This window comes from Camellia sinensis, chromosome 11, assembly GCF_055761805.1.
Source record: "Camellia sinensis isolate YWXY chromosome 11, ASM5576180v1, whole genome shotgun sequence".
In the NCBI taxonomy this organism is placed as follows: domain Eukaryota; kingdom Viridiplantae; phylum Streptophyta; class Magnoliopsida; order Ericales; family Theaceae; genus Camellia; species Camellia sinensis.
In genome coordinates, this window is record NC_138971.1 from 25,168,414 (window position 1) to 25,240,502 (window position 72,089).

Consider the following 72,089-nt stretch of genomic DNA (forward strand, 5'->3'; position numbering starts at 1 on the left):
AACCCCAAACAAAAACATTAGAATTATACACAACAGAAAATAGTATGTAAACAAAAGGTGGAATACTGGTAAACATGCATATTATGGGATGCTAAATAAATTTCAATTACCTGATGTTTCTGATCCTAGGAAGTTTAGATCCCCATATGAAGGCAGTAGTGTTGTAGGATATGTAATCAATTCTTCTTGGATAACTTGTGTTTTTACGAATCCTTCTAATAGAATGCCAATGCAATGTTGAGGTATTTCTATAGTTTTTTGCCGTAAGCGTATACTCATTATTGACCTTTCTGTGACAAGGGTTCTCAAGTCTTATATGGCCATTTTCTCAAAACTTCGAAGAAGTAGAAGTTTGGCAAGAATAGTTGCACTTTCCTACCAAAAGACGAAAAAGAAAACATACTGATCTAATTTATAATAAAAAATGTAAAACAAAAATAAAAATAATAGATAACTTGTATGACAGATTCTGTGAGACACATTTTTAAGGGATATGGGACACCATAACCACTCTAGAGTTAATCAAAATTTTTACTAAATTGTAATACCATTTTACCCTCATTTCCATACTCAACATCCACAGGCTAAGAAAACACATCAATAGATGAACGGCATATCCTTGACTTGGTGGCATTACTTAATAGTTCATGTCCAATTATAGATCTAATGGAATGTATATTATGAAATTAAGAACTAGAAATCAATGTTCTATACCAAGTTTGTGGTTGGGAGTTACATACCAATCTATGTTACCATGGACTTGGGAATTGGTGTCGGCTGCGGGTATGTAGGTATTTGTTGCTCATTTCCTAACGACTTAAGCTTTTGGGACAAATGGTGACTTAACATAGTACAAAACTCAGGTTGAGAGAAACCTTGACTTAAAATCTCTCTGTTGGCATTTGGTATTTGGTCCCCATTTGGTTTCTTCTTCTCTTTTTGGTTGTCTAGTTCTCTCTTTGTTTGGATTTCCATCTGTAAGACGGGGTTGAACATAAGGGCGGGTTTTGGATAGCTTGATATACATTGTTGGGTAGTTTAATCTTTTGGAACAATTGGTGACTAAATGGTATTAAGTTCGTCAAATTCGTATGTCTTAAGGACATCACGATGCAACTAGATTTTACATGTTTAAATACTTCCTTTTTTTTTAAAGGATAAAATGATGTTGAACAAGTAACATAGACCTTTTTATTACATACAATGGGGGTCTCGTGCATATTTATATACTAGTAAACTTGACTACTTAAGACATACTTGTTAGATGCATGTCTAACTAAATTTATCAGCCACATATCCCATGCATTTCCTAAATGTTTAGTGCCTGGCATGGGTGCTTTACAAATTTAGAAAAGTTTGGGTAACATAGATGCCAATGAATGAGGCCGTAGATGTTCTACACTGATTAGAATCATGAACTCCCAATATCATCATACCTGCCAAAAGATATCCTCTGCTGCTGAATCAGATCTGAGCACTGTTCATATCTTTTTAGCTTCAATGAAGTAACACAGTACCATAGAATCTGTGATCATGTCACATATGCACGGCTTGCCAACAGCACTTCATACATACCAAAAGTACTTCCATGGGTAAATGTTGGATGTAATAAGTGCTTATTTTTTATACTCTTACTTGCCCACTACAGAACAGAAATTCGCATTTGTGACATACTGAAATTCAAAAATTGTAGTAAGAGATCTTAAATGAAATAAAATTTTATCCCTCAGATTCTAATTTGCCCAGGAAAATTGTTTAATTACCTTCACCACTTCATTTAAAATGAGCCAAATACCATTAGCGTTCGAACCCTCCTTAAATAGCATCACACCATGTAGTTTCATAATCTCTTTGGGAGAACTTGCAAGTTGTTCATGGACAGAAAAAGGAAGATCTACTAGGAAATGATGGACGCTACTTGGAATCTTCTCTAAAGGAGGGTCCCTTAGTAGCCTTTTAAAATTGGTCTGCATAAAAATTGGAATAATACTCTCAATATAAATGAAAAAAAGATTAAATTATATATATAAAGGAAGACCATAAGAAGGAAAAATGACAAAAAAATATTTATCATCGAGCCTGGAAAACATCATGAAGATGAATCGTCTCTTTTTCTTCAAACAACCTAATCTTCTCAAGATTTTTGACGTAATCAATTAATTGATTAAGCACACAGTATGTTGCTTGCCTCATTTTCACATAATGAAGAACCTAAAAATGTATCCGGACCTATTTATTGATGTTTGAGCATGTATTGAAAACTTTGTTGTATTGATTTAATATAAACATTGTATATGTTTTGAAAATATGAATTGTCTATTCAATATCTACAACTTGTTTATCATTATGATAAGAATGGATGATCGGTGGATGGATCATGGTGATGAATTTGATTTACTACCCTTGTTGTAATTGGTTTAAAACATGGATTTGATGTTTGGTTTAATTTCATGGACGAAATTCCATAAGGGGGGGGGGGGGGGAGGTTATAGCAATTCTAGTTTAGACCCGACCCATTTAATGTTCTGGATCCGGGTTTCATCGTCTTACATGTGATTCAAGTCTTGTTTCTCTTTTTCCTCATTGAGTTTGGTCATTGGAGTGTCAGGGTTGTGTTTGGAACAAGTTGGGAATTAGTTTTTCAAAGTTGCTCTTGCCCAGATTTTGACTCTTACGCTTAAGTGGACTTTTTGAATTCTCAGTACTTTTGCAAGCCTGCAAAACTACTGGAAGTGTGCATTCTTCACTCGAGCGATGTTTTCTGTGCTTGAGCGGCATCCTGCTCGAGTGAGACTTCTTGTGCTCGAGCAGTGGTTCTTTGTTTATAAAACTACTGGGAGTTTGTATTTTACGCTCTACTGAAATTTCTTGCACTCGAGCGGTCACATCTTTTGTGTCTGAATGCTCAAGCGACACTTCTTGCGCTCGAGTGGTCTACGCATATATCAGTTCGTAAAAGTCACTTTTTACATCACTTTTTCATCTTTCTCTCTCTCCCTCTCTCTCTCTCTCTCTCAAAACATTTCAAAGCCTTAAGTTGAGACACACTCTCTCTAAAAATCACATTCTCTCTACAAATCCACCTAGATCTGTTGATCTTTTCACCTGTGTGTCTTTGTTAAAAAGATAGAGCTCGACGAGGGCTTTATTCTAACCGGAGCAAAGTTGATTTTTGGCATCTTTGGATTTCCCTCTCTCTCTCTCGTGTTTTAGTTTGAGGTAAGGATACTTTGCACACTTTTTGTGAGTTTTAACGTAGTTATTTGTCATTTTTGAACAATATTGAGATTTTGGAAGATTTAGAACAACCTAGGGTTTTGGGTAAAAATCAAAAGAGGGATTTTTCAAATCAGTCTTTCAAAATGATTTTGGTATGGAAGAAAATGTTGAGTTGGGAACAAATAGTTGATTTTCGTATTTGAGATGGATTTGGAAAGAAAAGGGATTTTGCCCTAAATGCCTCAAATGCTGATTTTATATAAATTATGAGATTGATATTGAAATTGTGAAATTGGATTGAGGTTGATGAGGAAGGTAGAGTTAGATATGCATTATCACTCACCTCTTGAAAATTTGCAGAATTTACCTTTATTGATAATTGTTTATCTAATTAGAAATATCTATTTTGGGCTATCGATGGAAGATAGCTATGAGTGTTGTAGAAATTGTATGTGAATTAGGAGAATTGAAACTATTTTCTCATTCATTTGCACTAAGCATTATCTCACACTTATATATTGGAAATGTTCCTGTTTTGAGAAAATGGGTGAATTTGGGAAGGAATTGTCGTTACATCAAATAAGTTGGCATGTGTCTCCAGGGTGAAAGTCTCAAAAACCGCGCGTATACATAGGTGCCAATCCCGCGGACAAAATTTTTGTGAAATGGCAATAGTTGTGCTTGGATAGCCTTCGTTTACATAGGTCCCGGTTTATAGTTTCCTTCGGACGAAATTTCTGAGAAAGATTGTATAGTTTTGAAATTCCTAGAGTGTGATTTACCACCCTAGTTTCTATTGTAAAGGAAAATGATTTATGAACCATGATATTAACTTGGCATTGCATGGTTTTGGAAAGAGACGTAAAATGTTTTGGTACAAGCATTGCATATGCATTCATCTTATAGCTTTGTTAAGATTCATAAATTGTGTTGGACTATTTCTACTAGGCTTTGGCTCACCCTATGTGAGAAAAACATTTCAGGTGCCGATGATATGCCTCTACCAAGGCAATAGCTTGGGAGGACTTGAAGCGAGATCTTCTTTTGTGTATTTACCGTATTTACTTTTGTACAAACCAAGGGCTTTAATTGTATAGGACTTAAGTCCACTTTTGTTGTAACAAAGCATTGTCTTGGAAAGTTGTAAGCCTTTAGGGCAGTTCCTATTTGTCTAACTTTTATCTTGTCTTTCTATTATATCACTCTTTTGTAAAAGTTAAAGAGAAAATTATCAATATTTTACTAGTGTTAGTGAATGACAAAGGTTGGGTGCAAATTATTACAGTATGAACAAAAGTAATAATTGAAAACCATAGAAATTTAAGACTAACCATGTCACTTGTAATGTACTCAAGAAGTGTATAATTTTATGAAATAAAATCCATTCTATGTAGAAAACCACCATATTTTAGGAGTAACCCAATATCCAAATGGTTCATTTGTTCAAATAATGGTTAGGTGATTCCCCATCAGTTATATAAAATACTAGTTTGGGACTTTTCTACCCTAATTGTTCTTTCCCTGATGAGAGAATATTTTGAGCAGTTGCATTTTGTCTTTATCTTAAATCTCTACATTTTTTAATCCTCTCGTACTTCTCTTCCTACCTTTTCTCGAGTGACCCTTTCGCCCAGAGCTCTAATTCTTCAAATGAATTAACCAAAACCCACAACAAACCTAATGGTAAGTAGATTATAGTGCCCATTAAGTGATTCTCTGGCTGTGAACATCGAAAATTCCTTTACCCTAGTCTATTATTAGAATCTTACAATTCCCGATTCGTTTCGCAATTTTTACAAATCGATACAAACCTATGAGTGAATCTATTTTGGAAGTGAATCTTTTGTGAATCGCACGATTCACAATTGATTCACGATTCAATTCACTTTTTACGATTCATTCAATTCTTGAAACTATCATGTCCTACATATTTCGATTCTTTTTTCTCCATTTTTTTAGTTAAATGACACAATACAACTAGTGGTGTTTAGTACGAAAATAACCAATATATTTACATGATTTGTTGTTATTTTGGGGATCAATGAGTTTTTAATAGGATCCAATTAGATTTAGTTAGACCCAACATGTTTTTAACCTTTTTTTTTCTTAAAAAAAAATCATAATGTTTATTCTAAAGATGTTAAGGTTAAAGCAACTTGCAAGATGAATTATCTATTGTTATTTTATTGAAATAAATATACTTCAATATTGTTTATTTGAGAGAAAACTAACTTAGAGAATGATTAGACAATCACCCATTTTATATTGATAATAGGTAGCTTACAATGGAAATCTTGGAGGCATAAATAAGGAAATAACATAATAAGGAAATAACAACTAATAGAATAAGAAAGTCCTAAGCCACTAATTAAGAAATCAAAATATAATCTAAATAAGGAAACAAATAATAAAATGATCCTAACATATACACCTCAAGCTGGTGTAAAGATATCTCTCATGCCCAGCTTTCCAAGAATATCATGAAATGGTTTACTGCCAACTCCCTTAGTGAGAATATCTGCAAGTTGTTCATCAGACTTCACAAATGGAGTACATATTGTGCCACTAATGAGCTTATATTTGATGAAATGATGATTAATCTTAACGTTCTTGATCATGTCATGTTAAACAGGATTGTGAGCTATGTTGATGGTAGCCTTATTATCATAATATAGTCGCATGGAGCCTTTTTGGTCAATTACCAGATCATGAAATAACAACTTGATCCACAAGAGCTTACACACACCTTGTGCCATAGCTCTAAACTCAGCTTTTGCAATAAACTTGGCAATCACATTCTGTTTTTTACTTCTCCAAGTAACCAAATTGCCTCCATCAAAAATATAATACCCTGAAGTGGACCTCCTATAAGTTATTGATCCTGCCCAATCCACATCCGTATAAGCTTCCACACCAAGATGATCATGTTTGAGAAAATAAAGAACTTTTCCAGGAGAAGATTTCAAGTATTTTAAAATTCTCATAACTGGCGCCAAGTGTATTTCATGAGGAGCATGCTTAAACTGGCTTTCCACACTAATGACAATAGTAATATCAAGACGAGAATGGGTTAAGTAAATAATCTTACCCATTAGCCCTATCAACGTTTGCTCCCCAAGTACCATCGCAAAGTATCAGATTAGGTTCCAGTGGTGTGTCACAGGCTTTACTTCCAAGCATCCTTGTTTCTTTCAACAAGTTAAGGACATATTTTCTCTGACAGATGAAAATCCCATCTTTGGACCTAGCTACTTCAATCCCCAGAAAGTATTTCAGGTTCCCCAAGTCTTTAATTTCAAACTCACTGGCCAAATATTTCTTCAATGAAAGGATTTCCTCACCATCATCTTTTGTAAGCACTATGTCATCCACATATACAATGAGAGTTGTTGTCTTATTATGAGAGGAATGTTTAACAAACAGAGTATGATCAGCCTGATTTTGTTTGAAGCCATATTTTAGTATCGCCTGAGAATGTTGCATGCATGTCCATATAATTGGATGTTCTGGAAAGAGAAGGGTTTTTTTTTTTTAAAATTTTTTTTAATACTTTCAATTTATTTAACAAAAAAAAAATAAATTATCCACAATCTTTTGGAGCCAAAAGAAAAAAAACCTAAGATGGGGATGCATTACTAACGTATCTTTATGACATTCTCATTTTCCCTATTACCTACAAATTAAGATGATACAATTAATTTAGTATTGTTCCATAGCATACTTTTTGAATGTGAATGTTCCCTTCTAACCAAATTCACTCATGTAAATCCTATGCCCCTTAAAACGAGAAAAATGGGATGGAGAAACATTACAAAATTATCTATATGATAGTCTTATTTCCCCTATTACCTACCAATTAAAATGAGATAATTAATTTAATATTATACCCTAGCATACTTATTTTAAACAATTATTCATGGCATCGTCATGCCAAAAACCAATAACAAAAGTCACCTTCATGTTATTTTCCCAATTAGTAGTTGGAAAAATTATTCATTACTTTTAAAATAATATTTAATTCTATTTATTAATTAATACTTTTTATGTTGTCTCTTAAAATTTTAATACAAAAGTGATGAATTTGTCAATTTCAGCCATAACTAATAATTTGAAATACCATATGAACTTTGTTTTAAAAGCAATGAGTATTTGAGACTTACTTTTTGCTAATGTATTTGTAGGGGTACCATACATGTGTAATGACAAGTTCCATAACCCCATCAAGCTATCCAAAAAAAAAAAAAAATTAAAAAATTAAAAAAATTATTTTAATTAATAATATTTTATTAATATAATTTAATTCATTTAAAAAATTAAGAGATTTATTAGAAAATCATTTTTCAATTGCTTGTATCCCAATTAACCCATAAGATATTCTTGTATTCCAATAAATCCTATTATTTGAACATTTGATCTACCAAATCCTAATTCTCATATTTAAAGTATTTTATGGACATTTCTACCCTTACAAATATTTTTTGAACGGTTAGCAATTTGGTAATGTGAAAATTCATATTTTACAATGTGACTATTCACATTGACGTGTGAATGTTCACATTGATAGTGTGAACATTGACATATTAACATTCACATTGATAGTGTTATGACTACTATGAATTGGGCCGAAGTGCTGTCTGATTTTGATTGTGTTTTTCTTTCTTTTTGCTAGGTAGTTTACTATCATAGCTTCAGAAAGACCCGACATTCCCCAAGTTGTGTGGACTCGTTTCGGTAGGCTTTGTAAAGCTTAAGACCTTGTTGGTGGTCAGCCTGTGTTTATCTCGCTTCCGCCAGTCACTCGACGAAGAAGGAATAGACAGTCGGTAGCACTAGTACAAAGCACTCTGCAAACACCTATCTGCTCTTGCTCAATTAGTTCACCAGCATCTAGCTCACCTAGACCAACAATAGCACAGAATATAGCACAGAATGCGGAGGAATTTGCTGCAATGATGATGGCTTTCCAAAGAACCATGGACACTGTAAACCAGAGAATGGTTGCACAAGATGAAATCATTGCTGATCTACGATGTACATCTAGGGCATCCGCATCAACTATGCACCCGATCCCGGTTGCTCAGCCAAATCTCGATCTACCCCCACTAGTAGAAAATCTGCCAGTCCCGGATCCTCAGGACATGTTCCCCTTGGCTCCAACTTATCGGCCTCCGGTTCAACCACCTGCAGTGATCTTTCCTTTTGATATCAATGAAATTGATCCGGCCTTAGTCAAGATTGCTATGTTAGAGAAAGCATTGAAGAAATCCTAGGGCTTCAGCTCCATTCCAGATATCGAAGTGGGTACACTGAAGCTTCGGTTAGATTACTGGAGAAATTTAAGATGCCCCACATCGACAGATTCGATGGGAGTAGAGATCCAATTATGCATGTCCGGTTATGCTCGGATGTATTGAGGCCCATGGGTTTGTCTCGGGCGCAGAAGCTCTCGTTGTTTGGGAGAACCCTGTCCGATATGGAGACCATTTGGTATGCTAAATTGGAGGACTCAACAAAGCGGAATTGAGAAGAGCTATCTGAAGCATTTGTCAATCAGTACTCCTATAACACCCATATAGAAGTAACCATTAGTGAGCTGGAGGCTACTACCCGGAACTCCAAAGAATCATTCATTGATTTTGTTACCTGGTGGAGAGCCAAGGCAGCCTGAATGACAAATAGGCCTGCCGAAAGAGAACAAGTTCGACTAGTGGTCCAGAACCTTGAGCCAAACATGTTGCAGAGAATGATAGTGGCACCATTGTCCACATTTGCTTCCTTACATGAGCTGGGGGTCCAGATTAAGAGTGCATTAAAAAAGGGTATCATCCACAGAACAAGTGAACCCGCAAGAAGGCCATTCTGTGGGAATACCAATGCTAGCAGTAGCACTATTCCACGGCCTGTGGATGTTAGTACTGTTGTTTCAATGGCCAAGATAGCTGATCCTTTTGCTACTGCCACAAACTCACAACCCTCACAAAGTACCGTTCCACCCTGAAATCGAAGAGTTTTTACTCCCTCCATATGAGCCCAACCCACACCCTCAAGCTATTAATGCAAAAGAGGCATTTCAAGCCTCTCGATCCTTGTCCACTTCCAGACCCATTGCCACCCAAACATGACCCTACCCAGTATTGTATCTTTCACCAACAACATGGCCATCCCACAGACATGTGCTACCGTCTATGTCATGAGATCCAAGATCTCATTGACAATAAAGTCATCGCTCCACCCGCTAAACCAAACGTAACAACCAACCCACTTCCTGCACACAATGAAGTCCCCCCGCCCAGAAACATTAACCACGTCCATACACTACCGCCCACCTTTAACCCCAGTACATACATTACCTCATCCCACCTACCAAAACCCGAAGTGGTCATTCCAGAAGGCACAGACATGTGCATGATGGATTTAGCACCACAAACCTAATCTAGGCCTGTGGCAGTAGAAACAGAGAGATAGAAGAATGCACTGAAGACAGGGTTGCTGTAGACACCCCATTTTTGACCACCCTTAAGACTTGAGCGCTACTGATTATTTACTTGGTGATGAGGTGTGCAGTGCAAAGGTTCAATTTCTACGGCAAGAAGAGAGTCAAATCCCAACCTTACACCCCATTTTTGGACTAAAACTATTTTGACCAAAGATTTTAGACCTTAAGACCTTCTCTTTCAAAACATTTTTGAAACAAAGTTTCTGTGATGTTCCGACGCTCGCATTTTGTTAAATGTTACGTTTTTCGGCAAACCGAGCAAGGACAAAGTGGAAATGAATGAAAGAGAGGTAAAATCTATGAAAAATCTTTCAAAACACCTTGTCTAGGGGTTTGAAGTTGAAGAAAAGAGGAGTGGAGGGAAGAAACCTAGTTGAGGAAGAAGTTGGGTATGAATCGTCAAGAGAAAGACGAGCAGTCCTCGCTAAATCAGGCCTATCCTTTTATATACTTGGATTTAAGCTATGAGGCTACCACTATTGGAAATAAGACTTCTGGGGATTCATTTTACACTGAAGAATCTCCTAAAGTTGAGTCCAGATGGGGGAGATATGGTTGGTTGAAGTTAGGCATCAATCCGATTGAGCCGAAACTGAGCAGTGTTCACTAAAAGAGGCATAACTTTTTTCCAAGTTAGAATTTTGAGGTGAGGCTGCCACCATTGGAAAGATTACTTCCGGGGCTTCAATTTGAACACAAGAATGGCCTGAAAATGAGTCCATATGAAAGAGTTATGCCCATTTAAAGTTGGACCTACAAAGCAGAATTTGCAGTCGGCCATGGAGATGGCCATCCGGCCATCACAAGTAGCAGGTCGGCATCAAAGATGGCCGGTTGGCCAAGAGTGACCCAAATTCATTTTTTTTGAAGATATTTCTCCTCCATCTATTTCCAGCTTGTGCCAGCTGTCCTAACTCAGATATTTTCGACCAAATGCTCTCTTTTTGCTATATATGAAGCTATATCTCATATATTCAAAAGAAAAACATTGATGCAATTTTGGGAGCCTCTCTCTAAAAAATTCCTCTCTTTAGAAATTTCAGAGCTAAATTTCAACCTTTCTCTCTAGTTTGCTCTCTCTCTCTCTCTCTCTCTCTCTCTCTCTTGCCCTTTTGTGCATAGAAGTAGAGAAACATACCTAGTTTGCCTATGCATCCTTGATCAAAGTTGCCTATCTTTGGGTGGAGGTTGCTTGAAGCTTAGTTGGGATTTGTTTGAGCTCCAAAAGGTTATTTGAGCTTAGAATTTTGCCTGTTTTGGTGGTGCTTGGCTTCAAGAGGTATAAACTCTACCCTTTAAACTTGTTTTGCATCGCTTGTTTTGCCATCTTTTTCAACTACTTTTGGACTATTTTGGGGCTGGTTTTGAACCATAAAGAACTCTGATTTTGATGTTCTAAAATGGTGGTTTAAGCCTTGTTTGGCTAGGGGGTTGTCTCTCCCTTTTGCTCCTTGGCTTGTAAAGCCTTTTGAGCTATCTTTCAAGGCCTTTCAAAACAACTTTTTGTGGCCTTTTAACCACTAAAATCCAGAGAATTTTCAGTGGTAAAAACCCTATTTTGAGGTCCTAAATAGGAGGGGGTGGTCCCCCTCCTCTTCTCTTGTTTGCATGTGTTGATGGCCAACCAAATGAGCATGTGTTTTTACTTCTTTGTGGCTTTGTTTAAGCTCATTTTTGTGACTTTTCACACCTTCCATAACTCTTTTTTTGGCTAATTTGGTCACCTCTTGCATACTTTTGGTACTTGTAATGCAATCTTGCTCACTAGCCTTGTTAGCCTTACCAAGTAGCATGCTCCTGTGGTTTGAATTAGCTTAGTTCAAGCATGTTTTTGGTGTTATTTTGGCATGTTATAACTCTGATTTTGATTGGTGGGCTCACCTCTTGCATGCTTTATACACTTGTAGTGTAATCCTTGCTAGCTAGCCTTGCATGCTTGTCTCTTTAGCCTATTATTCTAGCTCATTTTGGCTATACTCCAGCATGATTTTGTTCATATTTGGCATTCTTTAGCTCTATTTTGAGCCTTCTTTGTCGTATGATGCTTGTTATGCATGCTTGTAGTGTAATAACCTTGACTAGCTTTGAGTTTTGAGGTATCTTGCATGCTTGGCTTGAGGTATTTGCATGTCATGCCATCATTTGGTATGTTATTTTAGAGCACATAGTGTTGTCACACTTCCATGTTTTTCACTCTTTAAGTGCTCTTGAGAGTTGCACCTTTATGCCTTGTTTGTGAGCCATTGCATGAGCATCATTTTCTTGCCTTTTATGCTATCATCTCAGCTCATTTTGGCCACTGTTTTGGCATGCATGAGGTCTGTTTAGGGCTGGTTTAGTCCATTGAGCATTGTATTGCATGGTTCTAGTGTTGTGTCCTTCACTAGTTTCAATGTTTAAGCCTTCTAGCATGTTGTACTTGAAGTGTTTGCATGTTAGAGTCTTGTTTATCATGCCACTTTAGCACTGAAAAATCTGCCATCTCCCTCATTTCTTCATTTTTGATTTGTTTTGAGGATTGGTTAGTCTTGAGGTTGTGTTTAATGCTTGGGACTAAGGCTTATGCTTAAATGGCTTCAACCCTCTTTTGAGGGTTACTCCTAGTCAAAGGCATTGGTCTCCCCCATGCCTTAAACCATTCTCTTTGATAGACCTCTCTCTCATTAGAGGACTTCTCACTTTTGGACTTAACCGGTTAAAGGATTAATTGGTAATCTAAAATGAGTAAACAAATTGAATTGAAGTAAAACATGCCAAGATAACATGTTTGTGTTGCATTGCATGTGTTTGGATCAGACGTTAATCTAAACACGAGAAACGAGGGACGTTTCATACTCAAAGTGATGAAACGTGTCTCATTTCTTAGTCGCCGACACCCTTGATCGTGCATGATAGGGTGGAGGCTCATCAAGTCTATTTGTACATTCATTGACTTGTACAAACTTGGTTTCTCCACCATCGTGCATTGCGATGCTCGGTTGGTGGCCCGAGAGTCAAGTACCATATTCCTTTGAGCTTGAGGCATGATAAGGAGTGGTGGTACACACATTCCCTTGCAAATACATTGACATGCCCCTGTTTGTGCTCTGTTGCAGCAAAAGGAGAAATTGCAGGAAACAGTGGTCGACCGGCCATTAAAGCTGCCGACCGACCACCAAGGCTGCCGATCGGCTATCAGAAGTGGCCAATGGCCATCAACTCTGGCCGATGGCCACCATCTCTGGCCGCTCATTCCTCAGCATGTTCCTGGGATGGGTTAAAAGCAATCTGGGAGTTGGCACAATTTTCAGAAGTCCAAAAGAGTGCAAATATAGGCAATTGGTGGCATGGCAATGGATTTTTGAGCAAGGCAATCGAGCATGCACATCTCCCTCCCCTTGAGGCCATTTTAACTACTTTGTTTAGCTAGTTAATTTGCTGATTTTGTAATTAATTAGTTAATGTATTTAGCTAATTTATTTCATCTTTGTAATATTCTAATTAGCTTAGTATAGCTAGTTTCAATTCGGTTTGTAATTAATTAGCTTAGCGTAGCTAGTTAGTTGATTTATTCGGACCCTCCGTCGAGAGGGCAAATGTTGTAATAAGTGTGCGCGTGTGTGTGAATATCTTCCAACCCCACGTCTTTCTCCCTTTTACTTAAACCGCTTTTGATGGTTAGATTAGGGCATGTTTTGTTTAGCATCCTTATGCTTGTATGCGTGCATCATTCATTTGTTTTGCATGCACCGGGCTCGGCGCATCATTCAAACTACATTGTATTTCAATACATTTACTTGAATACGTGCTTAACAGTATGTTATCAAATGTTGCATTCATATGCCATCTTAGATAGCCAAGTCTACTTAGTTGCATTTCGCATGTGTTGCATTAGGCATTGTTGACATAGCTAGGATCATGCATGATTACTAACTAGCTTTTGTTTTGGCTCGGAGTACACTGTAATTGTTTATGCTTCAGCATCTTTGCATGCATGTAAATGATTGCCATGATAGTATGCTTGCCATGACGCTATTTGCTTAATTGCTATAACTGCATGAATGCTTGTGGATGAGGGCTTCATTGCTTGAATTGGAACAATTCATCAAATGTGCGCTTTAAGCCCACTTATTTGTGGCAAATCATGTTTTAAGCCCACTTAAGGGTGGCAAATTCGCATTTTAGCCTACTTGAGGGTAGCAACTTCAAACCATTTTCAAAAAACAAACATGAGATATTTTGTTCCAAATTGAGTGATTTAGTCTATATTTGTATGCTGTGCACATCACATAGTAATTCTAGATTAATAACCGGAATAAGAACACATGTGTTTATAAAAACAGCATATCATGTTAGTAGAGGCCGATCTTTGATCGGGCGAGCGAGGGTGCTCATTTCAGGACCTTCCCCTCTCGTACCCAAGTTTCCAAGCCTAGGCAACTTTGGTGATGACGGACACGTGGCCTTAGGCACGAGTCAGGGTTTCCTAAATTTTCCAAAATAAAATATTTAGGTGGTGTAGACACCCCATTTTTGACCGTCCTCAAGACTTGGACGTCATCGTTTTAACACTCGATGATCATCCTTGCCTGTGTTCGTTTTGAGTTCTCGGAGGTCTCGGCCGCGCGCCTTGCCTCACGATCTCTCAACTTGTCTGTTTTGTGCTTGGTTGTGGACCAAGCACTTGTGTTTTTGCTTCTGAGGGAAGACGGTGGCCTGTTTGCCATCTCCACAACCCATCGGCCTTGTTTTCTTGCTATCGGCCAAAATTGTTAGCCGATATAGGCACTCCTTTTGGTCGATCGGCACTTATGTTAGTCAATCGGCCATGTTTTCTGGCCTAACCCTATTCATCTGCTTTATGTAGATATTTTATGCCAACTATCACAGCTGGCATGCACAATTCACCCCCTTCATACACGTGTATGGAGGGATTTGCCCCTTTGCTTAGCTTCCTCAAGAAGCTTTGCTTTTGGTTCTCTATAAGAGAGAACCATTTCCTCCCTCCTTAAGGGCTCAAAAAATTGAGTCTTGAGGGATAGATATACTTTTGTACCTATTCTTCTTTGTTTAGCCTTGTTTTGTACTCAAAAAGTGTAGTATTGTCTTACTATTGTACACAAACACACACTAGTACACTGTCCTTTGGTTGCTGAGATCCTAGAGAGTTAGTTTCAGAGTTCTTGGAGTGGTTTAAGCTTGGAAAAGTTGCTGGAGCCTTGTTCTTGAAGTTGGTCTTCAAGGGTGAGCATTCTTGTTTTTAATACCCCTTTCTTGCTTAAGCTTTTAGACCTTCTTGCTTATTGTTTTAAGCTTAACTCTAAACTACAATAATTTCTTATTTTTGATGCTTTAGATCTTTGTTTAAGATCACTTTTTGGTTTGGGGTTGTTTGCCCCCTCTTAGGCCCTCTTAGGCCTTGTTTTAGGCCATCCCTTTTGGCCCTTGTTCTTGGCTTTGCATGACCTTCCTACCACTAAAATCCAGAGGATTTTCAGTGGTGGGAAGGTGGTTTTAGAGTCCTAAATAGGAGAGGGTCATCCCCTCTCCTTATTGTCTTGAATGCTAGTATAAATGGCTTATATTGGTAGCGTGTTTGTTTGGCTTGTTTTAGCTTCATTTCAGTATGTATTAGGATTTGTTTTGCCATGATATAACACTGTTTTGACTTGGTTTGGACCTACCATGTTTGTTTCATGTACTTGCCTTGCAATCCTTTCATTTGCCTTAATATGCATCATGCTTTAAGCCATGTTTCTAGCATTATTTTGGCTCGACTCCATGAAGCTTTTAGCCTTGTTGTAACATGCTTAAGCTCTTATTTGAGTTGTTTTGCCCATATATGCCATGCTTTGTATAGCCATAAGGCATTCTAGCTTGTTAGCCTTAAGTGTCCAAGTCACTAGCATGCTTTACTTGCACCATTTCAATGATTTGGCATCATTTGTTATACTATTTCAGTCCATGTTTCATGCTCAAACACTTGCGCTTGTCACTACTTTAATGCTTTAAAGAGTTGATGTTTTATGCCTCATGAATGGGTCATTGTGTATGCCATCATGTTTACGTCTTTGAGATGCCATCTAAGTGGGTTTTTTGTCTTGTTTTACCATGCCACAACTCTGTTTTTCATTGCTTAAGTCATGCCATGTTTGGTTTTGATAGGTGTAGTGTAACACCTCTTTTGTAGCCTTGCATGCCTCATGCTTTTGGCCCTTTGTTCTAGCTTATTTTGGCTTTGGTCCTTGCATGTTTTAGGCTCATTTTGACATGATCTAGGACTGTTTTGAATTATACTTGCCATTTTCTTTAGGTTTTGCATAGCCTTGGTTTGAGTCCCTTGGCTAGTTTCAAGCTTTAAGCCTTTTTGCATGACTTGCTTGCTTTGTTTGGTTGGTTTGGCACATTTCCTAACATGATTTCAGAGCTTACCATGTTCGTCACATGTCCATATTTGTCCCCTTTTAAGTGCTCTTGAAAGTCGCCCTCCTATGCCTAGGTGTTGGACTATTTACATGTGCATGTTTGCTTTGCATTTTCATGCTTCCAATTCATAACTTTGGCCACTGATTTTGGGCATGGCTGAGGCCCGTCCATCTTCAGTTTAAGTCCATTTACCATGTTGTTCAAAGTTGCTACTTTACATCATGCTTACATGCTCGTTGCATTCTTGTCATATTGCATGTTGTCACATGCTTGCTAATTGACATCTTGTTGCATGCTCATCTATCTTGCATACTTGTTGGATTACATGTTGTCACATGCTTCTTGTTGGTATTGTTGTCACATACCTATGCCATGCATGTTTACATGTTTAGGTTGTATGCCTATTGCATATTAGTTGTATTGCATGATATTGTTGCATGTTGTTGCATGTTTGAGTTGTTTGCATGCTTGCTTGCATGCTTAGGTTGCATTGCATTGTGTGTACATTGCCTTGCCTCTTGATCAAGCATGATAGAGTTTAAGGTCCCTTGTGTGTTTTGTGCATTTCATTTGATATCGAATTGCACACTTGGCTCCTTTGGCCATCATGCATTGGAATACGTGATTGGTGGCCCGAGGACACACCTTTGAGTCTTAAACATGATAAGGGGTGTGGTTGTGCAAACATTGTCTTGCAAATGTATTGCCATGCTCTATTTGTCCTCTGCTGCAGCAACAGGAGCTTTTCATAGGAAGAGATGGTCGATCGTCCATATTCAATGCCGATCGGCAACAAACATTTGGCCAAGAGCCTTATATTTGGTCGATGACTTTCCTATCTTGGTCGATGGCATCATCTCTTGGTCGATGACCTCCCACAGTGTACACAAGATGGTTCAGAAGTGTCACAGAAGTTGGCACAATTTTCAAAGGTACAGAGCAGTGCAAACAGAGGCAACATGAAGCATGGCGATGGATTTTCGAGCGAAGCCGTCTGAGCATGCATTCATCCCTCGTCTCGAGGCCATTTCAATGTTTTAATAACTTAGAATAGTTTTTTATTTCGATTTGGTTGTGTAATTAATTAATTAGCTTGTTAGTTAGTTAATTAGATGATTTGTATTATTCTTTTGGTCCCTCCGTCGAGAGGGCGCAATTATGTAATAAGCGTGCGTGTGTGTGATGCATATCTTCTAACCCCCACTTCTTTCTCCCTTTTACTTACCTGCCATTTTAGATTAGCTGAGCCTATTCTAGTTGCACTTTGCATGCGATGCATTAGCCATTTTAACATGAACTAGGATCATGCATGATTTCTAACTAGTTTCTTGTTTTGGCTCGGAGTACACTGTGAGTGTTTATGCTTTAGCATCTTGCATGAGTGTGAGTTTTGCCATGACTGCATGCTTTCCATGAGGCTAATCACTTATATTATATAACTGCCTGAATGCCTGTGGGTGAAGGTTGGATTACTTGAATTGGGACAATCCATTGAAATCCGCATTTTAGCCTACTCGCGAGTAGCAAACTTCAAACCATTTTCAAACAAATGAAAGTGCAATGCTTTGTTCCAAATTAGGCGATCTAGTCTATACTTGTGTGTTGTGCACATCACATAGTAAATTCTAGCTAATAACCGGAATAAGAATGCATATGTTTTCAAAAACAAGATATCATGCTTAGTACATGCCGATCTTTGATCGGGCGAGCGGGGGTGCTCATTGCATGACCTTCCCCAATCGTACCCAAGTTCCCGAGCCGAGACAACCTTGGTGATGACGGACACGTGGGCTTAGGCACGAGTCAGGGTTTCCTAAATTCCCCCAAAATAAAATATTTAGGTGGTGACTCTGTATCTGGCAAAGCAGTCCATGTTTGGCACTTCTTTCTTAAAAATTAGTTTTCCGAAATGATTTGCCGGATTTGGACTCTTTGGTGATTTATCAGTCTTGCATTACACTTTGCGAGATCAGATTAAGAACCATGACATTGAGTCCGAACTGTAGCATGAAGCCCAAGGGCGCGTCTACAGTTTCTGGCGACTTTGCTGGGAAGTTAGAGAACTTGACTTAAACTCATGATATCTTGTTTTGACCACACTTATGTGTCTCTTTGCATTGCATTTGCATTGGTGCGCCTAGGACACCGTGTTTGCCGTATGCTATTCCTGAACGGTTTGTCGGAGGCTTGCTTTGAGAAGTGTGTCGTAAGGCTAACCGGTTGCGGGCTCTACCACGAATGGAACACAAACCCCGGTTTTACCGAGGCACCCTTTTTGACCATTCGACCTAGTGCATATTCAGAATCCATAGTGACTATTCCAAGCTAGGACAGGTTGTTTACCCGATTGTAGGTTTTTTGAAATCGCTGTGTGCGTAGCGAAACCCTAACTCCTGACAAAATAGGACAGGGAAACCCTACCCCAACATAGGGGTGTTTTGGCTCTCATTTGCTTGATTATGTGTTTTTAGAGTGTGCCTCTACAGGGGAATGCACATATCAGTTTGCAAGTTTGAGTATTAGGTCTGCGGGCATCAGTATTTTGAGAATCAGTTATATCTGCGGGTATCAGATTCAGTTTTGGGGCAGTAATTTGGGGAACAGTGATCAGTGGTCGAATACAGTTATTCAGCTATGCTTATGTCTGTTCTGGTGAAATTGGGCTGAGATACTGCCTGCTTTCTCTTTCAGTTTAGAGATTCGGTTCAGAGCAACCAGTGTTCTCCTTCGCTGAGGCAAGGCAGAAAAGGGCCAGTCAAGGCTCACCGGCTCATCAGATCCGTCAGCCACCAGTCACATCACCTCTGTTCAGTTCAGTAGACTCATGATGACACAAAATTCAGAAGAAATTGTGGTCATGGCAGTGACACTAAACCAAGGAATCACCATACAGGGTGAGACCGATGTTGAGATGCAACATCCGCCCAGGTCACCTGCCGCACATCCAATCTGGGAACCTCAATTATTTCAAACCCGTGAGCCCACCACTTTTGAGCTGATGGGAATGATCGGTGATCTTCAGAGATCTGTTGCTGATCTAGCCTACGGAATATCGGCTCCGCCGTTGACCATGTCACATGCCGGGAACTTCATGCCGGAAGAGCCTCCACTATTTGGGAGAATTGTAATTGAACTCAGTCTACCTGAAGCCATCCCAAGTTTCGACAATGACATGTCGATAACAACAAGACTTCGCACTGATGTAGCAACCCAAATCTTCGATCGAGCTGAGGCGAGTGGTAAGAACAAGGTAGGGGTAGACACTGATCCCTATGAACAACTTTTGTAGGCTGTTGAGGCTTTGAAAGCCAGGGGACTGAACAAACAACAGGTGCTCGCTGTTGTTGTAAAAACTATGAATAACACTTTCCCCACTCAGACTGAGGGCAGTTCAAGCCAAGGGGAGAATCGGGAGAAGGGTCGTCATACTGGAAACGATCCTGTTAGATCTAATCCTGCACCCAGAAAAGATCAGAAAACCAAGTCAGCACCTGCCGACCCCTTTGCTAGTGCGTCCAGCAAAAATCCACAAACCTCGAAGTATTTACCACGAGGTCGTAGGGTCTTTCATGCCCTCTACATGCCTTTGTCCAAGGCGCTTCAGATCCTTGCTGAAAAGGGGCATCTTAAACCCCTCGAGCCTCGACCTCTCCTTAGTCGTCTTCCACCTAGCCATGACGCTACCCAGTACTGTGCGTACCATCAACAGACCGGTCATACCACTGACAATTGCTTCCGTCTTCGCCACGAAGTACAGGATTTGATTAATAATGAGGTCATCCTCCCACCAAGCTCAGCAAAGTCCATCGTCACTGGGTCAGTGAATTTCGAGGATAATACGAGTATGTGATCAGGGAATGAACCACCTGCGGGCGGTGCTCAGTTTACTTCAGATGTGGCGTGTGGCACGCATTGTTTTAAGCATTTGCGAATGCTGGTTTTTGTAGTTTCTGACTTGGGTGTTGAGTCAGTTCTGTGGTTTTGTTTTGAGTCTATCTCTTTGTTTTGAGTTAGTCTTTTTGATTAAGGGTCTGTCTTGTTATATCGAGTCAGTTCTGTTGTACAGAAGTCAGGTGATTCCGGGGGTGTTACTTCGGATGTCACTATTTTGTTTCGTGTTTGTCTTTTTGCTTTTTTTTGAGTCTGTTTCTGTCGTGAAGCCAGTTACACCAGTAGATCTGAATGAAACAGCAGTAATTTTCACACTCTTGTGTTTGCTTCTACCTTGTGCCAGTTATGCCAGAAGTTCTGAATGAGATGGCAGTATACGACTAGAAACTGTGTCTTTTCTGTGCTTTGAATTCATTACATCGACCTAAGTTTTTCAAAACTCTTTTGAACACTGCGGTGAAAACAAAGAGGAAGGAATTCCTCGGGATTTGCAAAATTTGATCAATTGAGAGGAAGAGAGGCATGCTAAGCCCTTAATGAGTGAAATAATGTTTGTTAATGTGGGTACTGAGAAGGATCATGGCTTGATCCACATTGGTTCTACACTGTCTTCAGCGCGAGCGATTTGTCGCTTTCTTAAAAGATTTCAAAAAATGTTTTGCGTGATCCTGCGAAGACCTGTGTGGAATTGCTCTTGAGATTGTGCAGCCTAGGATCGTTCTCAGACTCTAGACTCAACGCCTTTGGTTTCGAACCTTGAACCTGGATTCAGAGTGTTCAACAGTCAACCGCAATGTGAGGCCTGTATGGCCATATTTGAAGCAGCCCTTGAATTAGCGGGAACAAAGTCAGATCAAGAAGATCAAATGACGTCAAAAGAAGTTTGCAAAGCTAGAAGCACCCCTCGAACTAAGGGCAAAGATGTCTGATGTGCTCGAAGAATTAATAATTGGGACATTGCTCAAGCCCATGAAGACTAGCAAGAATGCCAAATCCCAGAAGGGAGGAAAGAAGAAAGTATTGCTGAGGGACAATCAAGTTCCTATCCACAACACTAGGGGCAATTCAGCCCCTATCGGATGGACTTTTACATCATCAGCAAACATCAGTCATTCTCCAAGATTTAGATGGCTTCGAGATCCTAAAACCATTTGACATGGACCAAGCTACACTTTTACCCTTGAGAGGCTCGCTGGGCCAAAAACCTGGAAGGGCGACCCAGACAAAAGTTAGAGCAAGAAAAAAAAGAGAAAAGAAAAGAAAAAATGCAAAGTTTAAAAAACAAGAAAAAAGAAGCAAAAAGAAAAGAAAAGAAAAGAAAAGAAAAGAAAAGAAAAGAATTGAAAAGAAGAAAAACATAGCTCGCAAGGTTGAAAACCCGGAAGGGCGACCTTGACAAAAGTTAGAGCGTAAAAGGTGAGGGTTAGTGCATGAGTGTACCTTAACCTGAACTACGTAAGGCTTGATTCCCATGTTAGGGATACGTAGGCAACTTCATTATGAAGTCCAGCTGTAGACGCGCCCGCGGAGGGGGACCTTCGCTGCTACAGTTCGGACTCGCGATTTTTGTTGTCGCGGTTCTTAATCTGAACCAAAGAGTCCAAATCTGGCAAATCGTTTTGAGAAACAGATTTTGAAAAAGTAGTGCCAAACATGGACTGCTTTGCCAGATACAGAGTCGCCACCTAAATATTTTTAAAATGGGGAAATTTAGGAAACCCTGACTCGGTGTCGAAGGCCACATGTCCGTCATCACCGGAGTTGTCTCGGCTCGGGAGCTTGGGTACGATCGGGGAAGGTCAGCTATGAGCACCCCCTTTCGCCCGGTCCGAAGACTGGCCTCTACTAACCATGATATCCGATTTTGAAAACGTTATGTGTTCTTATTCCATTTATTAGCCTAGAATTACTATGTTATGCGCGCAGCAAACAAATATAGACTAGATTGCCTAATTTGGAAAGAAACATTGCATATCCGTTTGTTTTGAAAATGCTTTGAAATTTGCTACTCGCAAGTAGGCTAAAACACGGATTTCAATGAGTTTTTCCAACTCAAACAATCCAACCTTCACTCACAGGCATTCAAACAGTTTAACACATAAGCATTTAGCCGCATGGCAAGCATACTGTCATGTTAACATTCACACACATGCGAGATGCTAAAGCATAAATACTTACATCGTACTCCGTGCCAAAACAGTAAACTAGTTAGCAAAACATGCGTGTCCTAATTCATATTAAATTGCCTAATGCAACACATACATGATGCAATTAGATAGGCTCGGCTAATCTAAGCATGGCATATGAAATGTGATCAACTATCACATATTCAATTTTCTTGAATTGAAGTACAAATGCAGTTAGCGTGATGTACCGAGCCTAATGCATGCAGTACAAATGCATGGATGCACGCATGCATAGCATAAGGTATGCTAAATTAAACGTGCCCTAATCTACCATCATAAGCAGGTAAATAAAAGGGAAGAAAGAAATGGGGATTGGAAGACATACACACCGCCCACGCACACTTATTACAGATTTGCCCTCACTCGAAGGGACCAAATAAATATTACAAATTAATTAACTACGCAAGCTAATTAATAATTACAAATTGCCTAATCAGCTAAGCAAAATAACTAAAACTAAGAAAAACAGGAAAATCGCCTCGGGAAACGCGCCGCCATGCATAGGCTGCCTCTGTTTTCCTTCCTTCACTCCTCTGGAGGCTGTCAAAACCTCAGGACTGCATCCCTGGACACTGGGGAGTGCCACCGGCTGAGTGGAATTACCACCGGCAGTGGTGTGTGGCCATCGGCACAGAATGAAGCTGTCGGCAGAGGAATTGTTGCCGGTCGGCACCTTACACTGCCGGTCGGCAGAGTGTTCCTGCAGAATCTGCATATGACAGCAACAGAGAGCAAGGCAAAGCATGGCAGCACAATTCAAGACATATATGCACCAACCATGTCCCTTATCATGATAATGACTCAAAGGGGCATGTGCCTCGATTCTCGGACCACCAATCACGCATTTCCATGCATGATGGCCCAAGGAACCAAGTATGCAACTTTGATTTCAAATGCATGCAAACCAAATCAAATCAAACAAGGCCCAATTCCTATCACTAAGTCAAGGAACAAGGCATGCATGCAAGATGCAATGCAACCTAAGCATGCAAGCTAAGGATGCAACATGGCATGGCGATACACTTATGCAAGCATGCAAGCAAACATGAGGCAATGCTATCCAATGAAATGGTGGGCTTAGGCATGGTTTAGGCAGCCCCAATAAGGCCTAAAACAAGGGCCAAAGTACCACAAAGAGGGACCAAATACACATGCACACATACATATGTTGAAAGGCCAACACTTAGGCACAAATTGAACAAACCTCAAACACATTTGAAAGGGGGAATCATAGACTAGTTAGCATGCAACATAAGCATTGAAATCATGCTAAAACATGGTGCCGAACCAAGCAATAAATCAAGCCAAGCATGCAACAAATGGCCCGAATGCTCAAAGCAAACCAATAGAGTATTGAACTACACTTAGCAAAACCAAACATGGCATGAACTTATTGACCAAAAACAGAGTTTTGGGACATTAATACAAGGCCTATGGACCACTTAGATGGCATCCAAATGACTCAAAAACAAAGGCATGCATAAACACCAAAACATGGAGCATCGCTACACAAGCTTATGAGGCATTAAAGATGCATCCAAGGTAAACATATAGGCATGCAAATAGGACTGAAATGACATGGTGGATGATCCCAAATCACCAAATCAATGCAAAGATGTCATGCTATACATTCATATGCTCAAGGCCAACAAGCCCAAATACAAAGGAGCTATACCAAGCATGCCAAAATCAACCCAAACACTTATGGACAGACCTAAAACATGTCAAGATAAGCACAAAATCTTCACAAATGTAAGCCTAAAACATGCTAGAAACAAAGGCACACAACCTAAGGCATGTTAAGGCATAACAAGGCATTACATGGCAACTATGCTAAGCATGTATGGGGTACCAAAACCAAGTAAAAACAGAGGCATAACATGACATATTAAGCATAAAAAGCAGCCAAGTCATGGTCAATACACCCTCAAACATAATGCTCTCTCAAGAGGCCAAAACATGCCCTTTTCAAGGACAACAAGGAGAGGGGGTGGCCCTCTCCTTCTTGGACTTCAAGGCATCACCTTCACCACTGAAATCCCTCAAGATTTCAGTGGTGAAGAGACCCCAACACCAAAATCCTGGAGTTCACACAAAAGGGCACAAAATGAGGCCTTTCAAGGCCTAAGGGTATTCAAACTTACCCAAACCACAAAACACACTTAACAAACAACCAAGAGGGTCTAAAAACAGAACTTTTTTGTATTATACACTAAGCTCAAAAACGAATTTAAGATAGGTAGAAATACAATGCAAAAATGGGGTAAAAAGGGGTGAGATTCTTACCCTTGAAGCCTTCTTCAACAATGATACTCCAATGGTCTTCCTTAGCTTGAATCCAACACCAAAACCTCAAAATCAGTCCCTTAGAACCTCAGTTCCAAGAGGAAGGTGGAACACTAGGTGCTTGTGTGCAATAGTATGGACCAAAACACACACAAGAGCACAAAAGAGAGGGAAAGAGAGATAGAATGTGTATCTAACCCTAACCATAGAACTCAAACCCTAACAATGGCTGTCTAAGCTCTCAAAATATCTTAAATGTCTAACCTCTCAAGCCAAGAGACACCCTCTCTCTCTATAGGGCACTTCTTGTCTTGTAAAGCTTACAAGACAAGCTTCATAAGAGGGAGATCCCTCCATACACGTGTATGGAGGGGAGCAAAAGTAAGACAGCTGTCTTAAAATATCTGCAAAAGCAGATGCACAGTAATCGGCCGGCCAAAAATGCCATCTTGGCCAAAAAGAGTGCCGGCCGGCACTAAATAGTGCTGACCGGCAACAAATAGTGCCGGCCGGCAATATACATTGCCGGTGGCAGCAAAAACCAGCCGGTGGCCTCTAGCCACTGCCGGTGGTGGGTGGGGATGGTCTACAAGCCCTACCCTGCCTCTCAAAGGCAAAACACAAGTGTTTGGTGTGAAACCAGACACTAAACAGTCAAGTTCGGAGATCCTGAGGCAAGGCGCGCGAGCCGAGACCTCCGGGAACTCTAAACGAACACAAACATGGATGATCACCGAGTGTTCAAACGGTGACGTCCAAGTCTTGAGGACGGTCAAAAATGGGGTGTCTACAGTTGCCCCTCTTTGACAGAACTCGAAAGTCATAACAATGACGGGAGTGAATGTCAAAGCCCAGAGACGACCCATTTTTGACAAGGCCGATGACCTAGACAAACATGCAAGACAAACAAGATATGCGCCCGAAGGTAGGGGCAAAATGCAAGACAATGCAGAGAGCCGGACATAACTTATGATCATGCAAAGAAAGCTGTAACGAAGCACACATGCGACAGTTTTAAGCTAGCATACACCGAACTACACTACAATGCAGAAAGGATGTAAGAGAATTATGCAATTCTCAATCTGTCTCACTCGGGAGATACAATACCTGTGCGGCTCGTCTGGTTGCACCAACCTCAAATGAACCGTACATACAATATCGTGCCTGAAAAAAAAACAAACTTAACAGGTACAATATTGTTAGCAACATGCATGACAATGCAAAATGGATGCAAAACGGATGCAAAACGATATGCAATATATACAAAACAATGTATAAACAATGCAAATGAAGATGCAATGTAATTGAAATAATACAAACTACATGCAAAGCATTTGAATCATGATCCAATCATGAGCGGTTCGAAACCACACCTATGTCAAATAGATTGATGGAGATAACAAGTCTGTCTACCATAGAACGGTCAACTGAACTATGAGCATTGTAGACAGATGCAAGAACAAGTATTGGGTGGAATTGACATAAGTGGGGAAACGACCCGCTGGAGAAAGGACTGCGATCCTAATGCCGGATGCAAAAATTACACTACAATGTAATATATATGGATATGCTAGGAAGATGGCAATGGATATGGCACGCAGGCCAAACCAAATCTTGCCTAGGAAAGGTATGTACGCATACAGGTCATGTGTAACACAGAAAAGGTGCCGCAACCCTCAACCAACATATCAGCGTGGAATCGGCGCGATACACATGCAGAACTATGTTTTAACATGAAAAGTAAGGGCACATACCGGACCAAGCTCAACCTGGAAAGGCGCAAGCCATAGGCGGAAGGTGATGCAATGAATGCATGCAATCTACAATGCAATATCTACAAATATGCAATGAAATGGATATGGATACAATGGATATGGCACGCAAGCCAAACCAAATTTTTCCTAGGAAAGGCATGTACACATATGAGCCATGTGTAACACAGAAAAGGTGCCGCAACCCTCAACCAACATATCAGCGTGGAATCGGCGCGATACACATGCAGAACTGTGTTTTAACATGAAAAGTAAGGGCACATACCAGACCAAGCTCAACCTGGAAAGGCGCAAGCCATAGGCGGAAGGCGATGCAATGAATGCATGCAAACTACAATGCAAATGCATGACAATGCACTATGATTGTTTTTTTTTTTTGTTTTTTGAGATGCACATGATGCAAGTGCGACGCGCATGCTATATGGAATGTAAGACGATACAAATGAGCCACGCATGCCTCATAAGATGCAAAAATGATATGAAAGAAGATTTTGACAATTGGACTTATACGCTACGCGAAGCCGGTTTGTGTTCAAAACAATGCAATGTACTTACAAGTACAAGCGAGGTGCGCAAGATAGCGCGATAGGATGCATGCAAAATGCAAGTAAGGTGCACAAAACAGTGTGATGATTTGAAATGCACAAAACAGTGCGATAGTTTGACATGCACAAAACAATGCGCCGGTTTGAAATGCACAAAACAGTGCGATAGTTTGACATGCACAAAACAATGCGCCGGTTTGAAATGCACAAAACAGTGTGATGGATATGCGATATACATGGGGCAACTTTTGGACCTTGTAAAAGTCAAAAGGATACGAAAAGGATACACCTTGCATGGGTTGGAGTGCTACGCATGGCAGATGTAGTCCGAAGTCAGAACGGAGGCCGGTTGACCATCGGAGGTACACTTTCTTGCACTTTCTTGAGCTATGAAGACCAACAACTCCTCATATGGCCTAAACAAGGCTGTGGGAACATCACCGACCGGGAGGAGAGGCCACTGGCTGTCCAACGGTTGAAAAATAACTCCATCGGCACAAAAAAGTGCCGGCCGGCACAAAACATTGCCGACCGGCAAACAGTTGCTGAGTCGGGACAGATTCGACTTTTCACTTTGGGTGTTTTAAAATAGGGTTTCAAAACCCTATTTTCTCATTCCTCTTCCGCCGAAATCCTTCACACTCTCTCTCTAGAGCGTTTCCCTCTCCTCGTTTCTCCGTTTCTTCGCGTTCTACGCCCGTTTCGTCGTCGGATTCGCGATTTTCTTCGCATTTCAGACATTTTCAACCGATCACATTTTTGTTTCGGTGCCTCGTTTGGCGTTCTCGCCTTTTCAGGGTTTGTTCCCCTTGTTTTCCTCTTCATTTCCGTGCCTTTTCACATTCCGGCCTTTCCGGCCATTTCCGACCCTCTCAGGGGTTGACTTTTCAGTTGACTCTTCGTATTCCGGCCCGGTTTTCCTTCCTCCGGCCATTTTCTCATCATTTTTGATATGGCGGACGATATTCCACGTGGCGGGACTCCCCCGGACCACGAGATGGATCCCGGGGTCGAGCTCCTACCACTGAGCGAGTGCCCGTTCGACCCGGCGACCTACCGACCGGCGATCCATGTTCTGCCCCCCGACGGCCTGCGTCAGTTCCGGAGCTTCGAGAGGCACGTGGCGCCTGAGCTACTACTGCGTGAGCCTACCTCGTACCTTTCATTCAGCACTTCCGAGGTAATTCTTTGTCTTCTGCTTTACTTTTCGCAATGTAGGATACAAAAATTGTCATAGCTAGTTGTATTCTTTAACTGCTGAAAACTGATATGCTGTAGACTGTAGTTGACTGTAAACATACATACAACTGATATCTGCTTGAGACTGACACATGCACACACACTGCACTAGCCCTGAATCACTCAAACATACTGCACTCACTGTATTTCACTGCATACACACTGGCACCCAGTATTTGTCTGAATCTGTTAAATTTGCACACATGCTATATCTGTTCTGAAACACCCAAACTCGCTGACACATCACACGTATTTCACTGTAAGCACACCGGCACCCGGTATTTGCCTGAATCTGTCAAACTTGCACACATGCTTTATCTGCTTTTCCAAAACTGCATTTTGAATGTTGTCTTGCAATTGTTATTTTCGGTTTACAGGAGGGTTCACATACCATCCGCGGGTATGGGAATACTGGCGCTCGGGAGTGGTATGGTGAGCTCCCTGATGCAGTCCGGCGCATCGTGGATCGAGCGCGTTTCGGCGCCTTCTGCCGAGGACTCTCCTGGCTCTCCACATGCAGACCTCTCCTCGCCGCTCTGGCGGAGAGGTGGTGGGACACCACCGATTCTTTTCATTTTTCCACTGCAGGGGACATGACAATGACCCCTTATGATTTCTCGATGCTCACTGGCATCGGAGTAGGGGGGGATCCGATCCCATTCGACATCGACATGGATGAGTGGACCGCCGCTCAGGTCCATCTACTGGGGGAGGCGCCACCCCTAGCTCGCCCAGGCTTCGTTCGATACTCCTGGTTCGAGGTACAGTTTCGGGTCTAGCCCGTGTTGGAGGAGGAGGCAGAGATGACCCAGGAGGACGTGGAGAGGTATGCTCGCGGCTTCCTCATGTTCCTGTTCGGGATGACCATCTTCGCCGATCGGGCGAACACCGTGCCTCTCTGTCTTCTCAGCGCACTGGTGGACGTCCGGGACATCCTGCATTATGACTGGGGTGGCGTCGCTCTGGCCACTCTCTACGGGTACATGAGCTCGGCTTCGCGTGGCAGCGGCCAGCTACTTGGAGGTTACTGGCGGGCTTGGGAGGTACACTTCTTCTCCGCTTATTCATTTTTGTCTCGTACTTTCTGTACTCTGTACACTGCACACACTGTAGTCTGCTTTACACTTGCTGTATACTGTACACACGGCACACACATACATTCTACTTTACACTGACTGCACACTGCTCACACTGTACACTGCACAACACACGACACTGCCATTTCTGCTTTATTCTATATATTCTGCTTTTTCTGATAAATGCACTGGTATTTACCTTGCAGTTGTGGGTTTACGCCTACTTCCCTACGCTCGCTCCTGTGCCAGTTGCGGAGACTCTACGGGTCGTCCCCTTCTCACGGCGCTTTGACGGGAGATGCACCCGGCGGCCGCGAGAGACTTTCGGCTTTTTCCGCCAATACTTCGACACCATTACCCCGACCAAGGTATGTTTTACTTGCAGTTCATTTAAGCTTCGCTTTCCCACTGCATATTTCAAGAACAGTAGATAACAATCTGTCTGTCACTTTCAGATCACTTGGCGGCCGTGGGCTCCGTTGCCAGCTGTGACTCGAGATCGGTTTGCCGGTGCCGATGAGACCTCACGTTTCTGGATTTTGCTGGAGGGCCCGGTCTGTCGGGCTTGGTACCTGGGTGAGCGTTTCCTATGCCAGACCCTAGGGTTACCTGAGCAGATAGTCCCGGTTCACCCCCCTGTAGATATGAGGTAGACCGAGAGGCTCACCAGCGAGCAGATGGACGACTACACCATCGGCTGGGAGGAGGGCGGCTTCAGAGGCACCGGAGACTATCGGGAGTACGTACGGACGTACCTGATGTGACCTCTGAGTGGCGACCGTCGAGCAGAGGGGGCCAGGCCTGTGGCATCGGCGGCTGGGGCCGGAGCGGGAGTTGGAGTAGGGGCTGCGAGGAGGGCCCGAGTCCGTGGTAGGGGCAAAGTGCAGGGAGGACGGGGAGCTGGCTAGCCTGCCCTGCCCGCTGTACTGACTTTCCAGGGGCAGGGCGGGTCGACTTATCAGATCCCTTCGCCCCTCCACCGGCTGGTCACGAGCTCATCGGCGTCCCCGATTTACCTCCGGTATGTATTACTGCACTTCTGTACAGCCATTTCATTTTCAGTCTATTTGATATTCCACAGAATATTGATGCATCTGATACCTTTGCAGGCTTCTTCTGAGTACACCCGTCAGTCGTTGGCGATGAATGCCTCGATGATGGGGGATGCTCCAGTGGACATTTGATCTCCTGGCCCTCTACAGCATACCGGTATGTTCTTCTGACACTGGCCTCAAACCATTCATACACTGATTCACATAATCTGATGCACGGCATGACACCTGATCCACTGATTTCACGGTATCTGATACACTGCATACACTGCATTCTGCACTATGCTCTACATTGATAAACTGCTTACAGCATTCATGCACCGTACTCATATACTGCATTCTGCACTGTTAAACTGCTCACGGCATTCTCATACTGTACTCATATACTGCATTCTGCACTGATAGACTGCTCACGGCATTCATACACTGTACTCTGCATTGCATTCTGCACTGATAAACTGTCTACAGTATACTGATGCATTTCCCTTTTATGTACTTTTTCAGCCTCCTTTCCAGATTCCCATGGCAGGAGGTGCTCCAGCTGGACCTTCTGTCCCGGCTCGAGGAAGAGATGAGGAGGGCCGAGTATTCCCTCGCACGAAGGCGGGGCACACTCATGTCGGGAGTAGCTCACGAGCTCCAGTCCCGGACGATGATGATGATGACGAGGAGTCAGAGGCGGAGGCAGAGGCGGAGTCAGAGTCATCAGAGGAGGAGACCGGAGGAGGCACTAGCTCGGGCTCTAACGACGATGCTGATGATGCTCCTGGACCCTCGTCCAGGAAGAGGACTAGGACGGACTGACGGCCCCCCGGAGTGCTCGACATGGATGCAGATTTTTGCTATCTTTTCTTCTTTGTACTTTTCCTTTTGTTGGTAGTTAGATTACCTTGTACTGCCGCAGGCAGATTTTTGTTTCCAAAACTTGTACATTTGAAAAGATAATGAAATGAAACGGACTTTTTATCTGAAAAAGTGTTTACATTTACACATCTCATGCATTGCATCGCATCTCATCATGTTACACCTCAATGTAAATGAAATTGATTGGTTGTCTGAAAATTGAACACTCGCACTGTAATAATCAGATAACTAAACAGCCAACAGCAAAATAACCCAAGCAAACCACCGCCTGATTCTAGACACATAGCCCTTACTCTGTTGGGGGATTAATCTGCATACAGCCCGTAACACAGCATTCGTTTCATTCTGCACATGGCAAACTTCAAACAAAACAGCCCAATCTGACAAGACGGCCTTCAAGATGGAACCGATTGGAGCTGAAACACGTTCAAATGTAGAGAATGGCACATCATTCCTAGTGTAAATGATTTTTGAAATCGAATGAGGGTTTTTCAAACCGGGATATCGAGCCTACGACTGAACACAGCGGGGAGGACTCAAATATAGGGGTACACGACCTAAACACAACGAGACGCGCTCGAAAGAGCCCTGAAACAAAGGTTGAGGCAAACACAATAAACGACACGACACACAGACGTATTAATAGCGACGGGGGACCTCAGATCACGAGGAGCCAGTTTCTCTGGGTATTGTTTCCCACTCTTTCTAATTTGTGATTCTCACATCACTCGGCTCTCGAGCTAGATTTTTTTCTCAAAACCCTTTTCCTCACTTTTCTCTCAACTTGCACCTCTCTATTCTTCATTCTCTCATTTTTCATCCCTCCCCGGGGTGATTGATGGATAAATAGAACGGTGTGGGTTCATGCTCAACACCGTTAGCTCACGGCCATTTCTTCTGACGGGTAGAGCGCTCTTCTGGCAAGTACGTCAATGACGGGAGAAAGACAGAACGCCTGGCTCAACTGTGCCCCTAATTCATCATTTTAACCATTCTTTGTTTTTGCTTTCTACTAAAACAATTTTGATCAAAATGAGAGTCGGATTAACGTACTTGTTCAATTTTTGATTTGAAAAGTATACGAGTCAGGCTGCAAGCACTGAAAATTTTCCTTTTTGGGTCCAAGACAATGGTCCAGTTTTGGAAAATGAAATAGTTTTCGAGAAAATAGTCAACCTCAGTAAAAATTTTCAAAAACTATTTTTCAAACAGCTGATGCTCGACGAGCATGGAACTTACTCTTCGAGATGCGCAACCTCGGATCGGAGGCAATGGAAAATTGCCCCTGGTTTGAAGGGGGGTGGGAGGCAACGGAAAGTTGCCCCTAGTTTGAATGGCGGCTCACGGCGGCTCGTGGCAACGGGAAGTTGCCCCTTGTTTGGGTGGTGCCGCAGCAATCCGCAGACAGTCTTCATTGGCGGTGGTCGAGCTCTTGGACACAGCGATGACGAAGACGGTCACAACAAATATATGGACACAGTCGCCTTTGGAGGCGTTGGCGACTAGACTTTGGGATGAAATCGAAACCATTGCATGGACTGAGACGCTATGAAAGCGTGGGGGGGGGCTGGACTTCATGATGAAGTTGCCTACGTATCCCAAACATGGGAATCAAGCCTCACGTAGTTCCGGTTAAGGTACACTCGGGTATTTTAACCTTCACTTTTTAGGCTCTCACTTTTGCTAAGGTGCCCGATGCGGGTTTTCGACCTTGCGAGCTTCTTTTCATTTTCTTTTGTGCATTTCTTTTTTTTTTCTCTTCTTTTTTTATTTTTTCTTTTCTTTTCTTTTTGCATTTTTTGTCTTTTTCTTTTCTTCTTTTTTGTATTTTTTTGCTTTTCTGTATTTTTCTCTTGCTCTAACTTTTGCCTGGGTCGCCCTTCCGGGTTTTCGGCCCAGCGAGCCTCTCAAAGGGTAAAAGTGTAGCAAGTCCATGCCAAATGGTTCCTGAACTAGAAGCCCCTCCGTGTCTAGGAGAATGGCTGTTGCAATGATTTATAGGAGAATCCATCCCGGTTACTCCACGAGCTTCTTCCGGCGAGATCTACTCCTTCTGATTCGGCTTTGATGCTTCTTGATCGAGGGCTACTTCAAAACTGGCCACACGGGCCTTTCATGGTGTTTGTCCGTTGAACTTTCTGAACGTTCTGAACGGGTTCAAAGTCGGAAAACAAATGGGTTGAATCTTGAGGCTAAGAACGATCTTAGGCTGTGCAACCTCATGAGGGATTCCACATAGGTCTTCGCAGGGCCGCGCAAAACATTTGTTTTTGAAAGTTTTTTAGAAAGCGACAAATCGCTCGCGCCGAAGATAGTGTGGAACCAATCTGGATCAGGCCAGGATCCTTCTCAGTACTCACGCCGACAAGCATGGTTTCATTCATAAGAAGGCTTAGCACGCCTCTCCTTCTCTCAAAATGATCAAAATTTTGCAAAACCCGAGGAATTCCTTCCTCTTCGTTTTCATCACCGCAGTGTTCAAAAGGTTTGTTTTTTGAAAAACTTAGGTTAATGCAATGAGTTTGGCGCGCAGGAGAGCAGGCGAGATGTACTGTCAGCCCAATCAAATTCTCTGGCCCTTATGTTGAAAGCAAGCATGAAGTTGAGATAGCAACAGCTGTTTCACTCGGATTTGTTGGTGCAACTGGCCCCTCGGCAGAAACAAATTCAAAACAAAAACAGATAATTACGAGACAAAACGGTGTTCGGGACAACAACCCCAGAATCACCTGGTATTATATACAAAGGGGACTGACTCGACACAACAAGACAGACCCTTAAGCAAAAAGACTGACTCAAGACAAAGAGACAGACTCAAACAAAAGACTGACTCGATATCCAAGCCAGGATTTACAAAACTCGGTTTCACTGATGCTCAAAAATGCGTGCCAGACGCTACATCCAAAATATACCAAATGTCGCCCGCAAGCGGTTCACTTTACATACTCGCAGTATCTGAGCCCTCGAAATCCAACAACTAGGTGGTAACGGACTTGGCTGAGGTGGGTGGGAGGATAACCTTGTTGTCGATCAAATCCTGCACTTCATGACGAAGGCGGGAACAACCATCGGTACTGTGACCGGATTGTTGGTGGTACGCGCAGTACAAGGTAGCATCATGCGTGGCAGGGAGATTCTTCGGGAGTGGCCGAGGCTCCAAAGGTTTAAGATGCCCATTCTTCGCCAATATTAGTAATGCCCTAGACAAAGGCATGTGGAGGTCGTGAAAGACCCTGCGCCCTCGGGGCAGGTACTTTGAAGTTTGAGGATTCTTGCCAGATGCGCTAGCGAAAGGGTCGGCTGGCACTGCCTTGGCTTTTTGACCCTTTCCCGGTGCAGGGTTGGGAATGACAGAAATTGTCTGGGCATGACGGGGCCCATCCCGATTTTCTACCTGGCTTGAACTGCCTTTGATTGGAGTGGGGAAAGCATCATCCACAACTTTGATCACGATCGCAGATGTTTGTTGCTTGTTCATCCCTCTGATTTTCAGAGCCTCGACTGCCCACAGCAGTTGTTCAATAGGATCGGCATCTACCTTTGCCTTGTCCTTTCCTCTAGCCTCAGCCTGATCAAGGGTCTGGGTTGGTGCTGGCATGTCGCGGCTGTAGCTGGAAGCCACCTCTGGCTGGCTGAGCTCTATCACAATCCGCCCCAGTAGCGGGGGCTCCTGTGGTACGAAATTCCTGGCATACGGCGCCGCTGGCGATGAAGCCGACATTCCGTAGGCCAGATCGGCCACGGACCTCTGGAGGTCACCTATCATTCCCATCAATTCAAAGGTGGTGGGCTCACGAGCCTGGTATAACTGGGGAGCCCAGACCGGGTGCACAACGGGCGACCTGGGTGGGTGTGACATACTGATGCTGGCCTCACTCTGCGGAGCGGTCCCCTGCTCCAATGCAGCCGTCATAACCACAACTTCTTCTGAATTTTGTGCTGCCATAAATCCTGCCTCGGCAAGGGGAGACACTGGCTATTCTGTATCAACTCTGCGACTCTCTGAACCTTGAAAGGAGAAACAAACAGTATTTCAGCCCCAAACGGATCAAACACGGGTGTAGCTGAACAACTGTACCCTACTGCTGATCACTGTTCCCAGAAATTACTATTCCCAAAAACCGAACCGGATACCCGCAGATAACTGATTCTTATAACTGACACTGATACTGGTGTCCTCAGGTTTGATACTCAAACTTGCAAACTGACATGTACTTTCCCTGTAGAAATACATTGTAGAAGCACATAGCAAGTAAAGAGAACAAAAACACCCCTATGTTGGGGTAGGGTTTCCCTGTCCTATTTTGTCAGGAGCTAGGGTTTCACTATGCACACAGCGGTTTTTCAAACAACCTAACATCGGGTAAGCAACCTGTCCTATCTTGGAATGGTCACTATGGATCCGAATATGCACTAGGTTGAATGGTCAAAAGGGGTGCCCCGGTAAACCGGGGTTTGTGTTCCCATGCTGTCAGAGCCCATAGCCGGTCAGCCTTATGGACCTGCCTTGACAAGACAAGCCTCCGGCAAACCGTTCAGGAATGGCAGACGGCAAACACTGTGTTCCTAGGCGCACCAATGCACATGCAATGCAAAGAAACACATAAGCGAAATCAAAACAGGATATCATGAGTTCGAATCAAGCTCTCTAAAAATCCCCAGCAGAGTCGCCAGAAACTGTAGACGCGCCCACAGAGGGGGACCTTCGCTGCTACAGTTCGGACTCGCGATTTTTGTTGTCGCGGTTCTTAATCTGAACCAAAGAGTCCAAATTTGGCAAATTGTTTTGAGAAACAGATTTTTGAAAAAGTAGTGCCAAACATGGACTGCTTTGCCAGATACAGAGTCGCCACCTAAATATTTTTAAAATGGGGAAATTTAGGAAACCCTGACTCGGTGCCGAAGGCCACATGTCCGTCATCACCGGAGTTGTCTCGGCTCGGGAGCTTGGGTACGATCGGGGAAGGTCAGCTATGAGCACCCCCTTTTGCCCGGTCCGAAGACCGGCCTCTACTAACCATGATATCCGATTTTGAAAACGTTATGTGTTCTTATTCCATTTATTAGCCTAGAATTACTATGTTATGCGCGCAGCAAACAAATATAGACTAGATTGCCTAATTTGGAAAGAAACATTGCATATCCGTTTGTTTTGAAAATGCTTTGAAATTTGCTACTCGCAAGTAGGCTAAAACACGGATTTCAATGAGTTTTTCCAACTCAAACAATCCAACCTTCACTCACAGGCATTCAAACAGTTTAACACATAAGCATTTAGCCGCATGGCAAGCATACTATCATGTTAACATTCACACACATGCGAGATGCTAAAGCATAAATACTTACATCGTACTCCGTGCCAAAACAGTAAACTAGTTAGCAAAACATGCGTGTCCTAATTCATATTAAATTGCCTAATGCAACACATACAGGATGCAATTAGATAGGCTCGGCTAATCTAAGCATGGCATATGAAATGCGATCAACTATCACATATTCAATTTTCTTGAATTGAAGTACAAATGCAGTTAGCGTGATGTACCGAGCCTAATGCATGCAGTACAAATGCATGGATGCACGCATGCATAGCATAAGGTATGCTAAATTAAACGTGCCCTAATCTACCATCATAAGCAGGTAAATAAAAGGGAAGAAAGAAATGGGGATTGGAAGACATACACACCGCCCACGCACACTTATTACAGATTTGCCCTCACTCGGAGGGACCAAATAAATATTACAAATTAATTAACTACGCAAGCTAATTAATAATTACAAATTGCCTAATCAGCTAAGCAGAATAACTAAAACTAAGAAAAACAAGAAAATCACCTCGGGAAACGCGCCGCCATGCATAGGCTGCCTCTGTTTTCCTTCCTTCACTCCTCTGGAGGCTGTCAAAACCTCAGGACTGCATCCCTGGACACTGGGGAGTGCCACCGGCTGAGTGAAATTACCACTGGCAGTGGTGTGTGGCCATCGGCACAGAATGAAGCTGTCGGCAGAGGAATTGTTGTCGGTCGGCACCTTACACTGCCGGTCGGCACCTTACACTGCCGGTCGGCAGAGTGTTCCTGCAGAATCTGCAAATGACAGCAACAGAGGGCAAGGCAAAGCATGGCAGCACAATTCAAGGTATATATGCACCAACCATGTTCCTTATCATGATAATGACTCAAAGGGGCATGTGCCTCGATTCTCGGACCACCAATCAGGCATTTCCATGCATGATGGCTCAAGGAACCAAGTATGCAACTTTGATTTCAAATGCATGCAAACCAAATCAAATCAAACAAGGCCCAATTCCTATCACTAAGTCAAGGAACAAGGCATGCATGCAAGATGCAATGCAACCTAAGCATGCAAGCTAAGGATGCAACATGGCATGGCGATACACTTATGCAAGCATGCAAGCAAACATGAGGCAATGCTAGCCAATGAAATGGTGGGCTTAGGCATGGTTTAGGCAGCCCCAATAAGGCCTAAAACAAGGGCCAAAGTACCACAAAGAGGGACCAAATACACATGCACACATACATATGTTGAAAGGCCAACACTTAGGCACAAATTGAACAAACCTCAAACACATTTGAAAGGGGGAATCATGGACTAGTTAGCATGCAACATAAGCATTGAAATCATGCTAAAACATGGTGCCGAACCAAGCAATAAATCAAGCCAAGCATGCAACAAATGGCCCGAATGCTCAAAGCAAACCAATAGAGTATTGAACTACACTTAGCAAAACCAAACATGGCATGAACTTATTGACCAAAAACAGAGTTTTGGGACATTAATACAAGGCCTAAGGACCACTTAGATGGCATCCAAATGACTCAAAAACAAAGGCATGCATAAACACCAAAACATGGAGCATTGCTACACAAGCTTATGAGGCATTAAAGATGCATCCAAGGTAAACATATAGGCATGCAAATAGGACTGAAATGACATGGTGGATGATCCCAAATCACCAAATCAATGCAAAGATGTCATGCTATACATTCATATGCTCAAGGCCAACAAGCCCAAATACAAAGGAGCTATACCAAGCATGCCAAAATCAACCCAAACACTTATGGACAGACCTAAAACATGTCAAGATAAGCACAAAATCTTCACAAATGTAAGCCTAAACCATGCTAGAAACAAAGGCACACAACCTAAGGCATGTTAAGGCATAACAAGGCATTACATGGCAACTATGCTAAGCATGCATGGGGTACCAAAACCAAGTAAAAAGAGAGGCATAACATGACATATTAAGCATAAAAAGCAGCCAAGTCATGGTCAATACACCCTCAAACATAATGCTCTCTCAAGAGGCCAAAACATGCCCTTTTCAAGGACAACAAGGAGAGGGGGTGGCCCTCTCCTTCTTGGGACTTCAAGGCATCACCTTCACCACTGAAATGCCTCAAGATTTCAGTGGTGATGAGACCCCGACACCAAAATCCCGGAGTTCACACAAAAGGGCACAAAATGAGGCCTTTCAAGGCCTAAGGGTATTCAAACTTACCCAAACCACAAAACACACTTAACAAACAACCAAGAGGGTCTAAAAACAGAACTTTTTCGTATTATACACTAAGCTCAAAAACAAATTTAAGATAGGTAGAAATACAATGCAAAAATGGGGTAAAAAGGAGTGAGATTCTTACCCTTGACGCCTTCTTCAACAATGATGCTCCAATGGTCTTCCTTAGCTTGAATCCAACACCAAAACCTCAAAATCAGTCCCTTAGAACCTCAGTTCCAACAGGAAGGTGGAACACTAGGTGCTTGTGTGCAATAGTATGGACTAAAACACACACAAGAGCACAAAAGAGAGGGAAAGAGAGATAGAATGTGTATCTAACCCTAACCCTAGAACTCAAACCCTAACAATGGCTGTCTAAGCTCTCAAAATATCTTAAATGTCTAACCTCTCAAGCCAAGAGACACCCTCTCTCTCTATAGGGCACTTCTTGTCTTGTAAAGCTTACAAGACAAGCTTCATAAGAGGGAGATCTCTCCATACACGTGTATGGAGGGGAGAAAAAGCAAGACAGCTGTCTTAAAATATCTGCAAAAGTAGATGCACAGTAATCGGCCGGCCAAAAATGCCATCTTGGCCAAAAAGAGTGCCGGCCGGCACTAAATAGTGCTGACCGGCAACAAATAGTGCCGGCCGGCAATATACATTGCCGGTGGCAGCAAAAACCAGCCGGTGGCCTCTAGCCACTGTCGGTGGTGGGTGGGGATGGTCTACAAGCCTTACCCTGCCTCTCAAAAGCAAAACACAAGTGTTTGGTGTGAAACCAGACACTAAACAGTCAAGTTCGGAGATCCTGAGGCAAGGCGCGCGAGCCGAGACCTCCGGGAACTCCAAACGAACACAAACGTGGATGATCACCGAGTGTTCAAACGGTGACGTCCAAGTCTTGAGGACGGTCAAAAATGGGGTGTCTACACCAGCCATAAACCCTTCCAAATCAAGTGTGTCCATGTAATGGTTCTGATTATCGTTGTCTTCTCTGTATCCGAGAGTTCGATTGTGATCGTTACTTTGAAGACTGATTACAGTGCGTTGTGGTGCCATTTAGACAAATGGCAACTTTCCGTTGCCATGCAGTGCCATTCAGACAAGGGACAACTTTCCATTGTTATGAATCCGAGGTTGTGCATCTCAAGAGTAGGTTCCGTGCTCGTTGAGCAGTGGATGTTTGCAAAAATAGTTTTTGAGAATTTTTACTGAAGTTGACTAATTTTCTCGAAAATTATTCAATTTTTCCAAAACTGGACCATTTCTTGGACCCAAAAAAGGAAAATTTTCAGTGCTCACAAACTAACTTGCATGATTTCAAATCAAAAAATTGAACAAGTATGTTAATCTAACTCTCATCTTGGTCAAAATTGTTTTAGTAGAAAGCCAAAACAAAAAATGGTCAAAATGATGAACTAGAGGCATAGTTGAGTCAGGTGTTCTGTCTTTTTCCCATTGTCAACGTACTTGCCAAGAAGGGCATTCTACTTGCCAGAAAGGGCACAGCTGAAGCTGCCAGTAAAGGGTTGAAAGCTCTCTCATCCTGCAAGTAGTGAGGTATCAAGCCAAGTGCGAGGCACGAACTGGATTGGATCAAGATATTCCACTCCCTTGTCTGGGAAAACCTGATCACGCCCAAACTCCCCGGCAGAACATCGCCAACAAATGTCAGCTGCAAATTTACTACACATCCAGTTGTAGCGCAACTCCTCTGTGGGAGGAACTCACTAGCTGTGCGCAGAAGAAGAAAAAAAAGAATCTAGCAGAATGCTAGGGGCAGCAGCCCGCAATATCTTGTTTATCTATTAACCACCCAGGGGAGGGATTAAAAATGAGATATTGAAGAATATAGAGATGTGTGTGGAGAGAAAAAGTGAGGAAAAGGGCTTTTTCAGAAAAACAGAGCCTGAGGGTCGATTGATGTGAGAACCACAAATGAGAAAGGATGGGAACCAATACCCGAAGAAACTCGCTCCTCGCGAACCGAGAGGCTTCACGCCTTTGTAATATGTCTGAGAGTCGTGTTTGCTGTTTTGTTTTTCTCGATTCTTGTTTTGAGTCGTTTCGAGTGTTACTCGATGTGTTTAGGTTGTATACCGTTTGTTTGTCTTTGTTGAGTCATTTTGACTGTGGTCAGTTGTAGGCTCAATACCCGATTGAGGACCCTTTTCTTATTAGAAAATAAAAAATGAATCGTTCTGTGCTCAGAGTGCTGTGCCATTCTCCACATTTGTGCAAAACAGAATTCGTTCTTTCATAAAACCGCAGGGTTTAACCCAGGTCATCTCAGAGCAGTAAAACCAGGACCTATTTGAAGCTATATGGGTTCTGGACTGCAAAGCAAAAGAAAAGAGGGAAAATTCGGAGCATCTGAGTATGTTTTAACTTCTGTACATCCCGTATGTTCAGTATGAGCTGTGTGCAGAATAAACCGAGCATTGTGTTATGAGCCGTGGGTTTAGAGTGAGCGGTGTGCTGTATGGGCTGTATGTTCAGAATATGCCGTGTGCAGAATAAACCGAGTACTGTGCTATGAGCCGTGGGTTCAGAGTGAGCAGTGTTCAGAATACGCCGTGTGCAGAATAAACCGAGTACTGTGTTATGAGCCGTGGGTTCAGAGTGAGCAGTGCGTTGAATAAGCCGTGCACAACATAAGCTGCGTATGGTCTTATGAGCTGTGTGTTCGAAGTGAACAGTACCTCGTTTGAGTCGTGTACAGAATAAACCGGGTACTGTGTTATGGGCCGTGTGTTCAGAATGAGCAGTGTGCTGTAAGGGCTGTGTGTTCAAAACAAATGGAATATTGTGTCAGCTGTTTCTATGCCAGAATGGCGATCAGAAGTGCTCTCCCTGTGTACCAATCCTCACCGGAGTTATCTTGGCTATGTTTGCGATGAGTTCCTAGGAGATCAATTGCGATGGTGAAAACTAGAGTTCGAATGGTTGTTGCCTAGAACACAGAGGTTTGGAATTCCCGAGACTAAAGTCTGGTTTAAATACCCAGGGGTGTATCCCTGGCTTGAAATCTGTATGGAAGCCCCATAGGTCGAGGTAGCGGCTATGCATCTCGATTCTGGATACTGATCCAACCTAGTCTATCACCCCGTTAAAGAATAGGGAAAGTTGTAAGTATGATCAGGTAGAAAAGTGGCCTCTTTGGTTTCTCTAGTAGATATCGCTCCTTGTCATCATTTCAGGACCTTTGTATTGCGAGTTGAAGGTAAGTGTTCGAGGAACACAAGGGGAGATCCCAATCGGAGTAGAACGGTTTACCACCACTCACCCTGTGAGGTGCTTTCTAAAGCGCCGCTTTGTTTGTTTATTGCTTTCATCAAACATCATGCATTGTATTCCATTCTACCTTTCGAGTTTCTTCCTCATTTATGCACAGTATTGTATGTACTGTTCATTCAGAGACGTTCCGGTTCAGTTTAACTGATGCCTTTCTCCTCTCGCATTTGGGCATACGTTTGGACCTGCCCTTCTCCTCTCGCGTTTGACACGCGTTTGGATGACTGCGCTTTCTTGCACAGTCCTTTCCTCTCTCACGTTTGATACGCTGAGAGATTTTCCCTTTCCTCTCTCGTGTTTGATACGCTGAGAGGTTTTCCTCCTTGTTCCGAAACAGTGGGGATTTGTCCTTATGTTTCTCCTTTTTCCTTCCTCACACAATTGCAGCGTGTTTGGAATTGTTTAACTCTTCTCACAAATTCAGCGTGGTTAGAGTCGTTCCTTCCTCACACGATGCAGTGTGTTTGGAATTGTTTACCTCTTCTCACGAATTCAGTGTGGTTAGAGTTGTTCCTTCCTCACACGATTGCAGCGTGTTTGGAATTGTTTACCTCTTCTCACGAATTCAGCATGGTTAGAGTTATTCCTTCCTCACACGATTGCAGCGTGTTTGGAATTGTTTACCTCTTCTCACGAATTCAGCGTGGTTAGAGTTGTTCCTTCCTCACACGATTGCAGCGTGTTTGGAATTGTTTACCTCTTCTCACGAATTCAGCGTGGTTAGAGTTGTTCCTTCCTCACACGATTGTAGAGTGTTTGGAATTGTTTACCTCTTCTCATGAATTCAGTGTGGTTAGAGTTTGTTCCTTCCTCACACGATTGTAACGTGTTTGGAATTGTTGACCTCTTCTCACGATTTCAGCGTGGTTAGGGTTGTTCCTTTCTCACACGATTTCAGCGTGTTTGGAATTGTTTTGGACCTCCTCTCATGATTTCAGCGTGGTTTGAGTGTTCCTCTTCCTCACACGATTTCAACATGTTTGGAATTTGACTCAGGTTGCATTGTATACGCGTCTGATTGTTTGTTTTTCCTCCTCTCATGATTCCATCATGGTTGGAGTATGTCACCCTCTTTGTATCTACTATACTATCATTTCATTGCACTTTTTTGTGCACCTCATCTACATTTTGCATTGCATTCGCGCTATTTTGCGCACATCATATGCACCTGTTAGTGCATTACATTTCATTCGCGCTATTTTACGCATCGCGCTATTTTGCGCACATCATATGCACCTGTTAGTGCATTGCATTGCATTCGCGCTATTTTGCGCAGATCAAATGCACCTGTTAGTGCATTGCATTGCATTCGCGCTATTTTGCGCACATCATATGCACCTGTTAGTGCATTGCATTTCATTCGCGTTATTTTGCGCACATCATATGCACCTGTTAGTGCATTGCATTGCATTCGCGCTATTTTGCGCACATCATATGCACCTGTTAGTGCATTGTATTTCATTCGCGCTATCATATGCACCTGTTAGTGTATTGCATTTCATTCGTGCTATTTTGCACACATCATTTGCACCTGTTAGTGCATTGTATTGCATTCGCGCTATTTTGTGCCTCGTGCTATTTTGCGCACCTCACCTACACCTATTAGTGCATTGCTCGCGCTATTTTGCGCACCTTACCTACACTTGTTAGTGCATTACATTGTTGCGTATACTCCACTTGCATTGTTATGCTTGTTTTCGCCGCATTGTTATGCGTCACCCATAGGTTGCATTGTCTTGCACCCTTCCAGCCGCGTTGTCTCGCACCCTTAGGTTGCATTGCCTTGCACCCCTTTTCACATTGTTATGTGCACCCTTAGGTTGCATTGTTATGCACACTTCACTCGCGTTGTCACACACTTCTCACTTGCATTGCTATGCATGTTTCTAACGATATTGTACCTGTTAAGTTTCTTTCTTTTGTAGGCATGATATTATATGTACGGTTCATTTGAAGCTGGCGAGACCAGACGAACTAGACAGTATTGTATTCTCCGCGTGAGACGTAACGAGAATTGCATAATTCTCTTACATCCTTTCTGCATGTAATGTAGTTAGATTTGTGTTCGCCTGCTTAAAGCTGTTGCATGTTTTGCTTCGTTACAACTTTCTTTGCATGATCATAAGTTATGTTCGGCATCGTGCATGTTCCTTGCATCTTGCCCCTGCCTTCGGCCACATATCTTTGCCATCGTGTATGCTTGTCTAAGTCTTCGGCCTTGTCGAAAATGGGTCGTCTTTGGGCTTTGACATTCACTCCCGTCATCTTTATGACTTTCGAGTTCTGTCAAAAAGGGGTAACTGTAGACACCCCATTTTTGACCGTCCTCAAGACTTGGACGTCATCGTTTGAACACTCAATGATCATCCATGCCTGTGTTCGTTTTGAGTTCCTAGAGGTCTCGGCCGCGCGCCTTGCCTCAAGATCTCTCAACTTGTCTGTTTTGTGCTTGGTTATGGACCAAGCACTTGTGTTTTTGCTTTTGAGGGAAGAGGGTGGCCAGTTTGCCATCCCCTCAACCCATCGGCCAAGGCTTGAAGCCATCGGCCTTGTTTTCTTGCCATCGGCCAAAATTGTTGGCCGATCGGCACTTCTTTTGGTTGATCGGCACTTATGTTGGTCGATCGGCCATGTTTTCTGGCCGAACCTTGTTCATCTGCTTTATGCAGATATTTTATGCTAGCTATCACAGCTGGCATGCACAATTCACCCCCTTTCATACACGTGTATGGAGGGATTGGCCCCTTTGCTTAGCTTCCTCAAGAAGCTTTGCTTTTGGTTCTCTATAAGAGAGAACCATCTCCTCCCTCCTCGAGGGTTCAAAAAATTGAGTCTTGAGGGATAGATATACTTTTGTATCTATTCTTCTTTGTTTAGCCTTGTTTTGTACTCAAAAGTGTAGTATTGTCTTACTATTGTACACAAACACACACTAGTAGACAATCCTTTGGTTGCTGAGATCCTAGAGAGTTAGTTTTAGAGTTCTTGGAGTGGTTTAAGCTTGGAAAAGTTGTTGGAGCCTTGTTCTTGAAGTTGGTCTTCAATGGTGAGCATTCTTGTTTTTAATAACCCTTTCTTGCTTAAGCTTTTAGACCTACTTGCTTATTGTTTTAAGCTTAACTCTAAACTACAATAAGTTCTTATTTTTGATGCTTTAGATCTTTGTTTAAGATCACTTTTTGGTTTGGGGTTGTTTCCCCCCTCTTAGGCCTTGTTTTAGGCCATCCCTTTTGGCCCTTGTTCTTGGCTTTGCATGACCTTCCTACCACTAAAATCCAGAGGATTTTCAGTGGTGGGAAGGTGGTTTTGGAGTCCTAAATAGGAGAGGGCCATCCCCTCTCCTTATTGTCTTGAATGCTAGTATAAATGACTTATATTGGTAGCGTGTTTGTTTGGCTTGTTTTAGCTTCATTTCAGTATGTATTAGGATTTGTTTTGCCATGATATAACACTGTTTTGACTTGGTTTGGACATACCATGTCTGCTTCATGTACTTGCCTTGCAATCCTTTCATTTGCCTTAATATGCATCATGCTTTAAGCCATGTTTCTAGCATGATTTTGGCTCGACTCCATGAAGCTTTTAGCCTTGTTGTAACATGCTTAAGCTCTTATTTGAGTTGTTTTGCCCATATATGCCATGCTTTGTATAGCCATAAGGCATTCTAGCTTGTTAGCCTTAAGTGTCCAAGTCACTAGCATGCTTTACTTGCACCATTTCAATGATTTGGCATCATTTGTTATACTATTTCAGTCCATGTTTCATGCTCAAACACTTGCGCTTGTCACTACTTTAATGCTTTAAAGAGTTGATGTTTTATGCCTCATGAATGGGTCATTGTGTATGCCATCATGTTTACATCTTTGAGATGCCATCTAAGTGGGTTTTTTGTCTTGTTTTACCATGCCACAACTCTGTTTTTCATTGCTTAAGTCATGCCATGTTTGGTTTTGATAGGTGTAGTGTAACACCTCTTTTGTAGCCTTGCATGCCTCATGCTTTTGGCCCTTTGTTCTAGCTTATTTTGGCTTTGGTCCTTGCATGTTTTAGGCTCATTTTGACATGATCTAGGACTGTTTTGAATTATACTTGCCATTTTCTTTAGGTTTTGCATAGCCTTGGTTTGAGTCCCTTGGCTAGTTTCAAGCTTTAAGCCTTTTTGCATGACTTGCTTGCTTTGTTTGGTTGGTTTGGCACATTTCCTAACATGATTTCAGAGCTTACCATGTTCGTCACATGTCCATATTTGTCCCCTTTTAAGTGCTCTTGAAAGTCGCCCTCCTATGCCTAGGTGTTGGACTATTTACATGTGCATGTTTGCTTTGCATTTTCATGCTTCCAATTCATAACTTTGGCCACTGATTTTGGGCATGGCTGAGGCCCGTCCATCTTCAGTTTAAGTCCATTTACCATGTTGTTCAAAGTTGCTACTTTACATCATGCTTACATGCTCGTTGCATTCTTGTCATATTGCATGTTGTCACATGCTTGCTAATTGACATCTTGTTGCATGCTCATCTATCTTGCATACTTGTTGGATTACATGTTGTCACATGCTTCTTGTTGGTATTGTTGTCACATACCTATGCCATGCATGTTTACATGTTTAGGTTGTATGCCTATTGCATATTAGTTGTATTGCATGATATTGTTGCATGTTGTTGCATGTTTGAGTTGTTTGCATGCTTGCTTGCATGCTTAGGTTGCATTGCATTGTGTGTACATTGCCTTGCCTCTTGATCAAGCATGATAGAGTTTAAGGTCCCTTGTGTGTTTTGTGCATTTCATTTGATATCGAATTGCACACTTGGCTCCTTTGGCCATCATGCATTGGAATACGTGATTGGTGGCCCGAGGACACACCTTTGAGTCTTAAACATGATAAGGGGTGTGGTTGTGCAAACATTGTCTTGCAAATGTATTGCCATGCTCTATTTGTCCTCTGCTGCAGCAACAGGAGCTTTTCATAGGAAGAGATGGTCGATCGTCCATATTCAATGCCGATCGGCAACAAACATTTGGCCAAGAGCCTTATATTTGGTCGATGACTTTCCTATCTTGGTCGATGGCATCATCTCTTGGTCGATGACCTCCCACAGTGTACACAAGATGGTTCAGAAGTGTCACAGAAGTTGGCACAATTTTCAAAGGTACAGAGCAGTGCAAACAGAGGCAACATGAAGCATGGCGATGGATTTTCGAGCGAAGCCGTCTGAGCATGCATTCATCCCTCGTCTCGAGGCCATTTCAATGTTTTAATAACTTAGAATAGTTTTTTATTTCGATTTGGTTGTGTAATTAATTAATTAGCTTGTTAGTTAGTTAATTAGATGATTTGTATTATTCTTTTGGTCCCTCCGTCGAGAGGGCGCAATTATGTAATAAGCGTGCGTGTGTGTGATGCATATCTTCTAACCCCCACTTCTTTCTCCCTTTTACTTACCTGCCATTTTAGATTAGCTGAGCCTATTCTAGTTGCACTTTGCATGCGATGCATTAGCCATTTTAACATGAACTAGGATCATGCATGATTTCTAACTAGTTTCTTGTTTTGGCTCGGAGTACACTGTGAGTGTTTATGCTTTAGCATCTTGCATGAGTGTGAGTTTTGCCATGACTGCATGCTTTCCATGAGGCTAATCACTTATATTATATAACTGCCTGAATGCCTGTGGGTGAAGGTTGGATTACTTGAATTGGGACAATCCATTGAAATCCGCATTTTAGCCTACTCGCGAGTAGCAAACTTCAAACCATTTTCAAACAAATGAAAGTGCAATGCTTTGTTCCAAATTAGGCGATCTAGTCTATACTTGTGTGTTGTGCACATCACATAGTAAATTCTAGCTAATAACCGGAATAAGAACACATATGTTTTCAAAAATAAGATATCATGTTTAGTATAGGCCGATCTTTGATCGGGCGAGCGGGGGTGCTCATTGCATGACCTTCCCCAATCGTACCCAAGTTCTCGAGCCAAGAAAAATTTGGTGATGACGGACACGTGGCCTTAGGCATGAGTCAGGGTTTCCTAAATTCCTCCAAAATAAAATATTTAGGTGGCGACTCTATATCTGGCAAAGCAGTCCATGTTTGGCACTTCTTTCTTAAAAATCAGTTTTCCAAAACGATTTGCCGGATTTGGAGTCTTTGGTGATTTATCAGTCTTGCATTACACTTTGCGAGATTAGATTAAGAATCGTGACATTGAGTCCGAACTGTAGCATGAAGCTCAAGGGCGCGTCTACAGGTGGCGACTCTGAATTCTGGAAAAGCAGTCCATGTTTGGCGCTTTTGATTAAAATCGATTTTCCAAAATGATTTGCCGGATTTGGACTCTTTGGTGATTTATCAGTTTTACATTGTACTTTGTGAGATTAGATTCAGAACCATGACAGGAGTCTGAACTGTAGTAGCTAGAACCCAATTCGTGCCCTCGCGCGCGGAGCCGAGTTCGGGTGGTCTACAGTCGTCTGATACCTGTGTCATGGAGAAGCGGGTCTTGCTCGTGGAAGAGTACGATCCCAGTTTATACATTGTGGCCATCGATTAGTCGAAGCCGGTAGTCAGACTACCAAACTTTCTCAGCATTAATGCTATCGAGGAAGACCAAATGCCGCAAAATCAAAATGAGTGGCCCGAGCAAGGCTTGAATGACTTAGCAAACCTAGAGTAGGATCTGGCAAAATTGGAAGAGAATCTGGAGGATCTTTACTTCTTTGAGGAAGAAGATACAAGCTTTGTTCATGTGTGATAGTGGGACCCGAGCCAGCCAGAAACAAACAATGGATGGTTAAGTGAGAAGGAGTCAGATGTGGAGGAACATATAGGAGAGACTGGAACAGAAGAGGAAATTGCTATTAAAGGCAAGGATGAGGCTGCACCTCTAACTGAGAAAGAACAGACACTGGAACAATTTCAAAGGGAAAGGATAGAAGAGATCCAAGTAAAGATAGCTCTGGAGCAGGGCAAAGGAAAATGGAAAGAAGAACCGAAACAACGGTGGGTGATGTCCAAACCACCAGAAAAGTAGAATGGGACCCCAGCGACTGGAAAAGGATGTCGAGAAAGCTAGAAAATATCAAGATTTAGAAACCGAGATTGTAATAAAGGAAGAATGGTATGATGATGGGGTATGTGATGTCAACATACTCCAGATAAAACCTTATGCCAGCCTGGCCATGATTGCGAGAGAGTGGTGGGAAGGCAACGACCTAAGTCATGCATACATGGACGAAGGTTGGAAAGCTAATACCCTAGATGATACTTGGTATACCAACGAGATTAATCATATGACTTGGAGCGGTCGGTACTTCAAACTCGCAGCATTAGACCAGCCATAGACCTCTACCAAGGAGGCTGAGAGAGCAAAAGAGAAGGATGTTAGGAAAAACATGGTCTTAAAACAGCTCACGAAGATTCAGGCTGACATATCAATCTGGGGGTTGATAATGGCTTCTCGGGAGCATAGGCAAGCACTGTTGGAGGCAATGAGTCGGACTAAACTGCCTATCGATACCACTGCGGACCAATTGGTATCATTGGTAACATCTGGGGACATTACGCTCGTGATATATTTTACAAATAAGGAGTTACCACTTGAGGGCGCCAACCACAACCATCCTTTATATGTAACCCTGGAAATTCGAAATTCCGGTAGTGTTAATAGATACCGGATCGACGATCAATGTGTGTCCAGTGAGGATTGCCTATGCCATCGGTTTGAGGCCGATTGACTTTACACCCACGACCCAAGTCATCCGAGCTTATAACAATACAAGCCGGGATGTTATGGGAACATTCAAAAGCCATATCCTAATCGGTCTGTCCGAACACGAAGTGGAATTCCATGTAATGGATGTACAGGCCACGTTCAACTTACTACTAGGAAGGCCGTGGCTACATCAGATAAGGGTTGTGTCATCAACAGTCCATCAGTTAGTAAAATACCCCTTTAAAGGGAACCTTGAACAGACGTTTTGTCTGCAAAGGGAAGACTTCCCCTTTTGTGGATTCCCAGAGCGCTGGTATGATTAGGAAACAAAAACAAGGTATCCTGGGTTCGAGATTTTTTTCGGACACCAGTTTCCAGAAGAGGGGGATAAACAAGTAGACCTGAGCCCTAGCACAGATCAAGGCAGGACTACAAACCTGGACATCGAAGAGGAGGATCTGTTCGGAAAAGTGTTGGCTGACTTACTGACAAGTTTTATTGCTGGAGATGAGACCACCAACTTGGGGGATAGTTTTACTATCTCAATGATCGGGGATAACCCAGCAGTGTATTTCTCCAATCTTATCGTGGATGCATATGAGGCTCCATGCCTGGTTTGGAAGTTTAAGTAAGGCGTCATCAACAATTCTGAATAGGATAGTGAGTTCGGATCTAATTCCACTGAGCCTGTGTAGTCGGAGTCAGATTCGAGTTCCTCTGAGTCTGGTACTTCTGGGAGTGGTAACCTGGATACCAAAGTCCTGTCCAGGTCGTCTTTTAGCTTTTCTTTTAAGTCCACTGTAATTGAAGATCCAGACTTTTTGAATGGAAATACTGTGGATTTTGCTTACTTTTTTGTGTCTTTGGTTTGTTGTATTGTTCTCAATTTTCAAAATTTTGACATAAATGAAGAGGAAGAAATTCCTCGGGTTTTGAAAAATTTGGTTGATCATGAGGAGGGGAGGCGTATTAAGCCCTGTACAGATGAAATCGTATCAATTAACATGGGTACTGAGGAAGATCCTCGCTTGGTGCAGATTGGGTCCACGTTGTCTTTGGAGGAACACGAGCGTTTAATCGCTTTAATAAAAAATTTCAAAGATGTTGTTGCGTGGTCTTACGAAGACATGCCTAGAATCGATCCTAAGATTTTATAGCATTGGATCCCTCCTGACCCTCGGACCCGGCCAGTTAAGCAAAAGTTGCGTAGAGTTCACCCATATTTGGCTTTGAAGATCAAGGAAGAAGTTACTAAACAGATTGAGGTAGGGTTCTTGCTCGTATCTGAGTATCCAACATGGTTGGCCAATATTGTTCTAGTCCCAAAGAAGGATGGTAGAATCAGAGTCTGTGTCGACTTCAGGGATCTGAATAAGGCTAGTTCGAAGGATGATTTTCCACTGCCGCATATTGATGAGTTGGTAGACTTCACCGTGGGCTATGCATTGCTCTTGTTCATGGATGGGTTTTCCAGGTATAACCAGATTCTGATGGCACCCGAGGATAGGGAGATCACCACTTTCACTATTTTGTGGGGTGCCGTTTAGGTTGAAGAATGCTGGGGTCACTTATCAAAGAGCTGCAACCACCATTTTACACGACATGATCCACAAAAAGGTTGAGGTGCATATGGGCGATATGATTGTCAAGCCCAAAGATCAAGAGGGCCACTACACCGCCTTGGAGAAATTCTTTCAGCGGATCAAAGAGTATATACTGAGGTTGAACCTGTAAAAATTCACCTTCGGTGTAACAACGGGAAAAATGCTGGGATTCCTGATGAATTGAGGTAGATTCTTCCAAAATCAAGGCCATCTTAGAAATGCCACCACCAAGGGCTGAAAAGGAGGTGCGCGACTTTCTGGGTAAAGTGCAATTCATAAGGCGGTTTATTTCAAAACTGACCTTGACTTGTGAACCATTATTTTGTCTCCTGAAGAAAGGGAAAAAATTCAAATGGGATGATCGCTGTCAGTTTGCTTTTGAACAGGTTAAGCAGTACCTACAGAATCTGCCTGTGTTATCATCGCCAGAACCGAGAAAACCACTGATTTTGTACCTTTCAGTGACAAACTCAACCATGGGGTGTATGTTAGCTCAGGAGTCCGAGGCCAAGGTGGAGAAAGCCGTTTACTACTTAAGCAAAAAAATACTGGATTACGAGACCCATTACACTCCTCTCGAGAAATATTGTGTAGCCTTAGTATGGGCTACACAGAAGTTGAGGCACTACCTGTTAGCTCACTTTGTAATCTTGGTTTCAAGATTAGATCCCATCAAATATCTGTTTGAGAAACCAGTGCTCATGGGTAGGCTAGCCCATCGACTGCTTTTTTTCTTTGAATTTGATCTTACATATGTTACACATAAGTTGGTTAAGGGAGAGCTAGAGCAGAATTCTTGGAAGATCACCCAGTAGATGGGGATGAAGTGGTGGAATACTTGTTCCCAGATGAAGATATTTTACAAATAGAGAAGAAAACGTGGACGATGTACTTTGACAGAGTAGCCAATCAATACGGTTATGGGATCGGTGTGTTGTTGATAGTGCTTGATGACTCCCATATACCCTTAGCCTTCAAACTTTGGTTCAAAGTATCCAACAGCAAAGCAGAATATGAAGTGTGTATTGCTTGTTTAGAAGCAGCCCTGGAACTAGGGGTAAAAAGGTTGGACGTCATCAGAGATTCGAATTTGGTTGTGTCTCAAGAGAATAGAGATTGGCGGGTTAAAGAGGAGAAAATGAAGGTTTACCATCAGGTCTTGGATATACTAATTCTGAGGTTTGAAAAGTTAACGTTTACCTATATGCTAAGAGAGAACAATTGATTTGCTGACGCACTAGCAACTCTATCTTCTATGGTAAACATTCCATTGGCAGTCAGGATGCGTCCGATTATTATTGAACAGAAGCACGTGCTAGCTTATGAAACCATTGCTGCGATAGATGGGGCTTCAGACTAGAACCCCTAGTATTGCAATAGCTGGAATTTCCTAGAAAAGGAGGTGTATCCACCAGGAGCAAATACCAAGGACAAAAGGGAAATACGGCATCTGGCCGTTCAATTTATCATCTATGGGGGCAAGTTGTACAAAAGAGGCCATTTGGGAATGCACAAGCTATGTGTTGAGGAAGAGGAATCAAAACGCCTTATGGAGGCCATCCACAGAGGAGAGTGCAGAGCCCACATGAACGGTGTGATGCTTGCCCAAAAAATCCATATACAAGGCTACTACTGGTCAACCATGGAAGAGGATTGTATTGATTTTGTTCGGCACTACCATAAATGTCAGATTCATGCCAATCGCATGAATATTCCGCCGTCAAAGCTCTACTACCTTACTTCACCAATAGATGTTATCAGCGCAGTTACGCTAAAGGGATCAAACGGGCATGAGTTCATTCTGGTAGCAATCGACTACTTCACGAAATGGGTAGAGGCCCAGTCTTATTCTGTGCTAAAAGCGTCGCATGTGGTTAAGTTCATCAAAAACAACATCATATGCCAGTATAGGGTCCGAATGAGATTATCTCCGATAATGGGTTGCACTTCAAGAAAGAGGTGATAGACTTGCTTGAGAAATATAACGTGGCTTTCCATAAGTCATAAACCTATAGGGCGCAAACCAATGGAGCTATCGAGGTTACGAACAAAAATATCAAGAGAATTATGCAGAAGATGGTGGAAACCTATAGGGATTGGCCAGATAAATTGCCATTTGCGCTCTGGGGCTACAGGACCTCAATTTGAACATTTACAGGGACAACCCTCTATTCTCTTGTTTATGGGATGGAGGCTGTTTTGCCAATTGAAATTGAAGTGCCATCACTACAAGTTATGGCCGAGTGTCAGATAGCAGAGGCAGATTGGCAGCAAACTAGGTTTGAGAAGTTAATGTTGTTTGATGAGAGAAGACTAAGAGCATTGTATCATGTCCAGAGCTACCAATGCCGAATTGCCAGAGCTTTTAACAAGAAACTTAAGTCCAGAAATCTTCAAGAAGGGGACATGGTACTAAAAGACAACCGAGCTTCCATTCATGACCTTAGGGGCAAGTTCAGACCTAATTGGACTGGTCCTTACATCATCAATTCAATTTGGTCAGGAGGGGCGGTTGTTCTTATGGACTTGGATGGTTTGGCCGATCAATATGGACAAGTTGAAGAAATACTACTGTAGACGCGCCCGAACGTCCCGGGAAAATCCCTTTTTGTTCATTGGGCTCACTACAGTTCGGACTCCATGTCACAGTTCTGAATCTAACCTCACAAAGTGCAATGCGAGATCGGTGAATCACCAAAGAGTCCAAATCCGACAAATTGTTTTGAAAAACTGATTTTTAGAAAGAAATGCCAAACATGGATTGCTTTGCCAGATACAGAGTCGCCACCTAAATATTTTATTTTTGGGGAATTTAGGAAACCCTGACTCGTGCCTAAGGCCACGTGTCTGTCATCACCAAAGTTTCCTTAGCTCGGGAACTTGGGTACGAGAGGGGAAGGTCATGCAATGAGCACCCCCGCTCGCCCGATCAAAGATCGGCCTTTACTAACATGATATGTTGTTTTTGAAAATACATGCGCTCTTATTCCGGTTATTAGCCTAGAATTACTATGTTATGCGCACGACAAACAAGTATAGACTGGATCGCCTATCTTGGAAAAAAACATCTCATGTTTGTTTTTTAAAGCGGTTTGCTACTCGCAAGTAGGCTAAAATGTGAATTTTGCCACCCTCAAGTGGGCTTAAAACTCGCAATCAATGAATTGTTCCAATTCAAGTAATCCAACCTTCACCCACAGGTATTCAGGCAGTTATATCACATAAGCAGTTAGCCTTATGGCAAGCATGCTATCATGGCAGTCACTCACACACATGCAAGGATGCTAAAGCATAAACACTTATCGAGTACTCCTAGCCAAAACAAAAGCTATATTAGAAATCAATGCATGATCCTAGCTATGTCAAGAATGCCTAATGCAACACATACAAAATGCAACTAAGATAGGCTCGGCTATTCTAAAATGTCATGTGAAATGCAATTTGATACATGTATTCAAACAGGAATTGAAATACAATGCAGTTAGTATGATGCGCCGAGCCCGGTGCATGCAAGACAGATGAATGGATGCAAACAGGCGAGCATAAGGATGCTAATTGAAACATGCCCTAAAACTAACCATCATAAGCTGGTAAATAAAAGAGAGAAAGAAATGGGGGTTGGAAGACATGTATCACACACACGCACACTTATTACAAAATTCGCCCTCTCGACGGAGGGTCCGAATAAATAATACAGAACCGACTAATTAACTAACTATTCTAGCTAATTAATTATTACACAACCAAACTTGAAACATATAACTATTCTAAGTTTACAAAGCACTGAAATGGCCTCATGACGAAGGATGCATGCATGCTCGAATCGCCTCGCTCGAAAATCCATCGCGCTGCCCCAACTTGCCTTTGTTTGCAATTAATCTCAAAAACATGCACCACGCTCCAGAGGGATGAAACTCCACCTTGGGAATCTGTAGGGATGCTGCCGACCAGTTGTTGGCATCGGAGAGCACCTGCCGACCACTTTTTGTGGTGAAAACCAGAAAAAGTGGTCGGCCAGCCACTTTATCTGGTCGGCCGACCAGTTTTGCTGCAACAGAGAGCAAGAAAGGGGCATGTCAATGGATTTTCGAATGAGGCGATTCGAGCATGCATGCATCCTTCGTCATGAGGCGATTTCAGTGCTTTGTAAACTTAGAATAATTATATGTTTCAAGTTTGGTTGTGTAATAATTAATTAGCTAGAATAGTTAGTTAATTAGTCAGTTCTGTATTATTTATTTGGACCCTCCGTCGAGAGGGCGAATTTTGTAATAAGTGTGCATGTGTGTGATGCATGTCTTCCAACCCACATTTCTTTCTCCCTTTTATTTACCAGTTTACGATGGTTAGTTTTAGGGCATGTTTCAAGTAGCATCCTTATGCTCACATGTTTGCATCCATTCATCTGTCTTGCATGCACCGAGCTCGGCGCATCATACTAACTGCATTGTATTTCAATTCCAGATTGAATACATGTATCAAATTACATTTCACATGACATTTTAGAATAGCCGAGCCTATCTTAGTTGCATTTTATATGTGTTGCATTAGGCATTCTTAACATAGCTAGGATCATGCATTGATTTCTAACATAGCTTTTGTTTTGGCTCGGAGTACTCGGTAAATGTTTATGCTTTAGCATCCTTGCATGTGTGTGAGTGACTGCCATGATAGCATGCTTGCCATAAGGCTAAGTTCTTATGTGATATAACTGCTTGAATGCCTGTGGGCGAAGGTTGGATTACTTGAATTGGAACAATTCATTGATTGCGAGTTTTAAGCCCACTTGAGGGTGGAAAAATCCACATTTTAGCCTACTTGCGAGTAGCAAACCGCTTTAAAAAACAAACATGAGATGTTTTGTTCCAACTTAGGCGATCCAGTCTATACTTGTTTGTCGTGCGCATAACATAGTAATTCTAGGCTAATAACCGGAATAAGAGCGCATGTATTTTCAAAAACAACATATCATGTTAGTAAAGACCGATCTTTGATCGGGCGAGCGGGGGTGCTCATTGCATGACCTTCCCCTCACGTACCCAAGTTCCCGAGCCGAGGCAACTTTGATGATGACGGACACGTGGCCTTAGGCACGAGTCAGCGTTTCCTAAATTCCCCAAAAATAAAATATTTAGGTGGTGACTCTGTATCTGGCAAAGCAGTCCATGTTTGGCACTTCTTTCTAAAAATGAGTTTTTCAAAACGATTTGCCGGATTTGGACTCTTTGGTGATTTACCAATCTCGCATTGCACTTTGTGAGATTAGATTCAGAACCGTGACATGGAGTCCGAACTGTAGTGAGCCCAATGAACAAAACGGGATTTTTCCGGGACGTTCTGGCACGTCTACAGTTTCTGGCGACTCTGCTGGGGAGTTTGGACGTGATCAGATCTGTCCGGATGAGGGAGTGGAATACCTTGCTCCATTCGAGTTCGTGCTTCGCACTTGGCTTGATACCTCGCTGCTCGGAGAATATGAGAGCTTTCAGCCCTTTTCTGTTAGCTTCCGCTGTGCCCTTCTTGGCGAATAGGGTGCCCTTCCTAGCAAGTATGGTGCCCTTTCTGGAAAATGCATTGACAACGGGGGAAGGATAGAAAGCCTGACTCAACTGTGCCCCTAGTTCATCATTTTGACCAATTTTTTGTTTTGGTTTTCTGCTAAAACAATTTTGACCAACATGAGAGTTAGATTAACATGCTTGTTCAATTTTTCGATTTAAAATCATGCAAGTCAGGCTATGAGCACTGAAAATTTTCCTTTTTGGGTCCAAGATATGGTGCAGTTTTTGGAAAAATGGAATAATTTTTGAGAAAATTAGTCAACTTCATTAAAAATTCTCAAAAACTATTTTTGCAAATGGCCACTACTCAACGAGCACGAAACTTACTCTTGAGATGCACAACCTTAGATCTAGGCACTGTATGGCAATGGAAAATTGCTCCTTGTTTGACCGCAGCACATTGTATGGCAACAGAAAGTTGCCCCTTGTTTGAATAGCACCGCAGCACAATGTATGGCAACGGAAAGTTGCCCCTTGTTTGAATAGCACCCCAGCACACTGTAACCAGTTCTCAAAGTGACGATCACCAACGAACACTCAGATACAACGATGACAAAGATGACCCGTTCAATCTCATGGAAAGGACAGTTGAATTTGAAGTGTTTTACAGCTGGACTTCAGAATGAAGTTGCCTACGTATCGCAAATATGAGAATCAAGCCTTACGTAGTTCGGGGGTAAGGTACACTTGGGTATTAACCTCTCTTTTTGCGCTCTAACTTTTGCCAAAGCCGTCTTTTCTGGGTTTTCAACCTTGCGAGCTTTGTTCTTCTTTTCTTTTCAATTCTTTTCATTTCTTTTCTAGTTTTTCTTTTTCATATTTTCCTTTCATTTTCTTCATTTTTCTTCATTTTCTTTTTTTTTATTCTTTGCATTTTTCTTTTTTTTTTTTGTTCATTTTCTTCTTTTTCTTGCTCAAACTTTTGCCTGGGTCGCCCTTTCGGGTTTTCAGTCTAGCGAGCCTCTCAAGGGTAAAAGTTTAGCTTTGTCCATATTGAATGGTTTGAGATCTTGGAGTCATCTGAATCCAAGAGAATGGCTGTTGTTCGCTGATGATGTAGAAGTCCATCCAATAGAGGGTGAATTTGCCCCTAGTGTTGTGGATCGGAACTTGGTTGTCCTTCAGCAATACTTTCTTCTTTCCCTCTTCTGGGATTTGGCATTCTTGCCAGTCTTCCCTGGTTTTCAGAAAAGACTTATCTTTGACTCTTCAAGCGCATCTGACATTTTTGCCCCTAGTTCAAGGGCTGCTTTTGATCTAGCTACGTAAGCTTCCTTTGATCACATCTGATATTCTCGCCCCTAGTTCATGGGTTGCTTCTGATCCGGCCACGCGGGCCTTACATTGTGGTTGATCGTTGAACATTCTGAACTAAGGTTCAAGGTTTGGAAGCAAAGGGGTTGAGTCTCGAGGCTGAGAGCGATCCTAAGCTGCACAATCTCAAGAGCGATTCCACACAGGTCTTCGTAGAACCACACAAAACATTTTTTTGAAATCTTTTAAGAAAGCGACTAATCGCTCGCGTCGAAGACAATGCAGAACCAATCTGGATCAAGCCAGGATCCTTCTCAGTACTCACATTAAGAAACATGATCTCGATCATTAAGGGCTCAGCATGCCTCTCTTTCTTTCAGTTGATCAAATTTTTGCAAAACCCGAGGAATTCCTTCCTCTTTGTTTTCATCACAATGTTCAAAAAGTTTTGAAAAACTTAGGTCAATGCAATAATTTCAAGGCACAAAAAAGTAACTGAAAAGCATTGTCATTTTAACAAATCTTTTGGCACAACTGGCTCAAGGCAAAAACAAGCACAAAAGCATGAAAACCACTGCTGCTTCATTCAAAAGCTGTTGGCACAACTGGCTCCATGGCAGAAACAGACTCAAAAGAAAGAGAAAAGACAAACACAAAACAAGCAAGTGATGTCCGGAGTAACACCCCCGAAATCACCTGACTCCTACAAAACAGGACTGACTCGGTATAACAAGATAGACCCAACTGACTCAGTAAGAAAAGACTGACTCTGTACAACACAACAGGACTAACCCAATACCCAAGTCAGAAAGTAAAGTAAACAGCATTCGCAAATGCTCAAAATAGTACGTGCCATCCCCACGTCTGGAGTAAATCGAGCACCACCCGCAGCTGGTTCATCCCCCGATCACATGGTCACATTATCCCCCAAGTTCACCGATCCAGTGCCGATAGACTTTGCAGAGCTTGGCGCAACAATGACCCCGTTGTCAATCAAATCTTGCACTTCGTGGCGAAGGCGAAAGCAATTGTCGATGCCATGGCCAGTTTGTTGATGGAAGGCACAGTACTGGGCAGCATCATGCGTAACCGGAAGAGGATTCGGGAGGGGTCGAGGCTCAAGGGGTTTGAGATGGCCTTGTCCAACAAGGATTTGGAGAGCTTTGGACAAAGGCATATAGAGGGCATGGAAGACCCTCTGACCTCGGGGTTGGTACTTCAAGGTTTGTGGATTTTTTGCGGGGCACACCAGCAAAGGGATTGGCAGGTGCTCGCCTGGTTTGCTGATCTCTTCCGAGTGGAGGATTATAGCTAATAGGATCGTTTCTGGTACGACAGCCCTTCTCCCGGTTTTCCTCTTGGCTTGAACTGCTCTCATTCTGAGTGACGAAAGTATCTTCCACAATCTTTGCAACAACTGCGAGCACTTGCTGTTTGTTTAGCCCTTCCTCCTTCAAAGCCTCCACAGCCCACAGAAGGTGTTCATGGGGATTAATGCCTGCCCCTACCTTGTTCTTACCTCTTGCCTCCACTTTGCCAAAGGGTTGGCCTTCTTCTAATACAACCCATCCCAAGATTGGGGAGCCTTTTGTCGTGAAACTCCTAGCATGTGATGTGGTCGATGAGGGAGCCAATGTCCCGGAGGCCAGATTTGTTGCAATTCTTTGAAGATCTTCAATCATTCTCATCAACTCAGAAGTAGTGAGTTCACGGGTTTGAGATGATTGGGGTTCAGGTGCACCCATCATGCATAAGTCCATGCTTTCTTGAATGAACACCTCAGGTTTGAGTAGATGGGCCGGGGTGATGTATATGCTGAGGTCGAAGGTGGATGGTAGTGTATGGATGAGGATAAGGTGGAGAGGTGACGAGTTAGTACTAACCTGAGGTCCTTTGGGTGGAGCTAGGGTCTCTTCGTCAATAAGATCCTGAATCTTATGACGGAGGTGGATGCAATGGTTCGTATCATGACCGTGTTGTTGATAATAGGCACAGTATTTAGCTAGGTCATATCTTGGTGGAAGAGGATTTGGAAGGGGTTGGGGTTCTAGGAGTTTTAGGTGCCCTTCTTCTTGCAGCTTTTTCAAAGCTTGGGAGAGACTCATGTAAAGAGAATTGAACTTTCGGGCTTGGGGCCGATTTGAAGTGATTGGTTTCTGGCCATTGAGGGAAGTGGTGATAGAGTCTACTTCAATAGTAGCATTGGAACTGCGAACAACATTCTTCTGCAAAGGCTCATCATCTTCCACAAAGATTCCTTGTTTGGTGGCATCCTCGATTTGAACCCCTATTTCATGAAGGGCTGGAAAGGTAAACAGAGGTAGAACTACCATCTTTTGCAGCAACTTGCCATGCAAATTCTGAACAATCATCCTGATCTGATCTTTGTCGGAAGGCCTTGTAGTCATCATTGAGGCCTTTGCTCTCTATCTCGTCACGAACTCTGAGAAATCCTCCTTTGGTTCTTGGCGGGTGACTTCGAGATCACGAGTTGTGACCTCGATTTGTGTGTTGTAGGAGTATTGAGCAATAAAGGCCTCAGCCAGCTCTTCCTAGTTCCATTTCACAGAGTCCTCCAATTTTGCATACCAAATTGAGGCCATCCCAGACAGGGTTCGGCCAAAGAGAGACAACTTCTGGGCTGTGGTCAAACCCATTGGCCTCAGGATATCGAAAAACAGGTGGAGGTGCATCATTGGGTCTCCAGAGCCGTCGAAGCGGTCGATATGCGGCATTTTGAATTGGTCCGGTAGAGTCACGGCCGAATTGGTGTACCCATCCTCAATATCTGGAATGAACTTCGCGCCCTGAGACTTCTTGAACAGCTTTTCTAGCTTGCTCACTTTTAGTGTTGTGGGGTCCACTTCGAATTCAAAGGGAGAATCTGGTAGGTTGGTCAGTGTGGGTGCCTTGGACAGCTGGGGTAGGATTGGGGGCGGAGCCGGCCCCGTTGGGATGTCCGTATCTTCCTGGACATTTGCTATCTCCCCTAGTATTGGGAGTCTTGGTGGGGGAGGAGCTGGGTGTGAAGCAGATGCCCCGGTTTGCTGCTGTAGCCTGGCGATTAACTCTACCTGTTGGGCCATAACCTCAGCCTGGCGTGCGACAAATTCTGCTTGACGGGCAGCATCCTTCTGCATGGCTTACATACTTTCCTGGAGCTGACGCATCATCTCTTCCATACCTGCCATAGAGTGTTGGTTTATCTGAAAAACTGGTATATCTGTCCCTACAGTAGACACTGAGACCTCAGCCTAACTGTTCATTGGTGGGGTGGATAAGGGCCACTGATCTGGTAACTGCTGAACTAGTGATCTGTGCCAGACTGGCCCTTTTACCCTGCCTCTGGCAAAGGAACACTGATTTCCCTTGAACTGAATCTCTGACCTGACAAAGTCTATCAGCACAAGTCCGATCAACCTCGGGGGATATTGGAGCCTTCTGAAGCTACGGTTCCAAGACTACCTTGCAAAAGAGAAAACAAGCAGCATCTTAGCCCAATTTCACTGGAATAGATGTGAGCATAGCTGAATGACTGCACTCTCTACTAAATTTTGCCCAAAATTCTGCCTGTAAACTGATACCCTCAAGTAAAACTGATTTCCCCAAAATACTGATGCCCTCAGGCCTGATACCCAGACTTGCAAACTGATACATGCATTCCTTGTAGAGGCACACTCTAAAAGCACATAACAAGCAAATGAGAGCGAAAACACCTCTATGGTGGGGTAGGGTTTCCCTATCCTATTTTGTCAGGAGCTAGGGTTTCACTACGTACGCAGCGGTTTCAAATAACCTACAATCGGGTAAGCAACATGTCCTAGCTTGGAATAGTCACTATGGATTCCGAATATGCACTAGGTCGAATGGTCAAAAGGGTGCCCTGGTAAAAATCAGGGTTTGTGTTCCCATCGTGGCAGAGCCTATAACCGGTCAGCCTTATGGCACGCTTCTCAAAGCGAGCCTCCGGTAAACCGTTCAGGAATAGCAGATGGCAAACACGGTGTCCTAGGCGCATTAATGCAAATGCAATGCAAACAAACACATAAGTGTAATCAAAACAAGATATCATGAGTTCGAGTCAAGTTCTCTAAATCCCCAGCAGAGTCCCCAGAAACTGTAGACGCGCTCGAACGTCTCGGGAAAATCCCGTTTTGTTCATTTGGGCTCACCACAGTTCGGACTCAATGTCATGGTTCTTAATCTAATCTTGCAAAGTGCAATGCGAGATTGATAAATCACCAAAGAGTCCAAATCTAGCAAATTGTTTTGAAAAACTAATTTTTAAAAAGAAGTGTCAAACATGGATTGATTTGCCAGATACAGAGTCGCCACCTAAATATTTTATTTTGGGGAAATTTAGGAAACCCTAACTCGTGCCTAAGGCCACGTGTCCATCATCACCAAAGTTGCCTCGGCTCGAGAATTTGGGTACGAGAGGGGAAGGTCATGAAATGAGCACCCCCGCTCACCCGATCAAAGATCGGCCACTACTAAACATGATATCTTGTTTTTGAAAACACATGTGCTCTTATTCCGGTTATTAACCTAGAATTACTATGTGTTGCGCACCACATACAAGTATAGACTGGCTCGCCTAAGTTGGAACAAAACATCTCATGTTTGTTTTTGAAAGCGGTTTGCTACTCGCAAGTAGGCTAAAATGCGGATTTTGCCACCCTCAAGTGGGCTTTAGAAAACAAGGTGATTTGTCACTCTTAAGTGGGCTTAAAACTCGCAATCAATGAATTGTTCCAATTCAAGTAATCCAACCTTCACCCACAGGCATTCAGGCAGTTATATCACATAAGCAGTTAGCCTCATGGCAAGCATGCTATCATGCCAGTCACTCACACACATGCAAGGATGCTAAAGCATAAACACTCACCGAGTACTCCAAGCCAAAACAAAAACTAGTTAGTAATCAATGCATGATCCTAGTTCATGTTAAGATGGCTAATGCAACACATGCAAAATGCAACTAAGATAGGCTCGACTATTCTAAGATGACATATGAGATGCTGCAGATAACATGTATTCAACTCGGAATTGAAATACAATGCAGTTAGTATGATGCGCCAAGCCCGGTGCATGCAAGACAGATGAATAAATGCAAACATGCGAAGCATAAGGATGCTAATTCTAAAACTAACCATTGTAAGCTGGTAAATAAAAGGAAGAAAAACATGGGGTTGGAAGACATGCAGCACACACACGCACACTTATTACAAAATTCGCCCTCTCGACGGAGGGTTTGAATAAATAATACAGAACCAGCTAGCTAATCTAAGCTAATCTAAGTAAACTAGTTGTTACACGACGAAATGAATAACAAGTTACAACTACTTATTACACAACATTAACTAAGTAAGCAATCTAAATAAGCATGCAAACTAAATGAATGTGGGCTACCCCAGCTCTGCTTTGAATGACAAAGGATGCATGCATGCTTGAATTGCCTTGTTCAGAAATCCCTCGCGACGCCCCAACTTGCCTCTGTTTGCAATTGACCTCAGAACACTGCACAAAGCTCCAGAAGGCTGAAACTCCACCAAGGGAATCTGTGGGAAGGCTGCCGACCAGATATTGGCCTTGGAGACCACCGGCCGACCACCTTTTGTGGTGAAAACTAGAAAAAGTGGTCGGCCTGCCACTTTATCTGGTTGCCCGACCAGTTTCTACCCCTGATTTCTGGTTTTCTGCAACATAAGGCAAGAGAGAGGGATGGCAAAGTATTCGCAATACATGTGTGCACGACCACTCTCCCATCATTTCATAATCTTAAGGGAGTGTAGTCCTTGACCCTCGGGCCACCAATCACGAATCTCAATGCATGATGGCCGAGGAGTCGAATTGCACGACTCAATGTGAAATGAATGCACATACAAGCACCTAAAGCCAACAACTCCGTCATGGGTAGTCAAGAGTGTCGGCAACCGGGAATTGAGGTACGTTTCATCACTTCGAGTATGAAATGTGCCTCGTTTCCCGTGTTTGGACTAACGCCTATTCCAAACACAATGCAACAAAACATGACATACACAATGCGGCTCCAGCATGCAAACATGCAATGCAACAAAACAAGCATGCAAACAACATGCAAGGGACAAGCATGCAAACATGCAATGCAATGTAACTTAGCATACTCAATGCCAATGGCATGCATAATGCACAATGCTAAGAACCACATGGCCCACTCAATGCAATATGACATGATTAAGTTAACAAAGCTAATGACATGCAAATTATGTTAATGCATGCATACTCAATGCAAGACAACATAAGCATGCAACAATACAAACAACAACTAGCATACACAATGCGAATGGACATGGCATACATAACGCAATGAACCATATGGAATACACAATGCTCGATGGACTTAAACCAAAATGGACTGACCTCAGTCATGCCCAAATCAGTGGCCATAACACCAAGACTAAGGCACCAAAAGGCAAGACACACATGCACACATATTGGTCCACAAGCTAGGCAACAAGAACACAACCCTTAGGGGCACACAATGGGTGACAAAAGTGGGAGCATGGCAAGTCTATATGCTCTGAAATTACATGCAAAGTGAAGTCATATCATGCAAATAGCTCAAATAAAGCATGCCAAAAGACTTGAAATACAAAGCTAGTCAAGGGCTTTACACTGCAACCATACCACGCAATGCTCAAATGACCTAAAACACTCAAAACAGACCTAATGCAGGTCAAAACAGTGGCTGAAATGGACTGAAATGATAGCATGCTAAGCAAGAAAAAGCATGCCCAAATGATGGCTCGCAAGCAAGGCACATAGCTCAACTCTCAAATACAATTAAAGAGTGATAAACATGAGAGTATGGCAAAGATATAAGCTCTGAAATTCCATGCCAAATGATGGCAAGGTATGCAAACATCACAAATATAGCATGCTAGGGACCTCAAAACTCAAGACTAGCCAAAGCATTTGCACTATAACTATACAAAACATGAGTGATATGACCATGGCTGCACAAAATAGTCCTAGAACAACCCAAAATATGAATAAAATCATGTTGGAGCATAGCCAGAATATGCTAGAATGATGAGCCAAAACATCATGCATAGAAAGCTAGTAAGCAAGATTTGTTCTACAAGTACATGAGCCACTCAAGCGACAACCAAAACAGCTTTAGACAGAGTTATGACATGCCAAATGATGGTCAAAAACCCACTGAAATGGAGTCAATACATGCTGGCAAGACATGCTACTTTGATGGGCCACATATGGGATTACACTACACATACTAGATGCATGCACAAGGTGACCAAACCAGCCATGGACAGACTTAAGGCAGGTCCTAAAAGTCACAAAAAAGTTCCTGAAACAAGCCTCAAAAGTAAAGGGATACATGCTCTTTTGAAGGGCTAACAAGACAAGGAAACAAGAGAAGAGGAGGGGGGACAACCCCCACCCATTTGGGACCTCAAAGAAGGGTTTTTACCACTGAAAATCCTTTGGATTTCAGTGGTCAAAAGGCCACAAAAATTTGTTTTGAAAGGCCTTGAAAGATGGCTCAAAAGCTATACAAGCTAAGGAACAAAAGAGAGAGACAACCCCCTAGCCAAACAAGGCTTAAACCACCATTTTTAGGACTAAAAAATAGAGGTTTTTGTAGTTCAACACTAACCCAAAAACAGCCTCAAAACAAGGGAAAAAGGATGGTGAAGCAAGTGTGCAAAACAAGTACAAAAGAGGAGATGTGCTTACCGTTGTAGCACAGCAGCAAAATGGCCTCTTTGCTGGCTCAAATGACCTTCCAATAGTCCAAAAATGAGCTCCAAGGGACCTTAGCCCAATGATATGCAACTTTGATGAAGGATTCCTTGGCAAACTAGTTGTATATCTCTACTTCTATACACTTCTATGCACAAAAGGAGCAAGAAAAGGAGGCTCTATAGAGAGAGGCAAAGATCTTGCTCTAGAAATTTTGTAGAGAGAGATGGAGTTTAGTGAGAGAAGCTCTCAAGCTTGTCTAAGAAGTCTTTTGTTTGCAAAAATGGGAGATATGGCTCATATATAGCAAAAAGCAAGAGTTGGTTCGAAATATCTGTTTTTGGGACAGCTGGAGGTTGTGGAGAACAGTTGGAGAGAAAATATCTTCAAAAAATTTGAGTTTGGGACTTGCCAGCCACTTTCCTGGTCGGCCGACCGCTTTTTCTGGTCGGCCGACCACTTTTCTGGTCGGCCAGCTACTTTTTCTGGTCAGCCAGCTAGTTTTTTTGGTCGGTAGGAAAATTCTGTTTTTCAGGTCCAACTTCAAATGGCCATAACTCCCTCATATGAACTCCTTTTCAGGTCATTCTTGTGTCAAAATTGAAGCCCCGGAAGTAAGATTTCCAATGGAATCAGCCTTGCATCAAAATTCTAACTGAGAAAAAAGTTATTCCTATTTTGGTGAAGCCGCACAGTTTTGGTCCTACCCGGATTCATGCCGAACTTCTCCCAAACTAGTTTTCTTTTCTCCTTTCCTTTTTTCTTCAACTCCAAACCCTTGAACAAAGTGTTTTGAAAGATTTTTCAAATATTTCATCTCTCTTTCATTCATTTCCACTTTGTCCTTGCTCAGTTTACCGAAAAGCGCGACATTTAACAAAATGCGAGTGTCGGAACATCGTAGAAACTTTATTTTCAAAACATTTTGAAAGAGAGGATTTCAAGGTCTAAAATCTTTTGATCAAGATTGTTTTGGTCCAAAAGGGGTATGAAGTTGAGATTTGTCTCTATCTTTGCCGAAGAAATGAACTTTTGCCCTACACACATTTCTCCACCAAGTAAACCATCAGTAGTGCCCAAGTCTTAAGGGCGGTAAAAAATTGGGTGTCTATAACTACCGTTGAGGGGCTTGCTAGGCCGAAAACCCGAAAGAGCGACCTAGGCAAAAGTTAGAGCATGAAAAATTAGAAATAAAGAAAAACTGAGCTCGCAAGGTTGAAAACCCTAAAGGGCGACTTTGGCAAAAGTTAGAGCGCAAAAGGAGAGCGTTAAAACCCGAGTGAACCTGAACCGAACTACGTAAGGCCTGATTCCCATCTTTGGGATACATAGGCAACTTCATCCTGAAGTTCGGCTGTAATCATCTCCAGCTCAACTGTCTTGTCCATTTGTTTGATTATTTCTCTTTCTTCACTATTTATAAGCTTGGTTATGAACTTCATAGCTTGGCTGTGACCTTCATTTTGGGAAGAAGACTCGTTGTACAATGTATAGCAGTGGTGGTATACAATTAGGGACAGTTTTGATTTCCTTTGATTTGGGACTATACATCCTGAGGATCGGTTTTGTGCGTGTCAGGTGGTGATCGTTTTCGAAAATAGTTTTGAAAAGTTTTAATAAAAGTTGATTTTTCTCAAAATTTTACCCTTTTACAACTTGGATCATTTTTGGGACCGAAAGGAAAATTTTTAGTACTCGCAACTTTAATTTTATTAATTTCAACACAAGTACATTCTCCAACTCTTTGATTTAGATCAAAGTTGCTTTTCCATCTTAAAACTTGAAAAGAAAATATCAAAGCAGTAAACTAGGGGCACAACTAAGTCAGGTGGCTCTAGGCCAAAGACGGCCCAATCTCTGCCTCCTCTTCAAGCCGAGTCAAACACTCCTTAGACAGGGTGTAACTGAAACTAATGGCAGGGACTAGAATCTCTCTCGTCCTCCAGGCTGCAAGATACTGGGATAGGTGCGAGGCATAAACTGGAAATAAAGCTATGTATTCCACTCCCTCATCTGGACATATATGATCATGCTCGAACTGGCATCGGAACCAGAGGGGAAAATAGAATACACAATGTGTGAGGCCAATCAACTCTACACCCGATTGTCGGGACATGCTGTAGTTTCTCTTAGCTAAATTAAGCCAGGGGCAACGCCAAGTTATGTTAGCTGCGAACCGACTGCATATCCAATCACACCATAAACCCTCTGAGGGGAAATCCACTAGCCGTTGGCGAAAGAAGTAAGCTCGGGCCGAGTACTCAGGGCAAGAGCCTACTACCTGCAGTTTATCCATCAACCATACTTGGGGGGGACGAGAAACAAGAGAGATTAAAGAATAGACCGGACCCTATTATTGGTATAGGGGCCGTCTTAGGAGCAAATATGGAGGCTGAAGATGCTCTCGCATTCCCTCCCTTCGTTAATAGGCCATTTGATGCGGCCACCTACCGACCACGCATACATGTTTCGCCCCCAGGTGGCATTTTGAGATTCGAGGGCCTCATTCTCAAGATAGACAAGGACATCTTGCTGCGAGAGCCCACAAAGCACTTGTTCGCGATGCCTCCAAGGTAAGCAATTTTCCTTTGTTTGAATGCATTGTTGCATCTCACAAGTAGACCACTAGTTAATGCCATATACATCTCATTTACAGGTGACAGCTAGGAGGATTGGTGGCTACCGATCCATATCCAGCCCCGGCGTTGGTATGAGAGACTGCCCGCAGAGGTCCACGTATTGGTTGATGCAGCCGACTTTGGGCCATTCTGTTCAGGGCTCATATAGATGAGGACCGAGTCACTGCTGTGCAGGGCTCTGGTAGAGAGATGGTGGGACACTACAGATTCATTCTACTTCTCATCGATCAGGGAGCTGACTCTGACCCCGTACGATTTTTCGATGCTCACTGGCTTGTGGGTTGGAGTTGGCGGCCCGATCCCATGTGATCCTGACATGACTCAGTGGAAAGCGGCACAATGTCAGCTTCTTAGGACGATCCCAGATATCACCAGTCACGGGATGGTGAGGTACAACTGGTTTTATGATCACTTCTCTGAGTCCTAGCCCGCTACTCCGGATAAGGTCGCACAGTACACTCGCGACTTCCTCATGTATCTCCTCGGTACTACCTTGTTTGCGAACAAGGAAAATACCGTGGGGCTATACCTTCTGGGGGAACTAGTGCACCTACCACAGGTTACAGAGTACAATTGGGATGGCGCCGGCCTAGCCACCTTGTACTACTATATGAGCTATGTCTCCCGTTGCAAGGCGGATTCACTCAGCGACTACTGGAGGGTTTGGGAGGTATGCCTCACACTTATCTTTTTTGTGCATTCTATTCATTCTGCATTTTCTACTCATCTTTGCTTTGTATTTCCTGTTTATTTGCTCATTTACTTCATCCATCTTTTTCTACTTGTAGCTCTGGGTTTATACATACTTCACCTCTCTAGCTCCGATCCCAATGAGGTCGATTGAGTTGTCAGTACCTCACTTCCAGTACTATAACTCCCGATTTGAGCGCCGCCATCGCGCAGACCAAGACTTCCCCTACTTTCGCCGCTTGTTTGACATGATCATTGTGGATCAAGTAACAAAATATCAAGCTTGAACTTTTACATACCATAAGCATACTACACTGTTTCCCATACTACACGGTTATTCTCATACTGTTGTTTCTATACTGCACTGTCATTCTCATACTGCACTGATTTCTAATATCTGATGTCTGCTTCCACAGGTTGACTGGCATCCTTGGATGGGCATTCCCCAGGCGTCGAGGAAGACCTATGTCGTTGCATGGCATGCCTCTACCATGCGGATTCTGTTCGAGGACCCTTTTGGCCAGGCTTACTACCTAAGGCAAAGGTTCATTTGCTAGACACGAGGTGTCATAACTTTGACATTCCACATCCTCCTTCTCCAATCATGAGGGTAGTTGATGAGCTTTAGGACGGTCCTTAGATTGACCTTCTAATGTTAGGCGAGGATAGCGATCAACATCACGAGCCTGGCGACTTCACCACCTTCTTACACACTTGGGTGATGGTGCCTCTTACCCTAGGCATGGTTCGCACTGTGCCAGAGGTTGCTACTACTGCTGGTGATGTGCCTACTGGAGGTGCCCCTGCTATTGCTCCCATTCCTAGGTTTCCTGTGATTCCTAGTGAGATCATATATATGTGTCCAGATGGAGTGATCAAGCAGATCCCACTTAAACATATCGAAGAGAGGGACCGCAAGCTAGCGTTCGCTCCTAGCATCGAGCAGGTATACATTTCTTTATGCTTTTACTCACTGCAGTTTATCTTGTTTTGTTTTCTACCATTTCTGTTTGTTGTCCCCTATTACTTTTGTCCACCTTTCTCAAATTCTATTCCTTTTACAAATACCCTGGGCGTATGCTGATGACCTCTTCCGGAAGATCGACCGACTTCTTTTCATGGTACGGAGGAGGAAAATTGCCTTAGTCACTCATGGGATTAAGGTACATTCTGTCTATAGTTCATACTGATACATGTACTCTTTTTCAGCTTGAGCCGGCGCCAGCAGTGCCTGCAGGACCTCTGCCAGCTAGTAGACGAAGACGGGGCTCAGTGAGAGGCCGATCGAGGGAGGTGCCGAGTGAGGCAGTGCTCACTTTCTGAGGAGTCTTTTGACGGGTCTACGACCCTCGAGGATGAGGGAGAGGAGGTTGACTTGTAGTCCAGTAGCCCCAGCGATGACAGTGACGCACCTCCGCCGCAACCGAGGAGGAAGAGGGCGAGGATGGGTTACTGATGAGGACAACGATTTTGTTTTTGTTTTCTTTTCTTTTGTTTTTTGTTTTGTTTTGTTTTTTTTTTTTTGTTGCTTTGTAGTTAAAGACTAGTTTCAGATAGATCTATTTTTTTTGTTTTTGTTTTTTGTTTTTCTATAAAACAATAATCGGGGTTGGACCGACTAGTTATAAAAGACAAGTTTTGGAATCTCCTTGCATAATGTAATGAATGGCATGTGATAAATGGTGCATCCTTTGCATGGTAACTTCGCATAAGGCTTAAAACAATGAATATTTGCTCTTGCATTCATTCTTGTGTCAGATAGCAACCAACAACCGGATAAAATGTAAAATACAACTCGATAATAGGGAAACGAAATGAAAACAACTAGAAAATACTAAAGAACACCTGGTACAAACAAAACAAGACTAAAAACACAACTTTGGTACGTCAAGACAAAGGCTAGCTTTTCCTGCAACTGCACTGATCTGAAACATCATTTAGACTCGGCCGGGGATAAATAGGCACGGTCGGGCTTCACTCAGGCATGACTGAGCCTAAGTGTGAGGTCAGTCAGTGCTGCCTAGCTGTCATGCACTGCTCCTTCTCATCTTATATAAATGGTGCTCCCATGCTTTTTTTTCTGGTAGAATAGTAAGTCTTTGATATTTTGCTCCCAAGATGGAGACATTGTGCAACAATAGGCTCCAAGATTGGATAGCCACTTTGAACGGCTCGAAAAAGGTGAATTTTCACAGTTTTGGCCTAAATGCCCTTTTTCCTCTAAGACGCACTTCTCTTTGTTTTCCATTCCTCCATGCCACTGTTCGATGTTAGAACCTAATCACAAATGTGTTTCAATTCGGATCCCAAGAGGTGTGTCCGACACTCGAGGAATTTCAAGCTTTGATGGAGTCTCGGTGCGACGAAGAAATCGTATCGCAGCCCCGTTTTAGCCATGCCCAAGCTTTGGGATGGATGTGTGGGTTAACATTACATGAGACTCGATCTTTAGTACATGATGGAGAGCTAGAGATTCCCAGTTTAGTTCATTGATTTTCCGCCATTGGAGACAGGAGTGACCTTTTTTGGCGAGGCCGCCGGCAACATGCTCTCTGTTTATGCCTTCTTGCACAATTCCTCCTTGCCCCTAGTTTCGGCGGAGCTAGCATCTGGTTGATTGAAGTGGCTCAACGTCTGAAAGAGGGTAAGAGTTGCATGGGTTTGGCATTGGCCAAAACCTTGATGGGTTTAGATGCTTTTCGCCGAGGAGAGACCACTCGATTGGCAAGGAGTCCGCTACTTCTCTAAGTATTTATTTTCCACCATTGTAATTTATGATTCTCACATCAGTCAACACTCATTCTCCGTTTTTCTAACCATGGGGAAAAGTGGAAAAAATAGAGACAAAGTGAGGGGATGAGTGAAAATAGGTAAAATCCCAAATTTCAAACCCTAGGAGAGAGAAAGTAGAGAAAGTTTTGAAAAATCAAAGGGGAATAGAAGGAAGGTGTGGGAAAATGTGAGAAAAACCAAAAGGGAAACCCCAAAAATCCACCAAATTCAATTTTGTTCTGTTCAAAGTATAGAGGAGGGG